The sequence below is a fragment of the Pleuronectes platessa genome, chromosome 24, assembly GCF_947347685.1.
Source record: "Pleuronectes platessa chromosome 24, fPlePla1.1, whole genome shotgun sequence".
In the NCBI taxonomy this organism is placed as follows: Eukaryota; Metazoa; Chordata; class Actinopteri; order Pleuronectiformes; family Pleuronectidae; genus Pleuronectes; species Pleuronectes platessa.
In genome coordinates this window covers 7,430,509-7,501,760 of record NC_070649.1, presented here as the reverse complement: position 1 = coordinate 7,501,760, position 71,252 = coordinate 7,430,509, and the positions used below count along the sequence as shown (strand labels likewise).

Genomic DNA, 71,252 nt, shown 5'->3' with positions numbered 1-71,252 from the left:
ATGCATTGGCACATTCAGGAGGCTACGTGCCCGTACGCTTGGCCTCGTTTCATGGTTGAACTTCGGACTTGGCCTCTCACCCCAGACTGAGAACTCCTTCAACTGTAAACCTGGCAGAGGAAGTGTGAGGACACATCACGTCCATTGTCCCCAGCAGCTTAACGTTGTGTTCTGGTCATAAACACAGTGATTGGTTTGTTTTGGCTCGGAATGCGTTAAAGTTTATTGTCCTCCTCCAGAGGTTTTAACATCTCATCCTGAGTTTAACGCCATACTTGTCTTATCCCCCCCCCCCCCTCCACTCCCCGTCAGTCTTTAAAGTCAGTTTGATTTATGTTGCTCAAAATCACACATTTGTCTCGGAGACATTAGAGCTGCAAACGTTTTGAAAACCACAACAGCATTTCGGCTTAATGGGTTGTCAATGATGTTAGTGTCTGACTAATAAAACCCCTCAATCTCTAGATTCAGGATTTAAACAAGAGAGAAACCAATAAAATGAAAAAAAAAAAAAAAAAAACGTGTGCGCAGAATCAAGCTTGTTCTCACATTCGAGTGGAAACCTTCTCCATGTTGGACATGTGCATGTATATGCATGAGCAGGACTTGGGGTCATTACGGCTCCTGTTCGAAACGTATACAAGACTAATGTGGAAACTTGAAATCATCAGTGCACATGGATTGAACATGCAGTAGAGACGTCTTGTTTCCAGTAGAAATTCGCATATCCGAAGATTCTAGATTTGATTGTGTGATTTAATTTGGCAGATTATGGCTTATTTGCCCTCAAATATAAATTTTAGATATAAATTCACTTCTGTATTGCTGCCACTTCACATACAAGGGCAATAATTCTGTTTTGCACACATTTACTCTCTTAAAGACAGCCATGAAAATTGAAGGTTTAAAGCGTCATGGCGCCCCCTGGTGAAAAAACTGATGCCCTTCCACTGTGCATTATGGACTCAGTATTTCAGACTAACTGCTGCGTGATGAGGTAAATTCAGTGTTTCTGCCTTCTGGAGACACCAGAGAGATTCATCACTGCCGCTCTGAACTGGAGGACGGGCTGTATAACTTAATTTAGAAATGAAAAAGTGGAGCTCGACCGTTGCCGTCTAGGATCCTTGCAGGGTAATTGTGCAAAGCTGACACTCTTAAGAGGTTTCTGGCCAGGGCCAAAGATTTCCCGGGATTGCATCATGGAGCAGAAAGAAAGAAAGAATGTGTAGGAAAAAGCCTTTTTAACAGCGAGCCGCGAGTCCCTGACATCCATCCTGCAGCCTGAAGTAACAGGGAGCCTTGTACGTGATGCGGGAACATCTCTGTTTGTCCTCCGCAGCCCATTTTGCAGGAATCGCGGCCCCCTCGCCCCCCCCCCCCCGAGCCGTGGACGACTTCAGTGCGGAGGAATTCCCAGACCACTTCTCTCGTTGCTTTACAGTCCAGCGGCGCTAATGCTCGCAGGAAACAACCCCGACAGCTTTATGGCACCTCGTCCAACCTTGAGGCGGGAATGCTGCTAGGCTACACTCGCACTGTTTATACACATTTCGCTGTATCTTTCTGTTTTTTTTTTTTGGGTCTCTCTGATGGACACCCCTGCAGCACAGCAGGGGTGTCATTCTCTGGGGGCTGTTAGCTCCATTGATGCATTTGATATGTTTCAAAAACCCTTTAAATAGAAGATGGAACTATTATTTTTTACATTCTCACGGGGAGACACAAGTATTCTTCTAAAGCCTTCCTCAAGCTCTCTAGAGCCACATATTAACTGCCACTTAATGCTATTACTGACACATTTACACACAGTATATATATGACTGCATATCACTACAACACAGTTATATTCATGGGTTCTGAAAACCCAAAACAACTGACGCCTCCTGCGCCAAAAACAACTGGACAACGTTGGACACAAACTCTCTGATGTTCTTATCAAGCTCATTTCAAGATGTTCTCACGTTGCTCGGGGCCAAATCAATCCGAACCTCCCACTGAGCCAATAGGAAAGTTGGTGGTTTGGCATTTCAGGGATTTCTGGCCTCCTCTGCTTCCCTAAGTTCGTTCATCACGGATTTCACTCTCTGTTATTGCTGTCTTTTGTTTTTTAGCTGTTCACTCTCGGATGTTATGATTTCTCTGTGTTCGTTTGTGCAATTTCATGTGGCTCCAAATATTAATCTTTGTCTAGTGGATTCAGAAGGGGTGCAGGCTTTTCTCAGACGCTGTGTGGTAACGAATACGGCTTGAAACCTTCAACTAGCCCCAACGTGTAGCTGAGAATCACAGGGCGGCCCTAGCTATAAGGCTTGTTTCAATCCAAGGGGACCTCGTGCGCTCCTGTTCTAGTTCGGGTTGTGAACGATGTGCACGGATGACAAAGTTGCTGCAACATTAATCAACAGGCAAGAAAGATTAACAGTTGAAAACAACCGATTTCACGATGAACTGGTCAAATGTGCATGTGAGGCACTGATGCGAAATCAACCTGGTTCTGAACTCCTCGCTGCCAGAAAAACGACACACACAATGACGATAAATACCGTCCCGTCGCCAGGATCGGATATTTGATTTCACGGTCCCTTACGCGGGTTGCCTCTTCGCATTCATCACACACTGACCAGCACTTTGTGAGGGAGCGTGTGCCGTCCGATCGGATTATGCGTGGATCAGACTTCCCCCCCCCCCCCCCCCCCGCTGCTCACAGTTACCTCCGATGCAGTGTTTGCTCTCAGCCAACGCACGCTGGGTTCAAAATGAGCATTTTAAACTTGATTTGTCTCCTTCTGAAAACCAGCTACCCCCCCCCCCCTGTGCATGATCCATTTTTCATGGTCCAGGTCTCAGTTTACAATCTGTTGTTTCCCTTGACGGATATTTGGGGATGTTGCATTCAGATTCAAGTGTTTTTTTCTGATTGGGATCTTGCACAGGAGGAAAAATGTTGCATTTACTGTAAGAGAAGATTCCATGTGTCCACTGCAGACGACCGGCAGATCCTCCTCAGGATATACTGCCGCTCTAACATCTTTCCCTCCCCTCTCTTCCCTTTCCCTGCTCCCCTTTGATCTGCATTTCTCTTGCCCTCAATCATCCTGACAGCGGCGTGATGTCAGGCTGCAGGAATCCACGCCCGTGATTTGTGTGTGCCTGCGCTGCGGCGGTTGTGTGCATGTGCGCATGTGTCCTGTGCGTGTTGTCTGCGGGTTGCTGCTCGCATTGCCAAACTGTCGCTGTGTGCGCATGTGCGTGTTTGCATGTGTTTGTGTGCATGTGCAAGGAGTGGAGAGGTATAGTTTTAGTGGCACACCTGTTTCCTCACCTTTCACCCTCCCGCTTTTAACGGCCCTCCCTCCGCTCTACTCCCAGCGCACATGAGAAGTGAAGTCATCACTCAAAGCCCATCCTTGTGTTCATTTGAAAAAGATCCTTGTGTCCCAGAGAGCGTGTTACTGGTTTGCGAGGGGAGAAGTTGCTCTTCCAGTTTAGAATCGTGAGTCCAAACACTCATAGAAAAGGTTCAGAGTCTTAAAGTCCTGCAATAATAAGCCTAATCGCTTTCCTAAGTGTTCAGATGTGTGATAAAATTACCCAAAGGCCATTATGGACGGACTTCATGGGCTTTATGAGTTAACGAGTGGCTGGTGGGCTGAGTGAGTTCATCGCGTAAAACCTTTGAATGAATGAGCCTTTTGACCTGGTAGCTATAGTCGGAGAAACCTTGGTGGTCCCAGCTAGACTTGTCCAAAGTGCCAAGTGTTTCCAGTAACAGCTTTGCTTTTGGCGTCAGACATTGTCCTCGCCGGCTTGATGAGAGCACGAGGTAATGGAAGGGCCGAGGGAGAGGGGGGGGCGGGGGAGGAGGGGAGGGAAGGGGAGCTCGTGAATGAATAAGCAAACTCTTTTTTTGTATTTATATTGCTAATTTTAAACCGTGCTAGCGGACGGGTTGTTGCAGGGATTGTCACGAAAGTTTGTACAGATGTTCACGGTGATGGATAAATGTTAGTCGTTCGTGCCACAGCATCAACAACCACACATGTTACCGTCAGGCTGCACTGTGACTACTTTGGGGATGTGTTGGTTTTATCTTCACATTAGTTTTTGTCCTTGCTACTCTCGAACCTCAGATGAGATGATGGCTAATTAGCACGTGTAACACATCCCTACATTCACGTTTTGCAAAACCTGACCTACAAAGTCACAGGCTTGTGCTTGAATGAACCCTTGCATAAGATCTGAGCACCTGTTGATCCTAACGTCACCTCGTGGCAACGATCCCACCGAGCAAATGAAAAATGACTGTGCCGTATTCAAACCTGCTCCACCGTTGGCTGCACGGGATTAGTCGGAGGACAAAGCTCGGCTCAGTCGTCTCGCTGGGCAGTTTCACACATGTCGCACACCTGTTCCTTCACGCCGTCGTTGTGTATTCGTGATGACGTCACGCGCACAGGTACAAACACGACACTGTCAGATTCCGCCGGGACTTTGACATATTTGTTGTCCAAGTAGAAGGATCTCTTTGCCTGAGACATATTAAATCAAATATCCGTTCCCTCACCGGTGACAGATTCGGATATTTCATCCGACAAAAAACGGGCTCCGACGTTGTGATCCGAGGTCTCACGTTACAGATGCTGGCTAATTACGCTTCTCGGTTTGGCGGTCATGTTTTCACCCCCCTCTCCGAGCTGACAAGAAAAACAGCACAATGCGGTCATGGTGAAAATACGAGCGCACACAAGGAACATAAGATTTCAACACAACATATTTAGAGCCACTGTTTTTTTGACTCTTCCAGGGGAGAAAGGCCCGAGAGGAAATTTCCAAACCCATGCCGCGCTTTCATTTAGCGCCACTGTCTCCAAACGTCTATTTACACCCTGTCTCTATTTAGACTTGGACTGTGTTAGTGTGAAACTGACAGCAGATGCTGGGATGATAACAAAGGGAAATGGGATTAGTGGGAGTTGTATCGTATCAAATTGGATCATCAGATTTAGTTTAAATCTTGTTTTTGTCACATTTAAAAGGAAAAGTTTATTTTGGATTTAAATCAATGAGCTTGATATACAAAGCTCATTATGTTTGTCAAATCATTTAAGAGCATTAAGTGCATTACAAGTCTCATTCAAATCTTTAAAAGTGTGTTTTGAGCAGCGTGACCACAGTTCAACAAATTATTTTCACCTCTGCAAACACAAATCAGCTCATTCCTGGACGGCGCTTTTTGGACATTCCAAGTGTTTCCAGTTTTGCTCCAAGTTTCCAGTTGGAGCAAACAAATAACCCAGTTAAGAAACATCGGGCCCATCACTCACCGGACGCGCCGAACCTTTCTGGTTACAAAACCTATTCACTCAACTCCCACCACGACAGTAAAGGACTGATTCGGAGACACGTCGAATCCAATGTGAAGCGATTTGTCCTGTCCCCCCGGTGAACCTTTTTGTGAACTACGTGATGTATTTCTGATCCATCTCGGAGATTCTGCAGATACGTGATACTTGCACATGCAGGAATCCCAGTGGGGCCGCGTTACACGTCTGGGACCCTCGGATTTGTTTGCGTAATCTCAGCCCGAATCTGAAACCTCCAGCTTATATGCACGTTTGTGTCGGTGTGAGTTGATCGACCACATTCTAACGATGCCCTGGGTCAGATTACACAAACACAGATAGTCCTGTAGGTTTGCACGTTGCCTATATCTGTACAAACACACACACACACACACACACACACACACACACACATTCAGAGCAGCTCTGTCTATCGCCCTGTAGCCAAGATCTCTGAGTAAGTCGATGTGGAGTCTGTGTTAGACGGCAGGGAATTACCTCAGCCCTGAATCATGTGGCGCCGTGCCTTGAGTGTTCACAATGCAATCATCCAGCCATCTTTCTTACACATAGCTGTCAGACGGGCCGCACACACACACACACACACACACACACACCACACACACAGGCTGGACACACACTCCAGGAGCCTCCAACTGGTTGTTTCTGAAGCTGCGATTGGAGCCTGTGGTGGGATTTTCATTAATGTCTCAGTGGCAAGCCATGGACTGATGCTGAAACTATTTTTTACATACAATTTTAACTTTGTTTTCCTTTTTTCCTTGGAAGGACACTAAGCACACACACAGAAAAATACCATCAAAGTGGAGTTGGTCGCCAATATCAGATATTAATCCCATTTAGGGCTAGAAAATTGTATTGGCAGCGGCAGACGTTATAAACAGAATGACTTTTCTGTGGTAATGGTGGAGATTTGATGTGTTTTAGAATCATTTAGGTTTAACTAGCATATTAAAGTAAAAATAGCAACACCACAGTGTAAAAATACAAAAAAATAAAAGGCCTGCATCCAATATTAGACTAATGTAGAAATACAGATGTATTATCAGCAACAAATTCAATATATTTGATTGATTATTACTGATGCATTGATATACAAGCTTCATTTTAATGATACATGACATACATTACAACTACATAGTACTGTTGGGTCGTTTTTCTATGCATTTCTTATTTGTTTTATACATACATTTGATAATTTGCTAAATAACAAGTACATAATAAGTATAGTAGCATAAATAAATTGTTCAGGAGTTAAAATTGAAAGTTCAAGTTTTGCCATTCATTTATAATAGTTAGTTATATTAGTTGGGACATGGAAAAAGGAATGGGAAACCAATTTGTATCTTTCTCTGTACATTCATTTTACTCCCATGTATTTATTTACACTCTATTCATTGGCTGTTTGAGTTATTATAAAATAATTTCACAGATTTTTCATTTGATTCCTTCCTTTGCGTTTCATCCAAGCAAATACAATTTAATCAATTCTTCTCCAAACCATTAAAAGAATATCTCGCTGGCCCGTGTGAATGAAAGAAAAGCAAACAGGAAGGTGTTTATTGTTTGGGAGCGCGTGATTAAAATTGACATCATTATTTTTTCGCGTTGCCAAGTTACAAATGACCAAACAAAAAGTGAGTGCGCTGTTGTGAAAGAGCGTCTTCAGCTGGAACCGCAGCTCGGGAGCTCGGCTCGCTGGAAACATTTCAATGTGAGTCGAGCTGGATGGATCATGATGTAATGCCTGTGGGCAGAGTGTTCTCTCTTACATCAAACGCTCCGAAATGAGTCCCAGCATGCTTTTGTTTCTGCTCGGCCTTTTTGGATGTATTTATTTAGTCCCACATAATGCCCGAAAAAAAAGTAATAAATGACCTGGCAGAGGAGCTTACAGTTCTCTCGCAGCTTACAGCGTTTATCTATTTATCATACTTTGATCGAAGTCAGTGAGTCACTGAATGGCCCATTCATAAACCAGATGTCACAAAGACACAGTGTGTACTCCAAACAGACCCTGGTAGGTAGCCACAGTGCGTTTGATTCATCGCTCGCTCGCTAAGTCCCGTACGCCCGATGTTGCCCCGTTTTTTCCGATAGGTCTCCCGGCCCAAACACATCAGACCACCAATCAACATCTGTAAAACAGACAAAGTGGGAACTAAGACGAGCGTGGTCGCCCCACTGCCTAAGTCCTCTGGCACACTGATTTGGCTGCCTTTCTCATAAAAAAAGTTCACGTTCTGGTGGAATTCATCAGCCGTGAATAATGGTCGTCAGCTTTTTTGGGTAATTTGTTGAGCCGGCGCTGAAGCTCTGGGATCTACATGCGTCCTGGCACGTCAGAGAATCTGTGGCGTAATGGCGCGTTGTGGCTGACGGTTGGACGTGATGATGATGACTCTATTACCCCGAGATACTATTTAATAATATGGAGGGGCAATGACAACACATTGCTGCTGAGCTGGACGAATGACAAATGTGGAACTGCAGGTGTAGGGAATATGTTCAGACTTGCAAACAAACTCTCTTGCCATTTGAAATCCAGACTCTTCTCCTGCTGTTGATGCGCCCTGTTCTTGTTTAATACAGTATTGATTTATTTTCTGGTATCCAGAGTCTGTGCACGGGAAGTCCAGGATATGTAGGACATCAAACTGGGGCCGGTAGAGTGATACTGGCATTCATTCCCACTAATGCATAAATGCTCTGGCCAGACAAAATGTAAATAAAACATTTCATCAGTCACTAAGTTACTCCTGGAATGCACTAAACTTCAAGGATAGATTATATTTGACAGAGTAAAAGCATCTGCGTATTTTCTTCTTGTAAGTATTTCAAAGTCAAGGGCGTGCGTTCACATTTTGCACTTTATGTAATCTTGTACTGTTTTTTCTGTTTGGGAAGATACATAATGTAACACAGAAGACACATGGTGCAGAAACAAGATCATCTCATCCTTTCCTCTTTGATTCCGTCCACAGGTAAAAGACCATGCGATCCCGCAGCAACAGTCTGGAGGACATAACCAAGGCCAAGCTGGTGCAGGCGGACACGCGCAAGCGATCTGCCGAACGCGAGGAGCCATCGGGAAGGGCCGAGCGCCGCAGCCGGTACCGTGAGCCGCCGGATGACACCGGAACCATCCAGCGGAACCACAAGACGGCCAAGAACTGCACCAGCTCCGGCGGGAGCGGCACCAGCAGCAGCAGCGGTGCCACGAAGGCCGGTCGCAGGGAGAAGGGCAGGGACCTCTCCCGGGATGACCTGGTCTTTCTGCTGAGCCTGCTGGAGGGAGAGCTACAGGTAAAACTGTGGAAATGATACATGGAGGAAACATGGACGTGGCCCTGAGAACATTTTTGCCGAGACAGCAGCCCTCAGGCCTGCGGACATGGGCACTGACCCCAGTCAGACATGTAGTCAGACACAGTGGATCAGCAGAATAAAAGCCTTTGTTCATGGACAGCCAACAGCTGAGACAACTTCCTGTCATTCTGCATCCAAGAATCTCCCGGAGGAGTGGTTGCATGATATCAACAAGGCAGCGTCTGCCTTAATATAAAGTCTGCAGCTTTTCTTTAAGACCGAACATTGTGTCAAATTGGCTAAATGCTGAAAACAAAGAAACAGAAAGATCTATTGTTTTCAAAGCACTGGAGGTTTTCAAACTGATTGCTTAAAGTTTGTCAAATTGAATCTAACCAAATTCGCCAATTCTCTCCAACTGCAGGCCAGAGACGAGGTGATCACAGTCCTGAAGGCGGAGAAAATTGACCTGGCCCTGCTGGAGGCCAAATATGGCTTTGTCACACCGCAGAAGGTCCTGCAGGCTCTGCAGAGAGACGCCATCCAGGGCAAGGCGGACGACTTCCAGGAGGACATCTACGAGAGGCCCATGGTTGAGGTAACACCAATGTTTAATTTCTAACTATAAGTATTTGGCATCAGAAAATGACTGCGATCAATGACTGAGGGTCCTTCTGCCTCCTCCATCCACAGCTGGATAAACTGGTGGAGAAGCAGAGGGAGACGCACCGGCGGATGCTGGAGCAGCTGCTGATGGTGGAGCAGTCGCACAAACAGGCCCTGTACAAGCTGGACGACGAGAAGAGGAACCACGGCGAGTTCATGAAGAAGAGCGACGAGTTCACCAACCTGCTGGAGCAGGAGCGCGAGAGGTCGGTGCACTAAGACGTAGAAACTTAGGTCACAACTTAGCCTTGGCTGATTCGTCAGGCTACCATCACATGACAATTCCAAGCGTTGCAGACCCTGTTGTCCTCACAAACAGCAAATTCTGCATTTAAATAATACCACCTATCCATGTGAAGGAGATATTATTATCATGTGTTTTTAAGCCGTTTACAGACATGACCTGCAGATAAAATCCAGAGAATTGGGTCCAGACTTTATTCTAACTGATATTTTAGAGATTTCCATCATCTCCTCACCAATCAGGTTGTTTTACGAGTCAATGTCAGCGTGTCTCTCAAAGTTTGAGGGGCCTTTTGAATCATTTAAATTATTTTGTCTTTTCCCTTGACCTTGATGGAGGATGTAGGGGGGAACGCTGAATAATGCTGAGACCAGATTGACATGCTCAAGAGCAGTTTTCAGCTTGTAAAAGAGTGGTCCAGCTCCTAAACCTGTGTAATGTTAGCATTAAATCTAACTTATCTTCAGGGTTGCATTCGAAAATCAACCCTAGGGAGGTCGATCATTGTTTTTTAACTTGACTTGGAATCTGTCCTTTATTACTCTTGAGCAAAACCCAGAGTTTCCTTCTCTCTGGAGACGATGCAGGACTTTGTCAACAGAATTTAGGGTCCGAGCCTCAATACACAGATTAGATTTACATCCTATAGCTCGGCTTGATGGCAGCGCTGAGGATATTCGGGGAACCAGAGTGAAAAACCAGAACCCTGGAAAACTCATACACGGCTACAGTGAGTCTGCATGTCCCTGGCACAGAAGCTCGGAGGCAGCGGCTCGTGATGAGGGGACACTTGAAAATCAGACTGTTTATGCTGCGGTTGCATAATGTGTTATGATGTGGGGATTCTCTAAACAAGTGCGAGTTCTTAGGAATTTATTAGGGGTGCTCGGATTCGTAGCTCCGTCCGGGCTCAGATGCTCATTGTGAGCATTTAGTATTTAACTGTACGCCTAAGTGCAGCCTCACCGAACTGCTGGGGGGGGGGGAGGCTACATCTTCGTCTGAGCCTGACGGCAGGAATCCTCTCACTTATGCCATCAAGTGCAATGAAATACAACCAAGCTGCGTCGAGTGTGCTGTGCTAAGGGCCTCATCCCAGCTGTAAGTCCATCTGGGTCACGTTAGGAGGCATTTTGCTCCGAGTGTCCCGGAGTAGGAGACAACTATTTCAGATTACTGCGGGGGGGGTTTGACGCTTCCAATAAAGAAAAAACGCAATCCATGAAACGCTGTAGCAGTGACAGGGACCTGGGTTGAATTTGTCCAAATGGGCGTTCGACGTTCCCAGCTGAGAGGGAAATGGCTGAGGTGGAAACACGTCGCAATGATTTCTTCTGAGTGTCACACAGAGCTTCCTCGGCTTCCTCAGGAACATCACATGTTCTTACACAGACACTCAGCAGTTTATCTCACAGAGGAAACACAGCTGGACATCGCCCCGTGACCTACCCGGGACAATCACATCACTGCGCTCTATCCGCAACGCAGCGTGTTTAAGTTGGACCGGGGACGCGGCGGGACGGCGGGCCTGCGCTCTGTCCCCGGGCATGTCAGGAAGGACGGGCTGCCATGAAAAATAGGCCCCACGTCCAGGGCCGAGCTAATTACCGCGTGAGAAAAAGGTTGAAGGATTTATTCAACTGAGTGGAAGAAACAAAAAAAAAGAATAAACCAACCTAATGGGTCTCACAAGGAGTCGGTGTTGAACATCTGCTGTTGTCGTCCGTCTCCAGAGGTTGAAACGCAACGTTGTGTATGTAGCTGAGGACTCGAGCGTGTGCGGAGTTGTTAGGTAAACGTGTGCGTTCGGAGAAGTCCTCTTACCTCATTCCCTCCCTGACTTGTTGGTCCAGACAATCCTCACATGAGACATTACAGTTTTTCAGTGCCGTCATATGGATAATTATAAGTTATGCTATAAGGCTCACCTCCTTCTTTTGGCTCACGGATAAGGAGCCGAGCTGCATTTTATCTTAAACTTCAACTGTTGCTGTTACTTTGGGTGTAGAAATGTATCTCAGAAGTTTTCACTTGGATATTTAATGTTATTTTGATGTTTTGCAGTTCGGGTTTTTATTTCTGGACAAACTTTATCTTATGTTTTACTGAGGGTTGAGGGCACAGGATGTTTCACCTTAATAAGCTCTATGAGACAAATTGGGATATTTGAAAACTGGCTATACAAAAACAAATGGGATTGTTTGAAAATTACTTTGCATGGATAGAATCTGGGGAAATGTCCTAAACGGTACAGATCATACTACAGTTGCACTGCCATGGCCAAAGAGTATATGTGTGTTTTTTAAAAGGTAAAGGACCCGGTGTGGTAAAGCTCGAAACTTTCAAATTCCTACAAGAGTCGGGGAAGCCGAATAGTAGATGCAACCAATTTGTGGTTTTATGGGGATTAAAGAGCGGGATTGTTTCTTGACGTTTCAGGGACTCAATCCAAAAGTACCGATCTGCACATTACCAACTGTGAAACCACAACTTGACATTTTAACAGCTAATGCACACCACGCATAACAAGGTGTTAATAAGTGAGCTTTCGAGGTGGTGCTACCTTCGAACAGAGCCCGGGCAGCAGTCATGTCACTTTTGTGAGTTTGAGTTTTTTTTATAGAAAATATGGTGAGCATATAACCTGGGATGTACTCTGCTGTCAAAACATCAGGAGCTGATGTCGAGCAGGTTTTAACAAGACGGGGAGAAGATATATTTCTGTCGTCTAACAGGCCACTGATCCTCTAAAGATGTTGAGGCAGACATGTCATCAACCAGCCGCGGGCCGGGAGAAAGGGAGAATCCCCGAGGAGCTTAAGTAAACGACATTTTCGTCCTTCGCCCGAGCACAAAACCCAGAGTTTGTTCAGCGGCTTCTGTTCTGCTCCGCGCTCTCTTTCCAAAACATTATTACAGAGCGCGAAGAGAAAAAAAAAAAACCCTGTAAAGCCCAATAAGCTTCGCCTCCGAAAAGGAAAAGCCACTTATCGCTTGTTGGAGGGAGAGCCGAAGCAGCGCTCGGTGTTTTGAGAGCGGGCTGTTCTGTGTGATGCATTTTAGCCGCATGTAATCATTTCCGTTCACTGGGGCCTGGAAAGCTGAAAGTTTGGAAGCGGACAAAACCGTTTTCTTTTCTTTTATATCTCGATATGCGCACACACACACACACACACACACACACACACACACAGGCTCAGGCCTCTTATTTCCACCGTATTCCGTGCCTGACCTCCTCCCTTGAAGAGCATGTAAATCCAGGCAGGGGTTCGGGGATTGATGAACCCCGGTTCCTCTCTGATTAATCGTCGATCACGAGCGGTGACCTCATCGCGCGGCGGGCACTGCCGGAGCAGCAGGGGTGTGAGAGCGAGAGCGACATCCTAACCAGCCACAGATGTTCCTTTAAACATGACTTCAGCTCACAGACATACACACAGAGAGGCCTTTTTCATCTTTTGTATGGAACTGAGGGGCAGGGAGAAAACGTCAGGACCACCTGTTTCCTTTGGTTCCATGCAAAGCGTAAAAACAAACAAAAACCCTTATTGTTACGATACATCATCGGCTGCATTGAACCCAGAGTGTTGATACAAGCCCGGAATCAAACTTCCAATTCATCCTTCCATCTTTACAGAACCTCACAACGCTGACATCTGCAGCATGACGGCATGCAACTTGACCTCTGAATACCAGAGCCCCTTATGATGTAACCTCGTGTTTACCCGGCCAGCTGCTCTGGGATCAGTTTATACCACAGAGAGAAGGGAAAGCAAAGTGTCTAATGTTACAGAGGCCAGTTTTTTTTATTTTTTTGGGGTTGGAATTCTTACTTGCTGCTGCTAAGTTTGGATTTTTCATTAGGTCTTTAATAGAGTGAGTGTTCATATTTGGCAGCAGCACCTCGCAAAAACAGCCGCACAAAATGATAAACAGAAAAAACGGATTATTAAAAGGTGAAAAGGGCTCAGAACTGGATCCTTATGATCAGCGGAGGACAGGCTGATTTTTTTTCTTAATAGAGAAATGTGATTTGTGGATTTGGACACTCTCTATAGTTCCATCTGTTCCTTACTGGCTGTGAAAGGATCCTCAGTAACACGATGCCAGCCGGAGAGACGGTCATCTTGTTACAACATTCCCTCCGTGTTTCCCTGGACAGGGTTCACTTGCTTAGTGGCGCTGAGTAAATAGTCAAACAAAGACAGAGTTTGATCCCAAACAGACATGAATAGGCCCAGAGGTCAAAGCACAAGCAAGAATAGAGTAGAAGAAAAATAAGTTTGTGCAATATTACACACAGTAGCACTAAAATCCTTTAAATGTGTTAATCCGAGGAGGAACTAGAGAGGCACTTAGTCGTCACCACCTTTCACACACTCATAGATATGATGTCATCATTTTTATCATCAAGACCCATGTATTACTTCCAGGGAAAACTATGATGAAAATGCCGAAGAATTCTCGAAAGGAAAATTACCCATACTGCATTGTTCCGCCAAACTCCCTGGAAATTGGTTTAGATGTTTTTGTGAAATCTTGCCTCCAAACAAACCAACAAGAAAACAGACAGGGTTGGAAAAAACAAACCTCCTGGGTGGAAGTAACAACCACACACAAAGGAGAACAATACAAATTACAACTTCAAACCAAATATTGTATATTTAGCCATCAAATCCACATCCCCTGTTTATAAAATGAATAAACGTGATATACCGTGGAGTTGATCCTGATCTACTTGGCACCCTAACGCGTATGATCATGATTAAAGTCAGATGTCTCTGAGTGTTGGACGTCATTCCGTTTCAGCAACATCCCGTGACTCACTTCAATTAGCTGTTCGTCCTTTCCCATGAAAACACTGAATAATAATTTTCTGCATTTTATTACTCACTATATTCTTTTGCGCAAAAATTACGAGGAAGTTCCAACAGTTGTGAGTTTGCTGTGGAAACCAGGCCCGAGCGACGGGAAATCAGCTCGCGGAATTAAAAGTGAGTAACCCGTGCGTGTGTGTGTGTGTGTGTAGGTGAAAGTGTAATTTACCGGCACAGTAAGTGATAATCACCTTTACTGTGCTTTTTTAACGCAGATATAAAAGCATGGTAGCTGCGAGCGTGATAGCGCATGACCCTCTTCCTGCTCGTTTAACGATTTGCAGGGCGCGCGGTAGATGCTCATGCCATCTGGTTGACTTAACTGCAGCGGGGCTGGTGACATCACTCATGTGGATGTGATGGAGAGCATTCCTCGGCGATGCCCTCATCACCGCCGGGATGCTCATTATCCAGACCTGCCCTGTTCTTTTGCAACGACACACAGCGTCTTTTAAAGGTTTCTTTTATGAACTGGGCTTACTGGTTGCTGAGGATCCCGCCTCCTCCTGCCTCGGCAAGTTCGAGGCAGGCAGGGGGGATAAAAAGGTTTTGCACAAATGACAGCAGGACGTTTTCAAGCAGCTGTTCCCCTGTTTAATACCTATGCATATTCCACTGCATGCATGAGCAGGATCTGTCCTCACCTATGCATCGTTAAGATATTATCGCCAAAAACTGTGGGCAAGGAGGCGAAAAATCGGGAGGCCGACACGTGATGGTTGAGCTCCTAGCGGAGGCTGTTCAGTCTTCCTCGACTCCGCGGACACCTGTGTTCACCCCGAAAAGGTTTCCAGCCTCGTACATATTCCGCATTCCTGCTCAAAGCGGGTTGGAGTGTTTGATGTGATAAATGAGAGGATGAGCTGTGTGTGTGATAGCAGAAATTGCCTGCTTAGTTTGAAACCCCCGAGCCATGGTCTAGGTCTCTGGTGCTGGGATGTACACATCTCCATCGTGTGGTGTTCTCGAAAAGCTCTGGGTCAAACGTGTCCTTATATGGGATGGAACGTTCTCCCTGGAGCTGACTATTGTACAGAACGTGACGTTATTTGGATATGTGCAGCTGCACTCTCTGAAGCTCCGACTGCAGAGCCCCCGCGCTGAGGTCAGGAATCACACAAATGTGACACATTCAGCAACAGCCTCCAAACAAACACACGGAACATGCAGTCACCGCTTCACAGCGTCTCAAAACACATTCCGCCTCTTCTCTCAACACGTCACGACGATAGGCTCAATAGTGACTGGGTTTAGTTTGAAACTCTTCATCACTTTTCTTGGTAAATCTCTGAGGCAATTTCTTCCAGTTTAGTCAAACAACTAAATAGTTTAGATTTAAAAAGACACTGACGATTACTGTGAGGTCTTTGTGGCTCAGTCGTCAATAATGATGAGATGTTTTGGCCTTTATGAGTCAATAACTATGACATCCAGGAAGTTTGAGCAGTTTAAGTGTCCATAAAATCTAATGTGGATTATTCTTATCTGTGGTTAGTCGTGGAAAGTCACGGTTTAAATGTGCAATCTGTAACTTCGAGCCAAATTAAAACAAAAGACCTGGTTTGATGACGTCGTGAAGCAGCGTGGGATCATGGGGGAAATCGAACCCGCGGGACACAGGCACAAATTATGCTCCCAGATGAGGTTCATGTGTTCAAGTTTCCTCTACGTCACACACCAAACCGAAATGAATCATCGGGATTCATTGCCTTCTTGTTTCCTTGCAATCTGAGGTCACATAGTGTCAGAGTACGTGAGATAAAAAAATACACAAAATACACAAAAAGAGGTAGATGTGCACATTCAAGTTAATGGAGAAGTTGCTGCATTTGTGTTCCCTGCTTCAAACCCCACCTTTGTTGGTGTATCTTCACTATCGCTCCCACTTCGTAGGAAAAACTGAGCGTCTACTGACCTAATGTGAGTTCGTCAGCCAACACTCCCTTTGCTGCTTCGGCCAGATAAAGAAACACATTGCCCGACCGTCTCCTCAGCATCACGCTCATCCGTCTGAATCTACTGTAACAGGGCTCCTTCTCCTTCACTAACTCAAACCTTAAAGCCGCACAACTTTTTTCTGTAGGCTGATTTATTTGGAGAATAATGTTTTGCTTAGTCTAAGATCAATCTCGGGTGTAAAGACATGTGTGTCTGAGATGCATTTTGGCCAGTGGGGCTTTTGTATTAATTATTAACCTCTAAAGTAAAACAGACTTTTCAGAATTTTCCCAATCAGAGAAGTTAAAGCTGCTTGGATTTGCTCTGATTCTTACAATAAATGAAGTTGTTATCTCAAAGGTTAAAGAAACACGGTAGATTTGCACGGCAGACCTGCATTCGGCAATGAACAAGGGATCGCTGTCCTCCTCTTTATCTTATCGTTACCTCACGGATAAGAAATGATGGGACTATTTGAAAGAGACAAGGCGCATTAACGCTTCACAGATGCTCCCTCCACCTCTGCACTGCAGATGTGCAGGTGCCCATCAAGACCAGTGAGAAGGCAGAAGCCCGGTAACGCGGAGCAGACGGCCGCTCACATGAAAGCATAGTTTCCGCGTGTAGCACTCGTACCTTAGAGTGTGCAACCCTGTCGAAAGAATATCGCTCCACCAACGTGTGTAAACTGGCTGGTAATTAGGCCCGGGGCGGCGTCACCGCATGGCGTAATGTGATTACATCTCCCCGGCAGAATGCAGCGATTAGACCTCACCGACCACAAGGACGTGCTCGTTCCGCTCCGACCATTTTTAGACTCGTTTATAAACAGAGCCTTAAAATAGAGTCGACTCCTCGGAGGTGGTGTAGAAGCGTCAATATTTAGTTTTTTTTCAATTTTTCTTAGTTTTTTTCTAAATATAAATCGAGACAAGTCAGTATTTACTTGAGATTGTTTAACGGGAGAGAGGTTAACAAGGTCACGAGACATCATGGCGTCTATAAGAAAGGCGTATTTGACTCATGGACTATTAATGGCATAAACAAACCCACGAGTTTGTCTAGATCTCAAATATGGAGTTTTCCAGTACAATTACCTGAGCTGTGTGACTGGAGCAGCCTGACGACAGATTTTGAACCGTTAGCGTGTGACGGGGGGGGGGGGTTAACTGTGCAGAGCTTGACAAATGATTACAGTGACTGGGAATCTGTGAGAGTGATGTATGAGCTAATCTCCTATTTGTGAAAGGAAATAGCACAGAGGGTGGAGGGCCGGGTGGAGGGCCGGGTGGGGGTGGGGGGGGGGGGGTCAAGCGGAGAAAAAAATGCAGCTAATGTGGAGTAAGCATGACATTTCCACGCTTGCCGTGAACCGTGCGTGGCCTCCTCTGGGGCCGGAGACAGCAAACGAAGGGGGAGACTCAAATCGCCCCGAGCAGGCAGAGAAAATCCAAAGATCAACATGTCAACTGGACGTCGTGGAGGATTCATTTACCCGCCAGCTCTCTTGTTTTGATTGTTTCACCCTCTTCTCGCATTTGTTCCAGCAGACACCTTCTTGAGTTACAGCTTGGCAAACCACGGCGAAGGGGAAGCCATTTTCCGCCGGCCGTCCTGTCGGGCTGGAAGGAAGCGGCAGGCGAGAAAGCGCAGCACATTACGTCGTCTGAGCCCGGCAGCTGCTGCGTCCGAAACAATGAGCCTGGGCCTGCGCTGCCGGGCCAAGCCGGTGTTGAGATAGTGAGTGAATTATGGAAGGGAGGAAAAGCGCCTGCCTGGATCTGCCAAATCAAATGTCTCATTGTGGCCGATCTGGACGTGCCCGTGATGAACTGTGCAAACAGGGACCGTGAATCACTGCGGCAACTTTTCTCTCCCCTTTCTGTTTTTCAACAAAGACACGATTACGGCTGTTCTGTACTCAGCCATCAACAGGACGGACATGGAGGAAATTCATGTTTCTCTAACACTCCCTGTACCAGCATTTACAGAGAGTGGGCTATAACAGATTTAATCACACTAACATAGATTTAAGCCGGTACAATATACAGACATTTTGAAGGATTTATCATGTCAAGTCTCTGAAGCTTATATATCTGGTGAAAAAACATTTAATTCCATAGCATATAACAACTGGAATCAGTTATTGATATCAAATATGATTACACACAATGTCCTTTATATTTGAATTGAATTATGTCCTAACATACATTTACATAAATCTGTTTAAAAGGGAACAATTATAGAAATCTAAATTATAGCTATTGACAAATACATGAAATAAAAGGCTACATATCATTTTTAATTGCTATCATACTGCTAATAAGTGCTATGGGGTCACATGTTTGTCTTAGTATGTGGAGCACTTGAGGTAAAACTAATATTCCGATAATTGGTCCCTGGTGTGACTTGAATGCAAAAATTAAGAACATGGCATCCTACAGCAATCCTTCATAATGATTGTACTTATATAGGATATATAGTAGATGCAATAAACAAAGTTAAAAAGTAAAAAATGATGAGCGATGAGTCTACGGAGGATGTTCCTGTCAAAACAGCTCATGATCTCATTTCCTGTTTCGACCCGCTGGGAGGAAAGGCCCAGTTTAGCCCGAGCCTTAGGCAACAAAACTGACTGTATTTGGCACTTTTGGTTCCCCCGACGTATAACAAATGTTGAGAGAAAGGCCTAAAAGTTCCAGATCTCGTTTCCAGGACATGATGGAGGACACCACAGTGTGTAAACAAAGCAGCAAATGTCCAAGGGGGAGCAGGGGTCAGTGATTTATGGCGCTATTGTTGATTTCACAACATCTTAATGCTCTCCAGATAGAGTTTTCTCGTCAAATGTCCTGAAATATAGAAATAATCTGCTGTTTTGGTGTCAGGTCACCGTACTCGAGCTGTTTGGTCTGCAGCCACCGTCGGGACTTTATGGGATTTCGTGTTAAATTGGAAATAGCCCTTGTAACTTTCTCAGGGTGTGAAGCGACTCATTCGGAGGTGGGAACTGCTAATTAGGGATGTTTATAAGGAACGGGGTTCAATTTACTTTTCCCTTACGAAGGAAGACAAGGCAGTTTGGTTTTAATGTATGAGGTCATCTCGCAATCTCGAACATTTATCAACTGAAAGGAATCTCAAGACGTCAGGTTTTCGGACATTGTAAAACCCCTGTGTGCGAAATTAAGACGCGGGTTTGCGGTTGACGTGGGAGGAGAAGAATCTCAAGGCTGTGGGCTCGGCCTCCAGGAGGACCTGTCGGGGCCTGAGGCGGCCGGGGTGTCGAGCGGCGATATGGAAACCAAAATCTAAAACCTGGGAGATTGACTCGTTTGCCGGGGAACAATAGAGGAAGCTGTCAGAGGGACCACCCTGTCCCAGTGCATCCTGGGCTTTGACAAGACGGAGAAATACGAGCCGCGGTCGGGTTTTAAATTCCCTCCTCCCCCGATCCCAACGCAAGGTGCTCGGGGATGATTGATGAGAGCGTTTTCCTGCCGGGTTATGAGACCGGAGAATGGCTGGCACTGCTCTGCTCCGGGGGTTGAGATACGAGAGTAAACATTATCGTTTCAGACACACCTTTCCCCCCACTGTTATTATCATTGCTTCCATTCAGAGTTCAAGGAAATTAATAAAACCTGATTATTATGTATCAGTGAGTAATGTCCTGAGAAATATCTGTTTTACACGAGGGGTTTAACAGTTTAGTGTTTTACAAAGCCCACAAGCCTCCGCAGAATCACGGCAGAAATGTAACTCAACCCTCAATAAGATGCCTGACTTCACACAAGCCCCGAATTCTGGATTTTTATGGCAGGAGACGAAAACCAGTGCCAAGCTAATTAATACACTGGTGCAACGAGCCCGATGGCGGCTACCCCCAAATCATTTACATTCGTGGACCGCAAATTGTCGAGCATACTGTGTCTCAGCTGCAGTGTCATAACAGCAAAACAAACAACAGCCACCTTCCTCCACCCTAAAACTCTGAACCGCACTCAAGTCCCTTCCAGACGAAAGCAGTTCCCTTTTGATGCCAGGCCCAACAACCTCAATTACACTGTATATTTCCAAGATTAAATTATGCAGTCAATTTAGTTTTACTCCAAAAAAAGTCTCCCGTCCTGACGTTGTGTTGACCTGGTGAGACGTAAATGCCTTAGTGTGATACTCTTGTAACACTGCATGGATAAAGACATCCAGGAGATCATGTTTTTTGATGGGGGGTGAAAGACAGGCCTGTTCACTTTGCCATAAAAGATTAGAGCGATGAAATCAGACTTTTCCAGCGGCCTGATATCTCTGGACAAATGTTTCTTTGGGCCTCGAAATCCTGACAGGAGGTGGGGAGGTGGGGAGGTGGATGGGGGGTCGGGGGAGTATGACTAAAGGGTGGAAAAACGGTTTGAAGGGTCGATCCAGTTTCAGGAGCCTCTCATGGTTTCGGTGAAGTGGGAGAAAGAGGAAGTATCCATGTCAGTGAGGCGACAAGTAAGGTAGGATACCCAAAGAGCCGACTGTTATATTTGCTCTGGTTTCTTTGGTGCAGTCACCAGGATACAAGTTCAAAAATTCCGGATCTGGTACACAGAGTTTATTATCCGAACACGTGCATCACCTATAATCTGTTTTTAAGGCGTCCGACAATCCAGGACGGATTCTTGTAGAGTTTACACATGCCAGGGAGGAGGTGAGGTATCTGTGGTTTGGACAAAGAGCAAACACCAGGGGAAATAAATGCCATGCCGGGATCTCTCTAATTTAATGTAAGTATAGCATGAGCTCATTCCAAAGGCACACTCTTTTCTTACTCTTTTTTTTGCAAACAATGAAAATTATGAGCTCACATTTCGAGCAGCCGTATATTATAGCCGGTTTTATGCTCAACCCAAAATAACATTAAAACTAAAATCGGATTTGCGCAATACTTTTGCCTTGCGAGGCCTTGGAGACATTTCAGAGGGACTGCACTGCTCCCAGATTTTAATATGATGTTTTAAATGTTAGCCTCTCTCGTGCCGGGAAGGGTAGAATTAAATGCATTTTAAGGATTTAACCAAATGTCCCACTTAAGCCCCTGTTACTCAAGTGGAGCTGCTCAGTGGCCAACAGCATGGAACTGTCCCTGGTGGGTATGTACAACAAGTGCTGCAGACTGATGAGGAGGATTTCTATATTTTCATTTGAGTGGATAAAGTTATTACATCAGATTAGGAGGTTGTTTGCAGGAATATGCAAAAACTACACAACAGTTCCTATAACATTTTGTGGAGGGGTGGGACAAGGCCCAAAGAAGAGCCCATTCAATTTTGGTCTGTGTGACTGGTACACAGATGAAAGAGTCAAAGACATGTTTTTACTGCCTGCGTGGACGGTAAAAACTTTATGGAAGCAATATCGTTGCACAAAGCAATACAATACAGCATTGGAGCAAAACCACCTCTTATGTTATTATGAGTGTGGCTGGAAAGATTTGAATATTGCAGGCCACCACAGTCTAGATAACTAATGGTTGGACATGGTGCGATGGGGCATTTCCCTCTGTGGGGGTATGGGCTCAGAGAGAGAAAAAAGGAAAATGAACAGAAAAAGGATCTAATGTTTGGATACAATGACGCACGTATCGTGTTTTGTATCATTTAGCAAAGGTTGTCATGTTGTTATTAAATGTGTTTGGGTTTGCTTTTATGAATCCGTAAACATCAGGAGTAAAAAACAGGCTTTTCCTCAGAACTTCTTCAGAAAGGAGACAGAAGTGTATGTAAAGATCCAATGCGAATCGGCCAACAGATGTTTTTACTTGTTTTCCTTTTTTCTATCTTGTAAAAACCTCTCAAGACACCGGCACCCTGCCAGAGCTAATTGCACGAAAAGAAAAGAAAATCACCATCATCCTCATCATCACTGGAAGCCAGTGGACGGAGCTAAAGCTCATAACCCTCAGCGCTAAAATGCCTCTCTGGAATCCGTCCAGATGCGGGCCATCTGTTGTGCTCAGTCACCGAGGTGAGACTAGTCCTGTCTATCCAGACGGTGACATCACCCAGGCTGGAGACGGGCTAAACTCCAATATCGGGTCCTTGAATTAATAACCTGGCTGATCCGATCCTTTCAGGCAGCCCCTTGACGTGCATTAAGGTATCCCAGCGGTGCACTTCATCAACATTGTGAGTGTTTTCTGCCACGGGGGGGCCTAATGCAGCCGAGAGACCTGGGAACACAGCGGCTGCAGTGTACCACATCACCCCCCCCGACATGCTCTTGTTTACCTCCACCTCTTTGAGAGCTTTCGAACTTTATGGACTGGCATGGCACAAAGCCACGGTTAAAAAGGAAATCTACAACAGAGTGATCTATTTACTGGCTCCAGTACAAACACAGCAAAAGAAGGATTTTTGCCATGCTGAATTTATTTATCGCATAACATTTTTACAGTTAATCACTTCAGGCAGAGTGTTATCAAACTGAAATTTGATTATTTACACGAGCAGATAAAATAGTTTTTGGACATACTAGGAATCTCTGTGTGGGCTTTTCTCTTTGCAACAGTTGTCTTATGTCTGGCAGCTGAAGACACGTCATCAATGTCTGTGGTCCGCTACTGACTGAACACTGACAGACTATACAGATCTGTGACGAACTCCATTCATGACTATTTCCATCTAAAAACTGACGGGAAATTAGAGATCATTTACAGAAGCAAACAACTCAAAGATGACAGCTGTCACTCATCAGCCAGTCTCGAGATGTCTGCACTGCACTAAGAAAACAAAACAGGAGGAGGTCAATGTCAACTTCTTTAAAGAATGTTTAAAAGTGGTTTTGGTCGTTACAGGAATGACATCAGTAACAAGATGTGAAACTGATAATTACAGCACATCCAACAAGCCTCAGTTCCAATGTCAATCTTACTTTATTCTGTCTAATAACTCCTGAAATCTGTATGTGGCTCATATTCATCTTATCGGCTTCAACCCAAGAGAGTGTGGACGGCATTTGCCCGGGCTCAATTATTCTGTGCCATGACTCAATAACACACTTGAACAAAGGATGACACGACGCCAACAGGAACGTGTCCCGAGAGGATAAATACGTTTCAGCAACAAATACAGATGTGGAGGATGACATGCGAGAAATGGAAGCGGTGACGTGGCGGCTAAGTGGTACGAGTCTGCTTCTCCTCACTTTAAATCACGCTCGGTGACAAGTGGAGGCCCGCTGCCAAGAAGTCATTGGGCTGATGAAAGCCCGAACCAGGAAGCGAGCAGACAATAGAGAGATCACAGACCTCCCGCCCATCAGGGGGTCGCATCCCCTCCGAGCTCTCCGGGGGGGGGGGGAAGTCAGACGCAGACGCTCACGCACTCGCTTCATCACGTCAATTCAGGCGTCACACCCTAAGTCGTCCCCCCCCACGAAATGACTATCATTTACATTCCTCCCGAAGCAGGGAGAGGTGAGCAGCGAGTGGGAGGATCCGTTGAAAGCGGTTGTGATGGAAAGGTTGACAGAAGAGGGGGGGAGAGGGGAAGACAAGGACAGGGACGGAGAGAGAGACGAAGAGGAGGAAGGGGGGGGGGGGATGACGCTTTTAATAAACTGTGAAAAGGAAGTGGTTATAATATCACTGGCTAACTTTCTCTCCCTTTGTTCGCTTTGCTGTGTGCGTGCAACGTCAATTATGGCAATTGGCAGGTTACGCCCAGAAGAAACATTTATGCCACGCAAGTTGAAAGGCACCGGGAAAAATAATTCAGTTAATTAGGGACGAGGAATTGTGGTGTGAGATCAGAGAAGTCTGCATCCAGACGTTACGAGACCTCTGTGTCGCCTTCATGTGTCGTACAGTCCGTTTGTAAGGGATCACCTGTCATTTCTGCTGATCATAATAATCCCACTCACATGTGAGCCATTACGTCTGAGAAAGGACGTGTCATCTGAGGTCGCGCTCCTCCGCAGCCCCCGGAGCGTTATGAGAGAGTTCAGATACAATGACGAATGAGGGGCCATCTGGCGAGCGCCGTCGGGGGGGGTGTGTCATCGCCAGAGAGAGAGAGAGAGAGAGAGATATAGAGACGCCGCAGAGGCAAAGACAGAACGAGCAGAGGGATGGATGAGTGGGAGGTAGAGACGGGTCAGGAGGAGAAAAGGAAATCTACAGCCTCTTAGTGGAGTCTGCTGTGCGTTCCCTTACAGGCTGATCACACTGACATGAACACTTAGCTCCAGTTATTTGGATTAGACGGAGGCACAGATGTGATTTTTGTAGGCCGCCTTCACTTTAGATGGAAATGGCCATTGGCATCGGTTTCAGCACAAACTTGAAACTGATGTTTGATCATGATTCTGTCACGTATGAGCATTTTTATGACTTTTCAGCCACAATCTATTCACCGCAAAGAGTGTTGATTGTTCGGCAAATTCCCATTTCAAGGTCAAATCAAATTAGAATATCGATCTTTTAAGAAGTCTGGATCTTTTGAGTTGCGTTTAAAACGGTGCTGTTTCGACACAAACGTAAATCCACTGCTCAGAGGGCTCAGAGCGTCTGAGCCAATTCATAACCCGAGAACCTGAGCTTATGAATTTCAAATCTAAACTCCTAGTCCTCGTCCAACTTGTCTCATCTGCACTCTCTTCTAAGCCAGACTGATCCCAGTGTATGACAGCCCCTGGACGCGTCTCCTTTAATCAGGCCTCTGCTGACATAGCAACACAATGACACCATCAGCGCGGTGGATTTTTTTTTTGCGGAGGCTTTGTTGGACTTCTTCCATTAATGAAGTTGTGAAAGGATGACCAGATTAGGAAACCCATATCCTGTGTTTAAAGATTGCCGGACAGTGTTTGGAGATAAGTCAGCGAGTGAGTAAAGATATCCAAGAAGGAGTTGCATACAGAACACTGATGAGAGAATTTCCTCTGTATCCGTGGGGGTGATATTCCACAGAAGTTGGTTTGCTGGTCGGCGGTCATTCTCTTCCGTGTACATTCAAAGGGGACAAGCTTTAAATTGAAGTGCTATATGGTAGGTGGTCACACTGTAATCTCCCCAGGTTGAACCAGCACTTAGACGTATGCTCCCTTTTAAACACAGCCTCGGCGCTGAGGCCTTTGAAGCTCAGTTATCTCGCACTCCTTAAACACAACCTTTGATTCGGTGCAGGCTGAGCGGCCGATTGGGACGGAGGTGAGGCCCCGGGATGTGGTTGTTGCCCCTGGGAAGGCAAACATTAAGAGATTAGCCAGGTAGAGGTTGCTCCGTTGGTAAAGGGGGGCGGCTCGGCGGAACGGGTGTAGACGCTGGAATTTCGTGACAGAGATGTGAAAACGCAGCGAGGGAAAAGATTAACGAGGCAGCTCGGCAAACACACAGGTGGGAAAAGTGGCGAGGAGCATGTCAGACTATTTGAGGAAGCTCGGCTCCCTGCAATCTGATTAGAGAGCAGCTCTTGTGCTGCTTCCACAGACTTCAGATCAACGCTAATCCATCCTCCCCGCTCACCTGACAGCTGTACAAATTAGTGTGTGTGAGTTACAAGTTCTATTGTGTGTTGCCATTGTTGCGAAGGGGCGTGAAGCCAAAGGGAATCAACACCATGTGCGTGTGTGAGTTTAGAAGCAAGAATCTGGCTCTAAAGCTGAAGCTGCCTCAGCGCCAGAGGTAGTTGAAGAACAGACGGTGAAAAAAAAGTACAAATAATGATTTGTTAAAAGAAAATACGTCCAGATATCTGTGCTCAGGGAGAGAATCAACACAAATATCGGCCCTTTGGGAACCAGATTATCATCGTTGCCTTCACTTTCCAGTTGCCGTGTCCCAACACCATGCTCTGCAAATGAGTCACGGCTGAAAAACAGAAAAATTCCAGGACCCCCATTACAAACATTGTAACAATCCAGTCTTACGTAACGTTTAAAACAACACAACTAATTGGACTGAAACGAACACACACACGGAAAACATGAGGGGGACGTAATGAGCATTGTGAGGAGCTGCTTGGGAATCATCGCTGTAGGACACCTCAAATGTCAAAGGGGGCTTTCACAAATCAAACAATGTGACAAAGACTATCTCTCCTTTTCACCGGTAATCAGATGTCGGCGAAGAAATATCTGCAGCAGAGTGTGATGCGGTGAGATGTCTCCAAAGTGACAAGTCTCTGCTCCTTTCTATCTGCGTGACTCCTGGAAATTACATTTACACGGCAATAAATACTTTCTGCAAACAGAATGACTGTGGTTAAGGTCGCTGGTTTAAAAGTTAATAAACAGGCCCCGTCTCAAGTCACCGCATATTTCGGTGTGTTGAAACAGACCAGGGTCTTTTCTCCTGACCCCAGCCTGGATTAATGTGTTCAGCATGAGCGTAGCAGATCCATTAATCAACATTTCCTCATTATGTTAATAGAAAACGTAAGCTGGCGACCATTACGTCTCCCCGACGACGGCCTTGCTGTTGTAAATGCGTCGTATAGAAAGATGATTTATCTCAGAGGCTCGAATTCGTGTTTGTGTAAAGATTTGGATCTTAGGCCGCATGTGACATGATGTAAAGCCGGTCGCTGCCAGGTCCGAGCCATACTGCACACGCAATGGCTGGCTGTTAACGTGAGGCCTTCGGGGGGGGGGGGGGGGGGGCTTTGAAAACTACCACATTTGTGCAAACAGTGATCGCAACATCCTCCGTAAGTGTTTGTGATTTACATCAAAGTCCACGGTAATGCGGGGGTAATGATTATCAGCTGTACCAATTGGGGGCAGCCGACGCACGCCTGCTGTGCTGTCTGCTCACACACACACGCACGCACACACGCACACACACACACACACACACACACACACACACACATACACAAACACCTCAGGACACCTCTCTTGATTTCTAACTCCAACCCGTGATTCCTTTCCGAGGGAGTAGCTGCTGCGAGTCTGTTAATTAAAACCTGTCCGCCCTCGTCCGGCCCTTCAATCTGAATGTACATGATTGATTCCTGCCCCGTGATCTTATATCCTGCCCTGGTTGGATGACGTGTTGCGTTCGTTATGAAGCTCAGTTGAGGGAACTATTTGTTCCCAACGCCGGAGAAAGAACACGCGCAAGAACTGAGAGAAACGAGTCGAGGAGAATAGAAGAGACACAAACAATTCTTTTCTGTCATTACAAAAACCTAAAGAAGAAAGACATACGATAAGAGTGCTCTTGAGGTTCCTTGGGGTTGCATGAACCTGTGAAATCCTGGTTATGTAACGGCAAGAGTGAGTTATAGAGACAGGGACAGACGCTCAGGCTCAACAGGAACGAGCACATGTTTGTGTGTTTCTTGAGCCAAATGTAATGAATGGTCGTTGACTGATCTGTAAAATGTCCCCAGAAATATAAATTAAAGTTTTAGGGGGAAAGGTTGATCCTTATTGAATTTGAGCCTAAATTCAAAGCATAAATATCTTTAAAAAAAGTGTCTGAGTGACTGAGGAGAAAAGTAACCCAATTAAATCCGGCTTTTCCTTTAAGAGAGTAGCAGACATACCTTTAGAGCAACACAACTCCCGGAGGAGGTGAAAGGTCAAGGTCATATTACCTTTACAGAGACACAGACACACACACACATGTGCATGCTCGGACACAACTTGAGCCTGGAATAAAGATAGAGCTAGAATAAAGGAAAAGTTGCGTAAATTTTGATAAAAACATGAAAACAAAATAATAAAACCTAGGTCCACCTTGATGTGGCGATTACAGCCGGCCTCGACAACCTGTCATCACAACAACAACGAACAAAATGTCTCCAGCCAGAGGACGGACGTAAACAAAGCTGATTTTGGCCATAAAAGGCCAGCGAATGTCCACACCAGAGCTTTTTACCCTGGCAATCAAAATCACGTTCCATTTTAACAGAGAAGCCCATGCTGGGGCCCAGACTGAGATCAGAAACAAGAGACAGGAAAAAAAAGAAAAAAAGAAGAGGTGATAGACAAAGACGGCGAACGGCTGTGAAGGAGGGAGGGAGAGACAGGAGAGTACGGGGGGGGAGTGAGAAAGGGCATAAAAGAAAAACAAACAGAAAGAGGAATATGAAGGCAAAGTCAAGGGTGGATTTGGAGAGAGATAGAATTCCAGCGAGAAGCGGAGAGAGCGAGAGAGAGAGAGGGTGAGAGAGAGAGCGAGACATGTGGATTTGATTACAAGCCGATGATGTCATGCGTGTATGTCAGGTAATCAGCCCCCGGGCTCTGAACGTATCGCCCAGGCATGTGCGTGTCAGGCTGAGTGTTCGGGGCGAGACCAGGCCTCGTCTGCAGAGAGGCGGCCTGTCTGATGTGCGGCGGGGAATCGCACCAGCACACTCAGAGGAGAAAGTGTGAGTCTGTGTCTCTGGCTGTCTGGTTGTGCACACGACAGATTCTTAACTCACACATTTTGCTATAGGGCAAAAGAAGAAAAAAAAAGCACAGGTATAAAAACGTACTGTGCTCGGCAATATCTCTTGTTTCCATCTGGTTTGGACATTGATGGTTTTACAGATTCACGCCTCATACCAGGTACCACGTGCACACACCTACATGCACCTAAACACTCTCAACATGTGTCTTCACCTAATTTGCTCATACGACAGCTGTACTTTTCTTATAGCTGGAGACTGTGCGAGGAACAGAACTCAGGGAGATCCCATATCGGGTGTTTGAAGTGTAAGCGAGGATTAGGACCAGACACAGTCCTTGTATTGGTGTTAACACGTTGCTACAGGTACTGGTGAGGAGATGAAACCCAATCCAGAAGAGTCCAGTTTCAGTAATAAGTCAGGTTTTCATCCAGCTGGAGCTCCAATGAGAAAAAGAAAATGTTAACTTGTTTCTCCTGAGCTGTGTCTCAATTCAGAGGCAGCATTTGAAAACCGACTGTCCCATTATGAAGGCTCCTTCAAATGCATCCTCCCATCCTTGAGAAATTAAGGCTCCAATGGGGGGATTCTAAGGCCCAACCTATCCCAGAATTCATTGCGCTTCAGAGGGGTGTCCAATGCTTCAGTATCAGGCTTCAAGTCAACCTTACAGTTACGTGTGTGTAGGATAAAATATTTTTGCTAAATTTCTAGTTATATTTTAGGAGTTTGTATAAGTTTAAACTGAAATTAGCATAAAACAGACCACATTATGGCCTCAATTTAGACTTTCTCTTAAGGACTACTGCATTTTTGTGGCAAAACATAATTCAGATTCTACTTTTTTTACACCACCGTGTGTCTTGAAAGTTTTCTTGCCCTTTGCCTGTAATGGACGGCAACAGCTTTGGATGCAGACTGTGAAACGTGGGGAGGAATGGAGAGCCGTGACACGCGGCTCAGGTCCCGAGTCAAAATGGAAAACTTTTGCAATTACAAGGTTGGCATCCTAACCACCAAGGCCACAAGGATGCCCTGAGGCGGCTTTTCCCTCTGACACAGTTCGAAACGGAGCGCAGCCTCAGAGCTGCGGGGTCACACACAGCTGGAGCGGGACTAGCTTCTCTAATCAAATCCTTAAAGTCATCAATGCAGCTCATGTTTTGTAATTTGTAAACCTGGAATTTCCAGCTCCGAAGAAACGCCGGAAGGCCGAGCCCTCTGGATTTTAACGACCGCCCCGCTGAACCGCACACGATGCACGTCCACACCAAATCCCGAACCTCCTCATTTTTCTGTTTATTGTCAGCGCTGCAGTCATCCTGCGGGGGGGGGGGGGGGGGGGGGGGGGGTTACATAACACATCTTCATCTCCCAATGATTTGTCATACGGCGGAGGCTTGTCACAGCAAACATGTTTGTGTGGCCTGCTCTTGTGTGTGATCCCTGACATCTGGTTCGAGCTTGCAGTACTCCCGGTCCTGAATCTGTCCACATCCACAAATAGAATCTAATTTGGTTCCAAGAACAAACAAGTTCTGCTGCAGGGAAAAAAGGGGAGAGAGAGGAAACACTACGATACATCACATGTTAGGGCTGAACTCTGAGACTCTGCATATTTTTAAATACTGCGCTTTTAAATTGCCTGCAATCAATCCTGCCTTACCCTAACCCTAACCCTAGTGTCCATTTCAGTCGGCCAATCCTCCATGCACAGCCTTGTGGCTAAAGAATCACTGAGCTTCTTTAAAGGAGTTTTTGAGGGAAAAAGATTCAGAAATCGAACTGTCGTACTTTCAAGTGGACTTTGGATTTGGTTTGTGAGACAGAGTAGCGACTCAGGCGCAGCTGGAAGCCCGACCATGGCCCTCTGGTTGTGCTCCCATTCCTTCAGCCTCTAACCACTATATATTCCATTATATGGTGAGGTCGCTATTTGGTAATGCAGCCCGAATGTTTAATGACATTTTCTATACCTTATATAGTGCACTCATTGTTTCTCACAATGCATCGTGAAATGTAGTGTACAACTGATGGTCACTACCCGAGCAACATATCCCATCATGCATTGCACTCGCAGCAGAGACAGGACAGAGCAGCAGGAACAGCTCGATAAAAGCATTTTGATATGAGCAGGGCAGCACATCAAAGCACAAACTGTGGGAGAAGTGATCGAAAGAGTTTTTTTCTTTTGCCGATGACCTCACTATGTAGTCCCTAAAGTAGGGGTTAGTGATGAGGGGGTGAATTTGGACCCAGCTTTGTTTCTCTCCATTTGAGATTGTTCCTTTGTATCTTGGAAAACTTTGCCTACAAAATGGAGGTCAAAGCAAATCAGCCACAAATCAATTGTCGCATTACGTGCCCAAAACACGAAGAATTACACTTATTGGTTGATTATGACGCCATCGCATGGCCGTAGGCTCTGATTGGTTACTTGTATCACTCCAAGGACACAGCAGCACACAGAGCACAGGAAGCTCCAAATCGTGGGTTTGTGGTTATGACAGAATCTGAAATCCAACCCAAATCATTACAAAACAAAGAAGTAATTCAAATAAATCGTAAAAGCATTATTATTATTAAATCACAACTCTCAAACATGGACGGCCCTACCAGACCTCCAGTGACAAGTAATTCGCCTAAAGAAACAAAGCCCTTCACTCTGCTGGTGTATTTTCAATAACATGTTTAAGACCTGCAGTATTCTCCAAAATAAATCACGTTTGTTGTGTTTGCTCGGGCATCATGTTGAGCTCCTGACCAAAAACAAATGCTGTGTTTGGCTTCTAGCGGCGCACAGCGATACATTCATCGGCCTCCGGCGCCCGTCGCCACCGACTGGTCGAGATCCGTGATTAATTGTTATCATTACTCCTTTTTTTCTCGACGTGGTCAGCACAACACATGTTTTCGGTTTACTTCTTTTTAGGAATTTGGGAGTTGTGTCTGGCTCCCGCTGGAACTGTGCTCCGTCTGACGCTGGCCCAGCAGACGTCATGTCACAGTGTGCACGCTGGCGTCCGTCAGCGGTTTCAGAAGACAGCGAATTAATCTTCGCAAAAAAGACGGGGGGATTTCTGTTTCACATTTTCCGATGGTTAATACGAGTTTGTTGGGGAAGAAGGTTTCTAGATGCTTGCGTACTTCAAGGTGACCCAATATGAACACATCAGCCTCGTTCCTGTCATTATTCTAACTCTGGTTACAGCTTTTAAAGCCAGAAGTTAAGGCTATGAGGTCAGATTGGATGCCGCCAACTGTTGACCTTATATGTACGACATGTTTTTACTTTGACGTGGACGGCCCGCGTGGTGCAGCTTTACATTAATCCGGCAAATCTCCGCTCCCCTCTGCTCTGGGGGCAAAGCTCGTAACGTTTTGGCAACGGTGACCTCAGCCATTGTGAAGCCATGACATATTTTATTTAGCGGGCAGGAGGCAGGAAGAGTCTCGCTGTTATCCCGTTACACGGCTGGGACCATTTATATCTGCAGTGCACAGCCCGGAGCACATGGTTACAGAAAACACTGATTTGAAAGAAACTCATCAAAGAACCCATCTGCAGTTTAATTTGAAATCTTATTGTTGAATCTGGAATTTTTTTGACTTTATCTAAGAGGAACACTAACACCTAATGACGATTGGGGGGGACACACACATGATGTTGAGACTTTAAATGTGAAATGTGTGAGTCGGATAAGAGCGATCTGATAATGAGAGTAAAGACTGAGGCATTGTGCGGCGAAACAATGCGCCACTGATAAAGAGAAATGCACGCTGGCTTAAGCTGCGATTGCAATCCAATGTTGTGTTTGTGGAGCCATTAGCTCGAAGTCACAGGTAGAATGTTTGATTACCCAACACCCTCCTCAGGTATTCTCCCAACGTTCCCCTGACTGAAAAGAAGCAAAGTGGTTTGTTCATGTGCTGTTTTGTGGAGTTTTTGCTGTTTAATGGAAGTTTTAAAAATTAAGAAAGAGAGGCGAAGAGAAAGTAATAATTACATGAAATTTGCCATTGAGAACTTACTTTATATACTTATATCATGGTATTTGCTCAGAATGCATTTAATTTAATATATTTAATATCTTTAAACGCAGTGCTTGACCATGGAGAATGTTAACAGGTAACAAAAACCTACCATTACCCATAATGCTGTTCCTTCCCCCTAAATGTGTAATTATTCCTCTAATAAAATAAGAATTTATCATGCACTGTAATACCTTTAAATTGGGCAGTCTGCTTCTTTCACTACTTGATGTATCGGGCTGTTATATTTCATTTTTATAATTTGAACCATAAAGCTGTTTCATTCCCCAAAAAGTCAAACTAATACTCCAATTATTATTATTTACTAAATTGGCCAGTCCGCATTTGGAGTACTTTGGGTTTCTGTACTTATATTATAATGATATAAATGGTGGAAATATTTGAAGGACACACGTTGAGAGAATAAAAAGCACTTGTCAGAGGGACACATTGACGTCTGGGTCCAAGCAGTTTTCTGCCTCGGGTTTCCCTGAACCATTTTGTTAGCAGTGCTGGCATCGCTCCCTGAAACTACACGCGGACGAGAAGTGAGAGCCTATTGTCATTCTGTGATTTCAATCAGCAACAATCCCCTTTCAGTGCAAGTCTAAATGTCAGGGGATCCATTAGGTGTGGGCCGTGAATATACATTTCCATTTTTTAAAAAGATAGATGTCTTGTCTTGTTCTTCAGTGTTGGACTCAATTACAAATCCCCATCCGAGAATTAACGTTAGCGAGCTTTTCTCTTTTTCTTTCTCCTGCCTCCCCGGCTGAACAAGTGACTCAAGTTGACAAGAGCCAGAAGGAAACGGTGTAACTTGAACTCCTCGTCTCTCCTCACCTACTTCCCTGCCTCCGGAGCAAGTGACAGACCGGCCAGATATTTCACACGTTACAGACGTCAAAGAGAACCCTTTCCCCTCATCTCTGCCACATCCTCCAGTTAAACAGTTACTTCAGGGGGACGCGCTCGCACATGAACACACCGCGAGCTTACACACATACGAGCAAGCACACCCCCTTCTTGCGAGCCTGTGCAATGCAAAACTCCTTATAAGGGCATGTTGATGATGTAATGGTCCATAGGCAGGGAGCACATCCCTTATTGTTTGGTCTGACTGTAGGAATGCCCACATTACAGCTACTAAGAGAGCGGGACTCGCACACAGAGGAAGAGTTGAGGGTCGGGTGTTGTGCGGCAGCATACGGAGCTTATGGCAGTGGAACTGGGGAAGCCTCTGGCGCAGGTAGGCACAATGAACATTCACTCAAACCTCAGCAGCTGTTGGAGGAAAAGTTTTTTAACTTATTTTAAGAATTCCCTGATTGGCTCGGAAACCTAGAGATGTTCAGGGGAGCATCATTTCACGCTGGTGCTCTAGAGTCAAAAGGTTTTAATGTATTAAGTGTCATTTTAAGACACTTTGTTAACTCTAAAATAATGTTTACCCAAAAGACAACATTAAATAATCTGACTTAAGGTATTTAAATTCTTAAAATACATGTCAATTTCTGCAGAAACTTAATTTAATTTGATTTTAATATCCTTAAGTTAAATTTGACTATACTTGATTCATTATTCAGAAACCAAGGAAGTCTCTGTTCTAACACGCTGGCGGAGAAGTGACTCAAGAAATGACTTATCAGAACAGTGATGAGGATTAAATCTGTATCCTGGAGGAAAGGTAACTTTGTCCCCCTGGGAATTTGTCAAAATGACAGAACGGGAAGATAGAGAAGACTTGGTCTTCATGCAAGGATGATTTTATGATGTACAATGAAATGTGTAATTATGTACATTTCATTGTGTTTTAGCCTAAAAACCAGGAGTTATTTGGCTTTTTAATTTATTAGAAACATCTGACGACTCATACTGGTTTGATGAATCCAGATCTTTTCTCTCCTGTAAGACTGTGGGTGAAGGAACCAACTCAGAAATCCTTGTTTTAACAGAAGATACAGAAAACCTGACTCACTCTTACATAATTGTTAAAGCTCGCATGGAGGTTAATTATACTAACTGCGGTTATGTAATTTAAATTAAGAGTCATCTCTGGAAATGAACTTATTACAAAAGGGCACTTGTGTTTTAATAATAGAAAATTCTCTGTGGCATTAACATACTGAATGGGGGGGGGGGGGGGTGTAAGGAAGCAGCTTATTAAAATACTATTTGAGGAAGGTTAAATCTGGCCTCCTGGTAACACACCACTACATTGACTGTAATGCCGCCACCAGGAAGTTCATAAATATCCCTGCTCCGTATTTTACACATGCAGATTGCACTCTGGGGGCAAATCACTCAGCCCGTGTGGACTTTAAATCCACCGCATTAATCAGTGTCCTCCCTCCAAGCTCAGTCACACAGGAGGGCATTCAGCCAGCCGTGCACCAGTCTCCTGTTAAAAACCTGATGTGGTCCACAGGACACATCACTCTCTAACATGTATAACCTCATCACCTGCGGTCGGGAAAGGGCACAGCGGCCTTGACATACGGAACATGTAACACAGGGTCGCGCGGTGGGTGAGCCGGAGTTTCCAGCTTCGAGTAAAGCGAGGGATGCCCACGTGCACGTGAGAGAGAGAGGATATTTGCAACAAAGCCAGAAACAATAGTGTAAAGTTAAGCCGTTCACTTTAGCACCCGGATCCACCGAATCACTCGGCGTGACCCGTTTCTCCCTGAAACATTAACGACCAGCAATGGCGGTCGTGCGTCAGCTTTCATGGGAAACCGGGTGTTTACAAATTGGTGCCTCTTGCAAAAGGCTGGACGGGCTGCACAGTGGGTGGTCAGGTGCCATTAACCCATTACCTCACTGGCTTTGCAGTGTATTTTATCCCAAGAAAAATAATGTTCTTTCAATGTGTGCGGACCTCAGCATGAAAGGCCGAGATAAAACATGACGGGGACGGAAATGTGGACGAATGCTGGATAGATCAGCTGGATTATTTATTTGCGTGCTCCCTCAATGCATGTGGCAGCTGCTCTGACCGTGCATTAGATTGCAAGGGCTGGTCAGTCGAGCTATTATTACTCATTACGTTTTTTTCACTCCGTCCATTATCCCCCTGGGCTCTCAAGTCCGCCTCAGATGTGGCTTTGAGTGTTACAAGCAGTTTCCTCTGACAGGACTTGTCTTTATTAGTGTAAAGAGGCCTCGTGTGCATACAGTGAGATACACAAAGTTTCCAGTCCCACCAGCGAGCAAAGCACATTTCTGTTTCGAATTCGGCGGATGACATCACCAGAAAAACAGCGGGGTCTGAGATAAGGGATTGAATAAACAGTGATTACAGGCGACAGGCTGGTCCAAGGGGGAGATGTCTGCTTGTTGTGTAAGAGTCTTACTCACTGTTTCTAAATATCCACCCAAGGAAAGAAAAGTTTTTCCACATACGTTCCTAGATAACTCTATACACGTATTTCCTTGATTCACGTCCTTTACACACTTCTCCAGAGTCTTGATGATTAAAATATGTTATCAGCATTTCTTCACAGCCAAGAGGGAACTGTAAATCCACAAAGGCCAGACAGAGAAAAGTCAGAGCAGCTGGAATATTCACAGACCTTCAAGTTGAGCAAGCTCTCGGTGGAATTGGGGTTTGATAGAAAACTGTAATGACTAAAATGTTGGGCAAAATGTCAGAGGTGGATCAAAAAGGGACTCAGATCTTTTAGAAATAGAGTTTCAAGTCTAAGTGGAGCTTTAAAAAACTCTCTTGAGTAAAAGTACACGAATTACAAGCATAGAATACGCAAAATACCAAAAGTAGAAGTACTTAGGGAAGTAAGGTGAAGGCAAGACTTGAACTTTATAAACTGATCCGAAAGAAAAATCCTTATAGACTTATTCATTATTAATTGATTGCATTTTGTATTACATATCTGTAAAGTGAAAGCATTTGACTCATCCGATACACCCTGGCTGAATGACACATCTTTCTGAGGAATGGATTTTTCCGTTTTAGCAGGGAGCATCTTTAAAAAAATTCAAGTCTGTATAATTACAGTTTATTTGCTTCTTGAAACGTGGCCCTCAAAACACCCCAACGTGTCCTAATCCACCCCGACCACACGAATAATGAACTCTCAATTATTACGCACATCCTTATAATATTTTATTGAGTGTTCTGTATGGTCGAGTGTTCATGTACGACACATGGATCCAGTTACACCCCCCCAATCCCACTCCCACCCTTTAGCAGCTACTGAAGAAAGAAACGACACACACACTCCTGCTGCTCAGAAGTGACCCGCCCTACCACAACTTACATCATGGCCCAAAGCCCCCGGGTGCACGCGGATGGAGCGATGCCTGAGATTGTGTGCGTTTCTCTTTGTGTGTGCGTGTGTACACTTCAGTATAAACTCTGTGGGAGTGTAATTGCCTTTGGAAGCAGGGGGAATTCCTTTTAATGTATACGAAGAAAAAAACGGGGAGGAGGGTGGCGGTGGTGGTGGGTTTCTTTTGGTAGTGGGGAGGAGGGCTGGTAGTAGAGGAACCCCTTCATTAAAGGATTGTTCCGTGCCAGTGGGCCATCTGTGTGGAAATGCCTGGCAGCTGCACACACAGCAGTCATAACATCCCTCCCCCCGGGGATATGGAGACTCTGGTCCCGGTACTGTACAACATGCATAGGGCCAGACGCCCTGACCCCGGCGACACACCGCACTCACAGCGCTGCAACTCCGACTAATGGCACATGTGTAATGGACCTCGACATCATTTGTTTCACCCCGTGTGGGTTTTTTGCGTACACGCGCAATTATTCACGGAAATATAAATCAAACAAGCCAAAACTGTCACGTTGATTTTTACCAGACCGCTATTGGGTTTTTGTAATTCTAATTTATCAGTTATGTTGCTTATTGCGCCATGTCTTGAGCGTTTCCTCTCTTCGACACGTATTTATTCAGCAGTTTATTAATGTACTAACTTCTTGAATACATAGTTAATGACGGGAATATGTTTGATAAAAACTAATGCTGTAGATTTATCAAAATCCAAACCAGTCACTCATATTAATAACTTGTCACAACTTCGTCTTTTCTCCAAATCTCCCAGTGGACTGAACAGGTCCTCTGGTGCACCCTTGATGGAAACTTTTAGAAAGTCCCTGATTGTTAAACTCAAGGCTGAATATTCAACATCTGCAACTCAGGTTTCCGAACCGTGTGAGAATTAGTTGGCGACAAACAAAAAATGTTACCAACCTCAAGAGAGTTCAAGTACTTCTGGTATTTTATGATGTGTTAAATTTTCCATGACATAAAAACCTTAAGTCCCCCTCAGAACGGCAGGGAGAATAACAGTGTTTATGATGTGCCATTACTTGGAGGTGACCTAATGGGGAAGCACCTTTCATATAAGTCAAAAACAAAAGCCCTGACAATATTAGCTTCACAATGATTTAACTTACTTGGAAGTGTGTAGGAAAAACTGAGAAATTGCAACTGAAAATCTTCACGTTTGCCCTGTTTTTTGTCTGTTCTTACAGGTTGAAGCTGTTAATTGACCAGGAGAAGGCCTACCAGGAGCGGAAGGACGAGGAGAGCGACACAAAGCTCACGAGTCTGAAGGACGAGCTGACAAAACTCAAGTCGTTTGCGTTGATGGTTGTGGATGAACAGCAGCGTCTCACCGAGCAGCTGAATCAACAAACGGCCAAAGTCCAAGATTTAAGTGCCAGCGCCTCTCAGGCCCAGGAGGAGCTGAGCTCAGCTAATGCCCGTCTGCAGGAAGAGGAGCAAAAGGTCTTTCGCTTGGAGTCTGAGCTGCGTGACCAAGCTTGTCGATACCACCTGGAGCAAGAGACCATGACCGCCAAATTGACCAGCGAGGATGCCCAAAGCCGGCAGCTGCGCCAGAAAATGTCGACTCTCAGCCGGCAGCTTGACGAGCTGGAGGAGACCAACAAGACCCTGCGCCGAGCTGAGGAGGAACTGCAGGAGCTCAGGGATAAAATTAGCCGCGGCGACTGTGGAAACTCCAGCCTCATGTCTGAGCTCGAAGAACTACGTAAGAGGGTCCTGGAAATGGAGGGAAAGGATGAGGAGCTGATCAGGATGGAGGACCACTGCCGGGACCTCAACAAGAAACTGGAGAAAGAGGCCAATCAAAGCCGAAGTCTGAAGGCGGAGGTCGATAAACTGAACCACAGGATTATGGACTTGGAGAAATTAGAGGACGCGTTCAGCAAAAGCAAACAAGAGTGCGGCTCGCTCAAAAGTAACCTGGAGAAGGAGAGGACAGTGTCAAAGACGATGACCAGTGAGCTGGAAATCTTGAAGGTCAGGGTCAATGAGCTGGAAGCAGCTGAAACCCAACTTGGAAAAGCTGAGCTGACACTGAAGGAAGAGCTGACCAAGTTAAAGACTTTGACAGTCATGCTGGTGGATGAGAGGAAAGCTATGGCGGAGAAGATAAAGCAAATGGAGAGCAAGGTCCAGAACAGCACCGGCAAACTTCAGGCTGAGCAGGACAAGGTGACGTCAGTCACGGAGAAGCTCATTGAGGAGAGTAAGAAAGCACTGAGGTCGAAGGCTGAGCTGGAGCAGAAAATGTGCAGCGCCACAAAGGAAAGGGACGACTTGAGGGCAAAGTTGAGGCTGGAGGAGGAAAAAAGCTTGGATTTGGATTCAAAGATCAACATGATGAGGAAACGGATGCAATCAATGGAGACCAAAGAAAGGGAATACCTTAGGAGCAAAGCTAAAGAGGAGCACATCAAAACACCTATTGCTAACCGCTTCCACCAGGAGGACAACAAAGTTCAGGATTTGACGCAGGAGGTGGAACGCCTCAGACGCAAATTGAAGGACATGAAGGTGGTCGAGGGCGATTCATTAAAAACAGAGGAGTGTGAATCACTGGAGAAAAGACTCAACAACGAAGAAGAGAAGGCAAAGGCCTTGATGGAGGAGCTGGAAATATCCAGAAAAGAACTTTCCCAGTATCAACTGGCCGAAAAGGAAGAGTGCAACCAAGAGCATGTTCTTTACAAGCGCTTGAAGGAGGAGGAGGCAAAGTCCAGCCACCTGAGCAGAGAGGTGTCAGCCTTGAAGGAGAAGATACACGAATACATGGGGACAGAGGAGTCGATTTGCCGCATGAAAACTGACCACTCGTCACTGCAAAGAAAGCTGACCCAGCAGGAGGTCAGGAACAAAGAGCTGGCCAGAGAAATGGAGACGCTCACTCGAGAGCTCGAAAGATACAGGCGATTCAGCAAAAGTCTTCGGCCCGGCATGAACGGAAGACGCTTTTCAGACCTCCACGTTGCCACCAAGGAAGTTCAGACAGAGCCCCTCGACCTCATGTCTCCCAACTGCAAGATGGCGGCCCCACTGGAGCGCGCCGTGGTGAACGGCAAACTGTATGACGAGAGCGAGCCGGAAGATAATGAAAACTACAGTAACGAGCTCCAGCTGTCCAAATGCAGCCCCTCGCTCATCAATAACGTGAATAACCTGAACAACAACATGAGAAGAGCACGAGTCCCATTCCTGACAAGCAAAGACGCCCCGCATCAGGCGAATGGCAAAGTGCCGCCGCGGCAGAACGGCAATCACGTCCAGCCCGGAGATGTCGTGGTTTCCCACAGTCCCGGGCAGCCTCTGCACATTAAAGTGACTCCTGACCACGGACACAACACAGCCACGCTGGAGATCACCAGCCCAACCACGGAAAACACCCCGTCATTCACCAGCACTGCCGTCATACCCACAAGTGGAGGTCCACCCAAGCAGAGAATCACCATCATCCAGAATGCTTCCTTATCCCCTACTGCAAAATCCATCTCCCCAACAACCAAATCCAAAGGTTCCCCACTGTCCGACGAGCTGTGTTCACCGGATAGGACCCTCTCGCCTTTCACCATGGCCACGTACTCCAGAGCAATGACCCCAGACTCTTGTGGCTCCATCACACCGGACAGAGCCCTGTCACCGATACAGATCGTGTCCGTCACAACCGGCACCCCGGAGCGCTCCCTCTCCACGGAGCCGGTGGAGGTCGTGGGAGGGCACGCCGTGTTCCGCGTGACCCCGGAGAGGCAGAGCAGCTGGCAGGTCCAGAGGTCCAACAGCTCGGGGCCCAACGTCATCACCACGGAGGACAACAAAATCCACATTCACCTCGGCAGCCCCTTCATCCAGAGCATCAGCACCCCGACACAGACGCTGAGTCCGTGCCACGCGCCCGGACTCCAGGAGCAAAGGACTCAGGTGCTCGCCAACTGCAGCGCTCCCGCCGCCAAAGGCCACAGCAAAATCACAAGTAGCATCATGATTAAGCCCACGTCCACCCCAATCCAAAGGCCAGCACAGATTACAGTAAGTAATGTCTACCACTGACCTGATAAACCCCCCCCCCCCGAACCCTCCATCCCATCCTTTGTTTCAACCACGCCCATGAAATCCAGTTCCATTTAAGACCCTTTAAACCCCGACCTCGACACCCTGATGCATTTACATGTCTGTTTTACTTGATTTATGAGCTTTGACTAAGGTTTGAATGTTTTCATTTTTTTTCAATTGTTTGCCTGCATGAGAGAACAATATCATTTGAACACACTCTGACACGACACCAGGGTTTTAACTTATGTGCACTTACTGTATTGTACTCAATGGCAAATGTGCCATATAGTCCGACTATTCACACTGATGTATCATACCAGTTTTTATACTTCACATAACACATAGTGCATTATGAATCTTTTGTTTTGACTTTTCTGAGAATTAAAGTGTGCAAAAACCATGTTGTTTATGATTGAGTTTGACATCCATGCTTGCCAATTTCATTTATTCACTAAATCCAGCATGTTTTGATTGTGTAAAATAAAAAAATAAAATAATCGGAGGACAATGCAATTAGATTGAAATGGGTTGTTTGACTTGATTTCTTTTGGTGCATGCACGGTAACCTTTTGTGTTTTTTAACACCTGAGATTTAAATCCAGTGTATTTATGGGTCATCTAATTAAATAATACTAAAGAGTAAAAAAAACTTTGTGCTCATACTTTACCAGACGACAAGACCCACCAAACCCCCCCCAAAAAAGAGATCCTTGGATTCTCCCATGTGTTTGCTTGCTTGAGTCACAATCTTAGGCTGATGTCATCGTTTTCTTCTCGCACAGAAACCCAGTGACCGGGAATGAAAACCAGTGAGATGTGAACTCAAAGCTCGATTTAATGATACAGTGGAGACTCGGATCAAAACCTTTAAACCTGAGGGTGGGGCTATTGCATTTAAAGCTGACACAAATTAATTATATGCATTCTGTTCATAACTGAATGCACCAGAGTGTAAAAGGTGTTCACTGCTTAACAAATTGATACAAATATACACAAATTAAGAAAAATTAATATCTGCTTCTCAATGACAGTTTTTTGTATTTATGATTATGCTTTCTCACATTCATTCATCAAGAGGTGCTACTCCAAAAATCACATCGCTCTAATGAAATCCAGAGAAAAATGCTCCATATTGCACAATTGCTCCCCCAGGACGCACACAATGAACTTGAAACATTTATGAATTTGTTGATAACTTAACCTCTGTGGGCGTTCAGCAGAAAGTCTCACTAAGCTCGTGAGCCACTGGGCTGTAACCCGAAGCGGCTGTTTTCTTTCTCTTTCTCCCATGAATCACGTTCTTTTGAAATTCATCGCCAGTCGAACTTACGAATGTTCCTCCGCGTGTAAACATCCCTCAGCGTGTGGTTTGAAGCACCCACAGTGGAAAAGTCACCACATATACGTGCGATGTGCCTGAATTTCGGACGGCACTTAAGGTCAGAACCAGATGACGCGCGGACGGGGAGATGAGAGAGGACATGGGAGAGGATGTGGGATGGTTTCCGCTCATTCGTGTCATGACTCAATCCAAAGCGAAACAGAACATCTCAGGGAAAAAGACCAAATCTGAATTTTTCTTTAGGTAGATGTGAATACAAGCAGGAATGTAGATCTTAATAAGAGTATTAGTATATGGATATTAACCGTGCACATGAACTATGATAGTTCAAAGCCACAGAGGGTTTAATGTGTACTGTAACTTATAGATAAATACTACATATACTATGAATTATTTGCTTCAAACTTGAAAACTGATCAGTTTAGGTCACCAAGGTGAAGATGCACCATCCACATCTGAATAGGTAATTGTCCCCACCTCCCCTATAGGGTAAAAGGCAGATTTGAGATGATCCACTCAAAAAAAACATTCCTAAATTCCAAAATTTACACAAAAATCATAGAAAATTAGATGAGCTTGAATAAGACGTCACATGACCTTCTTCAATAGAGGTCTACTATAAATCTTCTACAATAGGACAACTAGACAGGTGAGTTTATGTTAATACCCTGTAAAATATCACCAAATCCTCAGTGTCGTGGAGGGAGACAACTGTTGCAGGAAAGTGGCAAACACAACCCGAACACACAAACACACAAACACACACAAGCCGATGCGACAAAGAGAAGATGATTAAATCAAGCATTAAATTGAACGAGTGGGAAGGAGCGCAGCTGGAGAAACCGGATCCGAACCCGTCTGGGCACCGGTGAAATGATCCAGGGGCTAAACAAGATGCTATTCAGTGAATCACGACTCCAGAAAGTGTCCAGCAGCTGGAACCGCTGTCTGCGACCTCAATCGCCCCCTGACTCACTTTGACACTTGGTCGATTCATGGACTGGGCTCATCTGGTTCGGCCAAAGAGGACAGATCTGTGCAGGGCGTCCTCGCCAGACTGATAGCAAGAGTATCTGGTGACACGCCTGGAAGCCAGAGGGGCCCTTTCATTGAGAGGCATAGAGCGGTTCTTGCTTCTGTTGGCTGAGACCGAGGCGGTATTACACTCATTCATGTGGGGGGGATAAAATACCCCAAAAAACACATGCTGAGGTCAATTTAAGCAAACATCTAAACCTTATTAGCAAACCGCATGCCAGAAAGGCGAGGTGTGTGCCGCTCTGCAGGCAAGGGTGGGTTTCCTCACCTTGACTGACGGGCACAATAACCCGGAGGAGGAGAACAAACAGTGGTGTGGGGGCCCTCTCTCAACAAAAGGCCTGCGTGTGTGTGTGTGTGTGTGTGTGTGTGTGTGTGTGTGTGTGTGTGGACGCTGTGAACGTCTCCTCTCCCACTGCTGCATGAGCACCACAACAAACCCCGTGTTTGGTTGCTGTGGCAGCAGCCGGTGTTACAGAGCGCCGGGCAGAGGAAGCACTTAGCTGAACTCCCGCTGCACCGCTGATATATGAGAGAACAAAGCTGCACATTAAGTTTTTTTTTCTTCTTTCCACGTAAAATCAACAACACTCCCATGACGTGGAGCCCGTAGCGATTTTCTGGCCCATTAGCTCTGCCGAAGCGAAGGCCCTACTTATTCTGAAATTCATACCCTGGATGAATATTTAAGGACATAGTTCACTGCGGATTTTTGTTAATTCTACAAAAACCTCAAGATCCACATGAACATTCCCCAGTTGGGAGAGAGAGAGAGAGAGAGAGAGAGAGAGAGAGAGAGAGAGAGAGAGAGAGAGAGAGGATGGTTGCTGGGAATGAAGTCAGTGACGTGATGAAACCCATGGAAACACTGGAAACACTCACTTGGACTCAGATGTAGAGAATCCTCAAATAGGAACGAGGCAAACAGATAGAGTATCTCTGAACGCTGCAGGGACTTTGAATCAAACGAGGGCGTCTTTTGAAAAATGCAATTACCTTCTGAGACAAACAAAGACTCAAGGTGTGATGATGTGACTGAAAAAGTAAATCATGTGCCAGTGGCAACTTGGAAGAGGATAATTGCCCGGTGACTACCGTCTGAGGGATTGAGTCTCTGGAGCAGACTCAGACGTCTGACTGTGCATTTGTCTGGACACTCAGGAGTTTTGCATCTTCTTAAACATTAGTCATGAACCTCTAGGAAGATAGAAACGAGAGGGTTTTCTGAAAAAGGCAAAACTCCTGATGACAGAGATGACAGCTCATGTGGTTACACGCACAGAGCACTTTGGATAATTGCTCGTACGAGCTGTTTATAGAAATCACAGAATCTTGCTCATGAATTTGCGAGAAGTAAACACGAGCGCCCGGGGAGCGCACGTTGTGTGAGCCGCCGCCGAGGCTTCTCCTAACTGTGGAAACATCTTATCAGAGTTACTGTAAACAGGATATGGTCTCTATTGTGCACGCAGCAATCCAAAAAAGAGATGTACCTCAGTGTCCTGGCATCCTGCTGCGCTTGTAAACACACTGATTGAAACCTGATTGCCCGGCAAGGGGAGCAGTGCGTTGTTTAAGAATCTGAGAAATGCGGAGGTCTCCCGTCATATTTCCCTTTTCGTGTTTGCTGCGAAAACAGAGAAGCACTGGTTCCTAAGAAACCTGCACTGTTGTTATTATTGTTAAAATGAACTGGGGCTACAATAGTCAAAATAGGTTTTTCGTTAATAGGAAGAAATTTGAAGAATCCCTCCATTAGGTGTTTCCATGCAGTGTATGTGTGTACTGGACAACTTAGACTCTTTTCTTGAATTATAATTTTTTATTTTGCCTAAAACACAACAGAAAATAGTGAAAAATACACTATGATTTACAAAATGTACGTCAATAGGTTCAGGTAAATGTTCTTCGTACTGATTTATCGACTTAATGCTCCAAGTTTCACCTCATTGGATTTGTATCTGTTACTGAAGTATTTCCTGTAGTTAATAAAGTATGTTTACACGGAACCTGTACGTACTGTCATGCATTTCCACAGCCAGCTTTTCAGTGGGGATACTGGTTAATATTTTTTATCTTACAGTAAATTCAAGACAAATATTTATGTATCATATAGATGTAAACAATATTGGTTTTCCAAAACAGTGCTTTTATTGCAGCAGTAAAACTTGTGGTCATTTCCTCTCCATATATTGTGATTTGACACCATCTAGTGGTCATACTCAGTATTGCAACAATCCTGACTGAGCAAGTGAGAACATTCCAGCCTTTTCTGGAAAAAGTCAGAATCACAATCACTCATCTTTTTCTCTGCTGTATTCAGGAAACACTGCAGTCTTCTAAAGCCACGCTCCTCTTCGTCTGACTCTTCCTCACTGTTTCCCCCACAGATCCCTCCTGAAGCATTCCGACGATCCGGACCTACGAGGATCCCCAAACCCAGAAGCTACAGCTCCCAGAAGGGGACTGGCCCGGGAGCACCGAGCAAGAGTCAGCCGCCACACGCACAAGTCACCACGGGGAAAGAGCAGCACACACACATGCCGGCAGCACACAACAACAACAACAACAACAACCCCAATCTAGTGAACCGCAAACTGTGACATCAATGATACTCTAATACTGCAAGGGTCAGCTTACAGTATATTTCACTTTCACTAAAAACAGCCTCACGGCAACTTCAACCTAAAATGAGGGATTTTGCTTCGAAACTACCTGCAAAAGAAAAAAATAACTGCCTTATTCTAAAAGTCTTTTAACTTTAATTCATCTGCAACTCTATAACCCCAATCCTCATCTGTGGTGCTCTGCAAACCGCAAAGTGCAGCTGTTCATTGTGTCTGTGCACACGCTGATAGAACAAACATCTGTAGAAAGTAGTTCCGATGTAGATTCATGTCAATAAACAAGTTTTAGTTATTTACAGTGACAGCTTATTGTGTGTCACCGTGATCAAAATGGAAAATGACACTGAATATTAGAGCACCCGGTGTGATGTATTGTCATGTTGTTGAAAATTAAGGTTAATATATACTGTAAGTGTTTGTGTCCATCTTAGATGCAGATCATGAAACAGTCATTTATCCATTTCTAAAGAAGGAACACATATTTTTTATGAATAAGTGGCAATAATGTACATAGGTGTAAAACGAATGTGTTGTAACGCAGCTTCTCAACAGTGATCATCTCTCGAATGTGACATTTGTGTTATTTTTGTGTTATCAATAAAGACTTTTTTATACCTTGAACAAGAGAAATGTCTCGACATGTAACTCTATTCCAGTGGAGCCCGAAATTAAAATGATGATCCTATAAAAGGCCCAAAACAATGAAAAGCATGCATACTCAGTGAAAGTCAAAGGAAAACATCTTTACATGTATCTTTATTCACACTGACACTAGTGTATATTGTCGGACATATAAGTGTTGCAATGAGAGACAGTGACACAAGTGCTGTTATTTAAGATATTATATAAGGAGTAGTCATTCATAAGAGAAATGTTTTATGTGATGCCAGAATTGTCTTTGGAGCAGCGTCAGCTCCAGACAAATTAAAAGATGTCAAGGACATCGAGGGCGACGGGTTGTCACAGAGGGCGATTCCCCTCTTAGTAAAACAACTACAACTAACAAAACCACTGCAGCAGTTCAAGCTATACCAGGTTCACATTGCAAGAGAGTAGACATTATGATGAGCAGCATCCATCGTGCTGTGATTGATAGATACTGTAATCTAGTTGTTGCAGTTTGACAATGAACTGTAATACTGTGCCAATACAACAGCAGCATGGAGTAGTGATAAAATACTTTCCAAATACTTCAGAAATATTCTCATGTTAACTCATAAAATCGCATTATTCTGTGTGGAAATACTCAGTGATAGATATGGGAAGACATTCAGAATCTGCCATTCAACAAGGTAGCAGGGGTGCTGTGGGTTTCTAGCGATATGAAACTATTATCTGTTGAGGCTTTCCAGTTCTTTTCTGAAAACAGTGGTGGTGTGGTGTCCAAACCTCCGTGTGTCACTGACTTGGGATCAGGGCGGCGCTGATGGCTGAACGCAGCACAGACAGGAAGTGGTCCCTCTCCTCACCTCTCTCCGTGGCGCAGACCCACGACCGACGAGGACCATCCAGGACGAAGGCGTGGCGAACGTCTGCAGGGAGGGACGTCAATTTATCAAAAAAACCATATATCACAATTTTGACATTATTGAATATTCTTCATTCGGAGACCAAACGTACAGCGGGAGTGTGTGATCTCTCTGACTGCCAGGCTGGTGAGGGCCACGGACGCCAGGAAGGTGTGAGTGCTCCGGTGAGACAGCGCGAAAGGTGTGTGATGCACATTTCGCCGCGTCAGCACCAGAGCGTCATTGAACAGGAAGAGGCCGACGTCGGACACGTGCTCATAGGCCCTGATCAGACATGTACACACAAAAAACACAGGATGAATACATGACCATCAAGCATATTATGTAAAGAAAATCTATCTAGCTTAATCAAATAATATCGTTTATCTACTTTAAGAACAGACACTTGTTCAGATAGTTTTAAAAATGTCTTATGCTCATCAAAAATAATATTTTAATCAAAACCAACAGAAATCATTTGGGTTGTTACCTGAGAGAGTCTGGAATCTGCTCGTCTGGACTCCGGAGCAAAGCAGCATCCTGAGTTATTACCAGCTGCCTGTTTCCTTCACTGAGCTTCTGCACAAGTGAACACACGACAGATTCATATCAAATGAATACAGGTTTAGTTTTTGGGGTTTTTACGTGTGAGGAAGAAAATTAAACGGAAAGAAAGGGAGCTGGAGTTTTTCACCGGACAGCCTTGGATCCTCTGCTGTGTTTCTTCCATCAGTCTGTCTCTCTCCGAGTTACGCTTTAACTGAGACGGACAGAAAAGAACATTTGTGCGATTGTTGCAATGAGCAAGGTTTTGTACAAGAGTATTTGTGCGACATGTTTGGGCACTGTACCTTCTGAGTGAAGTCCCTGTAGTGTTGCATGGTGCTGAGGGCAGACGAGATGTGTGTGTGGTCAGGGTGGCCGGGTTGTGTGTTTAAGGACAGAGCTTGAAGCAGAGTCACGTACTCCTGTGTTCTCCACACTGGACACAGCAGCAGCTCCTGGAGGCTTCACACACACAAACAAACACACGTTTACAGGTGTGTTTTTGGTCGGATGTGGATAACGACTGGAATCAAGTACATGATTTAAGATATATATTTGCATATGTGTGTGTGGTTACCTCAGCATGTGGGTTGCAAGAGTTTTGTCTGTTCTCTTCAGGAAAGCTCGAAATGCTGGTTTTGTCTCCCTGCACTGAGACAGACACACACACAGAAGAAGAAAGAGGAAAAACACAAAGCTGACTTCAGGAACTTCAAACACTAAAATGTTTTATTAAGCATAACCTCAAGTTATTACCTTGATTACCAACAAGTACTTTTTACTTTTTCACCGGGAGCTACAGAAAACTACTGAATGTTCTTTCATGAAACTTGGGAATAATTTGTGGATCTTGTATGAAAATCAAATCAGGCATATATATGGGACTTATATTTATGAGCATGTTTAATTAATACATCCGCTTTGGTGGATTTAAATGTGGTTTTATAGGGTGGGGATAATCTGAATCCCGAGTGATGACCTCAGACAAATGCCTCGGTTTCACCTTGTCGATGGTGCTCAGGGCCGTGGTGTAGTTGTTCAGGTAGTTGGTGTAGACTCTGAGACCCGAGCAGAGCTTCAAGAACACGTCTCCAACACACTGCTCGGCCCCCCACTGCTGCAGCCTCGCCTGGAGATCTCCCAGAAACACTCTGCAACAAACACACACACACACACGCCGATCGTGTCACGTCCACACACAGGGACACGAATGAGACTGTGCCCCACTGGTGTGTGTGTGTGTGTGTGTGTGTGTGTGTGTGTGTGTGTGTGTGTGTGTGTGTGTACCTGTTGAGCTCCAGTATGTGCGCGACAGGGCTGAGGATAATCTGGATGTCGGCGTAGCTGAGAATGGCTCTGTTGGAGTTCAGAGCTGCAGCGAGAGGCTCCTGGTACACCTGCGTCACACAGCAGGGTCAATACTTATTACCAGTCTTCACTTAAATGGACAAACAACACTTCCTGGGTGGATGGATTCACATTCTGATAAAAACTGGGGGGGGGGGGGGGGGATAGGTCATGCACCTGCAGAACCGTGATTCATCTGATATCTCAAACACCTGGAATTCTCTTAACTCCTTGTAGATTGCTGAAAGGATGAGTTCCTATCTTTTATTAGCAGCTGCATGACCTGATATTCAACCGGTTTCAGAGGAGGGACAGCACCTGAAACAACAGCCTCTGAAGTCAGATATCATCAACATATTTCCTGATTGAAACTTCTGGAGGATTTACCTTGAGCACAGCGCCCAGTCTCCCCAGATAAAGACCCTCGCTGTGGTGCAGCTCTCTGGCAGCGACCCCTCTCCAATCTAACCCGGTCTAAAAGACAAAACAAGGAGGTGTAAAGATCAAGTGTGCTGCTTCAACCAGTCTCTGGGTGGACAGATTTAAAGTGGACGCACTTGTGGTAGCTCCGGCGCTAATCTGTGTGAGCCCCGCGGTGCCAAAGAGAAACCGTCTGCTCCTTCAGCCCTCCGCTCGTCCTCTGGAGGACTCCCTCCTTTCTCCTTCACCTCACTGCACCTCGTGAAAAAAGCAGCGAGAAACTCCAAAGGTCTGGTCTGGAGGAGCAAGAGCAGAAATGTGAAATTAGACCCTTGGACTGATAGGCTTGGATCCAAGGTTAATGTCGTCCCCACCTCTTCCTGTCGGGTGAGAGCGGCGAGTCCCTCAGTCAGAGCCTCACTCAGATCCTGAGACACAGAGAGCTCCTCCAGGCAGATCTTCTCCCACAGAAAATGACCTAGAAACAATATTTCAAGATTCTTACCGGACACAGAGTGCGTACATGTGTTTCAACAAGCTCTGTGTGCGTGTGTTCGATTCTACATGTGCGTGACACCCACCCAGAGCCCGGCCCCTGGCCTGGAGGCTGACCTGCTGCAGCTGTGGCCCCAGGTCGACCCTCAGCACCCCCAGGGCCTCCTCCATCCACCCGGCCTGTCGGCACCAGCCCTCCAGAACACTCTCAGTCACATAGTGGAGCGCTGGGTCGGCCGGTCGCTGGTTCGACGCCCCGGCACTCACGCCGCTGTGTGACCACTCACTCAGAACTAGCAGAGGGGGAAAGGCGGTGTTTGAAAGAAGAAAGATAAAGCAACATTCACAACGGACTCAAAGTCTTGTAAACGAGAGACTCACTGTTCTGGAAACTTCCGGTCGCAAAACCCATCGGGGCCCGAACCTCCAAACCAGTTAGAGTTGAGAGAGTTTGGATGAGTGCCACTCCGGATGCTGTGGGAACAGGAAATCAGGAAATATGACTTCAAGCAGAAATACTAATTACTGAGTAGTATATGTGTCCCAACATCTTCCTACCAGATGCAGCCAGTGGGGCGAAGATGTCGATTCCTCCCCCGTCTGCAGTCGGTGCCACCCAGCCGCACAGGTTTTCCCAGAATCCTCTATGGTCGGGGGTGAGTAAGGTCCTCTCTGACAGGGTGTACCCTGGAGGGTCGAGGGTAAAACAAGGATTCAAACACTGTAAAAAAAAAGTTGCTGATAATTTGTCTTGGAACAGATCTTAAATTAAAAGACGAGGATTAACCATGGGTTTCTCTCGTTTCAAAATAAAATAATCCGTGAAATGGTTGCAGCAGATGTGGTTCACCGTATCCTGGGAGATAAACTTCTAGCACTGAAGTTGGACTGGAACAAACCTCTGTGGTGTGCCCACACATTAAGATACACGGGAAAATTAATTCTCACTTTCAAGCAGACAGACTTCCTCCGTTCCTCCTGGAGCGAGCAGGCCCAGCCTCTGAACTCTCTGCCCAGATATGGCCCTCTCCACCTGGGTTAGCAGAGCTGAGAGGGTCCCTCTGTGGTCGTACACGATCGCAGTCACTGCTGCCTTCACACCACTCAGCACCAACTGAGTTCAGCATGGGGAGGAAAAGAAGGGAGTTGTTTTCTACAACTTCAGTGATTTCCCCTTCTTTTCCATATCATGCAGAGATGGGGCTTGGCGCCGACATTCTGATGAGACTCTTTTCCGTACTTTCCACTTACCTCATAAGCAGGAACTCTGTCGGAGATCAGAAATAAGGAAGTTGTGTGGGGGTAGGTGGGCGAGACTGTGTGTTGTTGTGCAGGACTGTGGGTGAAGGAGGACAGTGCTCCACTGGCTTTGTTTGGCCTTTCACTAAAAGGGGATTAAATGGTTTGATTTTAACAATGAATCATGAAGTAAGGCATTGGATATATATCTCAAGTTCGGCTTCAGATGCCAAATATTCCTGCTGAACCACCTGATTTACAGCATCATAGGGAAACTCTTGTGGATGATCACCTGAATGAAGTGGAGGCCTGAAGTCCCTCCAGGCTCATGGACTGAGCCCCGTCCCGGCTCAGACAGAGGCTGGAAGAGCCAACAGTGTTTGGACGCCAGGAAAGGGAAGGCCAAGAATGGGAAGTTATCCCAGAGTCAGGCCTCCGCATCTGGGTACTTCCACCTCTGATTTGCTTTGTGAGGGTGCCCCATGCTTTCCTGGTTCTCATAGACAGTCCTGCAAATATTACAGATGTAAGCTACTTGGTGGAGAGCATGAAAACCTTGTTGTTTAATCTGTCACCTACTCTTCTCCTCCTGAAGCTTTGCTCTGATCATGTCCCTGATCCTCCTCTCCTTCGTCCTCTCCTCCTCCTCCTCGGTCATCCCAGCGCTTTGCTGGTTCAAGGTGCCGTACTGCTCAGCCGCCTCCCGCGGCGTGAGCCAGTCCAGTGTGGAGACGCAGGAGACGTAGTGGTTCCTCCACGCTCCATACTCCTTCTCTCTGGGAGCATAGGGCAGGAACCAGCCCTTCCGGGTGCATCGGTTTGTCCAGATACAGTCCTGAGGAGAGGGAGGAGATACGTGCTCAGTGGCTCTCAACTTCAGTTCGAATAGATTTCTTATTATTCTGGGCTTCTCACCTGTTCGGCCAGGACCCTCCAGTGCCAGCTGACTTTGGCGGCGGAGCAGAGATCACGAGGGGACAGGAACGACAACACATACAGGGACAGAAACCGTGGAAGGACCGCCGTGAAGTCCACATGAGTCACAGGAACAGTCTCCTTCAGTAAATCCCTGCAGTACCTGCTCGGATTATCAGAGAATTCTCCTTTATTAAATACCATTCAATCAGAGGTGTGAGGGTGGGGGTCAGGAATGAGCTTACGTGAGCTGTGTCTTGGTGCAGCGTGTGAGCAGAGAGTGCAGCAGATGTTTCCTCTGTTTGTCGGTCCACAGGTCAAACCAGTGCAGCACCAGGTTCACTCTCTCCTCGAATAACTGCGAGAAAACCAGGGACAGCTACAAAACGTCAGCGAACAAATGCTGCGCCTTGTTGCACAAGAGTCTGGACGCTTTGCCAAAAGCTACAAGCTGGCTTCCAGAAAAATGACAGAGAACACCGGCCCGGCAAAACGCCAGTTACTTATTGAAAACTAACAAAAAGTGATGAATTGTGTGATAACGGCTAAAAAAAAATCGAATTGGGTCAAGTCTGGCTTTACTGTTTAACTACACATACGTATCTATGGGCTGCTTGTATTGAAATATGCGTTAAGTAAGAATTTTAACTACAGTCAGAACTACAAGCAGAAGTACTTTCAGTCTGCACCAAACAATAGTGATTAACAACCATAAATAGATGCAATAAAGAATTTGGACAAACTGTAAAATCACACAGCTTTTATCTTTATGTATAGAACAGTCTAATATTGCAAATAATATAACTACTATGTATTTTATTTCTTCTAGATTGAGTTTTCTATTACTATTTCAACATTTACCCCTCGTGCTGCTACTCTTTTGTGCTGCTGTGTTTATTTTGAGGATCAATAAAGCTACAACTTACCTTAAAAATGATCTTATCTTTTCATAAGGGTAAAAGTTCATAATATCAGTCTTTCTGAATGAGCCACCACACATTACTGATTTATTCACATCCATTACCTACAGACTGAGGTCACTACCGGTCCTTAACTCTGACAAGATCCCTCAAGGACAGTTTTTTTTAATAAGAATAAATGTAAATAGTTTGCATGTGTGTAATTTACATTGGGGGTAGGTTTTAGAAATTGCTTCTGTGAGCGTAAACACAAAAGCACTGACTTCATGAGCAATGACAGGAGGTAAATAAATAGCATCATTCACAGGAGTTGCATGTAACTAAACGCAATTTAGGTCACTTTTGTAAATAAGGGAAAAACAATAAGGCGTCAAGTTGATTTTCAGTATAAAACAGTGCATTTACCTCCGCGTTAGTTTCCACTGGATGCACAGAGGCGACGTTTACGCACCAGTTTTACGCACATGTTCCAAATGTGCCAATTAAGCTAACGCAATTGTTTTCTCGAGGCGGAGACGTTGAATTCACCAAACAGCACAGCACGCAATGTGCTCACGTTGTTTTAAAGTTTTTAAATAAGTATAAATTGACTTCAGGAAGTTTGCATTTTGTTCCTCTGCTCCCAAAAGACGCAGTTTTATGAGTATGACGCACGAGGCCATGATCTCTCCGTGTCTGCCATTCAATTGGGATTTGAAGTTGATTCTGTGAAGTGTCAGTGGTGTCTGTGGGCGGTGTCGGTTCCCCCTGACCTGTGCGTTGCTCCGCTTGTTGCCCAGCGGGGTCCAGGTGCTGAAGCTGGTCCCGGAGCGGAGGCCGTCCGTCCCGCTGAGCTGCCACCGCTTCACCGCCTCTGCAGTCCTTTTCAGATCCGTCTCCATGTGCGAGCCGAGGCTTCACCGGGTTAGAAAGACCCCCGCTTCGATCTCAAACCAGTGTGACCCACTGAACTTCCCAGTTTATACTGGCAGACCCGGCTCCTCTCTGGGGAGAGATTACCCACCGACCTGCTGCCAGTGCGCGACTCCAGTTACCTTAGAGACGCGTCAACACAAGGATGAGCACATTCCTTCACAGCTCATCGCCTCCTATCAACCCCCCCCCCCCCCGCACGTGAACAAGCACAACACAAACAGCAGGTTGTCAACATGAGCTCAAGTCAAGTGGAATTATTTTTGTTTGAGTCAATGCACTTTATAATTATTCATTTATTTCAGAGGCATTCATGAGGTAAGGGTTTTGTGAGGTCACAGCCTTGACCTTTGACCTCACACAGTCTAATCACGTCATCTTTGAGTCCGAGTTAACGTTTGTACCAAATTTGAAAAAACTCCCCAAAGGCGTTTTTGAGATGATCATTAAAAGTAATCATAAATTATACTATCCTCAAGAAAAAGGAATATGCTAATTACATTCCAAAATTGTTTTTTTACTTCAATAGGGCGTCTACAGTATTCAATAACACATTTCAGGGTTTTTAAGATCTTATTCATGTAACATTAAATTAAATTAAGCCCAAACCTTTGATATAAATAACTAAGAGTGAAAAAAACACTTGTTCAGTGTAAACACATTTATTTACAACTTAAAAACCATTTATTTCCAGGTTTGAAGGACCTTCCTCATGTCCATACTCCTCATCATCAGTGTGACACATAAGCTAACACAAGACAATATTCAGATTAAAAACACCGGAGCCAAGAGTCAGACATCACATTTATTAACAAGTCCATAAAAACAAAATCCAGCAAACAGTTAAAACAGTAAAACCCTTCAAACATCTCCCCCCCCCAACAACACTGGTTAAATATGATGTGAAGGAATAAGGTTGAATTTACAATCAAAAAGCAGCATAAAAAATGATTACATCATCAGAATCGGAACCTACGTGGTCTATCAACAGGTTAGACAAGGCAAACACAATCAAATCAAAAAGTTAAGGCCTGGGTGTGCTGTCGACATTTAGATTAATCCGTCTCCTAAAGTGTCCGACCCACACAACCCCGATGAGAGGGCTTAGCATGTTGCATGGATATGTGCAAATATATTCAACACTGAGCGAGCAGCATGCTGGAGGTGAAATCAGGCCACTCACAATGTAGCAAGAAATCAAATGTATATATCACAGACTGGACATTTAGTAAAGTTTCTCCTGTAAAACGTTATTTTTGGGCTGATTTTAACAATTCGACTACGACATATATTAAACTTTTTATAATCTCACAGATCAGACCCACACTTGGGTTTAAAGTTCTATGTTGTTTTAGGTTCTATGTTCAAACGTGTATCGACGGGGTGATGATGAGTGAGTGACGTGACAGACACGACTCCCCCCTGTGACAAGATATGTGACAAAGTGCAGAGTGAGTTTTAAAAAAAAAAGAGTAAAAGTTAGATTCCAATCGTCGGCTTCGCTTTGGTTAGCGATGAATTGCAAATGCAGACTGTTTGGAAACCAGGGACCTGACGTCAAATTGACTTTCAAGAAGCCACAATAGGGATGCACCAAAGCCACTGTGGCTGTCCGTGCATCCTTATTCGGACATCTTACGATACATCCATCGCGCTGTGCAGACAGGGAACGCTGGTGAGCAGCTTTAACTCCGCCTCCTCTGTGTGTGGCATAATACAACTCGAGAAACGACAAGAGGAGAGGAAGTCACATGCTGGCGGTCCTCGGGATCTCTTGGGAATCGGCGAGATTCAGCTTCTGACTGGAAAAGGCAGGGTCAAGGATAAACACTTATTTACGGAACACAGGATCAGACGGGGGGGGGACATGAAGATTGAAATGTAATGAAGGGCTTGTAATGAAGGGCTTGATGTCAAAAGGATACATTGAAGAACTCAGCTCCTCGAGCTGTGAAGACAAAACAACATTTGGATCTTGATCATAATATTTCACATTTGAGACTTTCTCCTGTTATTCATTCAAAACACTAAACTCCTAAACTCTAAGTAGCTATCACCCGACCAATGAACAGCTTTAAACAGAATCATGCAACTTAAAGAGCTCAACATGTTGCATGACACATATTTGTAGAGCTAATCTGTCCCCGGCCTGTGCTGTGGGGGATTTTCATCACAATAGTGGTCCTGTTTATTAAAATGTTTTAAATAATGCCTGCTTTGCAAACATTCATAAATGCCGCGGCTGCCTTACATTCTGAAGTAAATTGTCCATGTTGGTGTCTGAGGCCGTTTTCTTCTGGTCCTCCGGCATCTCGTCCACCTCGCCATAGAGGTCAAAGTGCAAGCGGGCCAGCTTCTCCTGCATCTCCCTCACCTGCTCCATCTGGTCGATGGAGCACTCGTTGCCTGAGGTGAAGGAAACACGGCGACCTGGTATCAAAGGATGTCATGTTGCCGTCTAGTTTGGAACTTTACTGTCCCTAACATCCTGTAACTTCTAAACATCGTCCCAACTATCCCTCTAAAGGCCGGGTTGACATTATGGATCTTGTGTGAAGTACCAAATGCTTGTAGTTTCCCTGAGTGGAAGTCATTGAGGAGACCGAGCAGGCCCTTCTCCATCTCCTGCACGTCCGACACATCCGTCAGAAAGGAGTGCTGGATGATCGGTGCCCCTGGGCCCTGGTTCGGATTCGGTTTAGCCCCCGAGCCCGCCTGACACCTGGCTTTGTCTCTGACTCCCCTGGAAAACAGAAACACAGGAATTACACTTCCTGTAAATCAGCTCTGTAATCCTGCCACAGGTAAACAAGATGGCATGAAGCTGTCATGAGTTAAATCCACTTCCCACCTCCTCTTGCTCTTCTGGTTGGTTCCAGCGTTGAAGCCGGAGCCGACGCGCCTTCCCCCGGTGGAAGAGCTGCTCTTCCGGCCAGAGCCCCCGGTCGGAGCCGCGGTGCTGGTGGAGGTCCTTGGGCTTTTTCTCTTTAGCTTCCGCTCCTCCATGGCTTCATGTTACGGTGCCTGGAGGGAGAGACACGGGGAAGATGACACCGGACACGGTTTAACTCTGAGCCCTGCAGCTAATCCCACTGAAACTGGAACCTGACAGCCTGGCTAACGTCACACCCAGCTACCCAGCTAGCTAGTCGGCTAACCTTCAGACTCCAGGGGCCCGTACAAGTTAAAACCCACAACCAAACAGTAACTTAGACATTTACTCACAGTTGCATCCGACTAAAAGCTCTGTTAGCGGGGACACTGGCTGGTTGTCAACGCGATTAAAACATTCCCTGGATCAATACGACCTCCCTGTGTAGCTAGCAGCAGGCTAGCTGGCTAACTAGCCTTCAAACTAAAAGTGCGGACTTCCTGTTTTAGTGGGTGTGACCCAACACAGCCAATCAGGGCCAAATATAAATCCACACGGATTAGTTTATTTTTTAACTGAACTGAACACAGGAGATCATTTAAATTTACACAATGATTAGGATGATAAAACACATTTTAAATACTATTAGGGTTTTAATTTATTGCGGAATGATTTGTTTCTTATCTAGTCTGTGTAGTGTTCCTTTGAGGTCTCTGCATCATGAAATGGAACTGAACATCGTTCCCTGAAGGTTTTCTGGTGGGTCCACAAAAAATTATCTGTAGAGTGGATTCCTTCAGATTGCAGATATCCAACCATATAGTAGAACCTTTGCAGACTGTTCCCTTAATTTAGTTCCACAAAAACCACCCGTAAAGAAATTTCCTAGGCTAAAGGCTATAAGGGAACTTTGTATGGTCGTTCCTGAAAGGTGCAACCTCAGGAGAACCTTTAGGGAGTTTTCTGCTGGTTGCACAAATGTAACCTGCAGAAAACGGTCCAAGAAAAGGTCACACGAATTTACCTCAAGATAACTTTTGCAGAAACTTTGCAAAAGGTGCATGAATGTAACCCCAAGAGAACAGCTTCCTAAAATGTTTATGATAATTACACAAATATAACCCATGGAAAATGTTGGGTCCGAACCATGAATGAAGGATAACTGTTTAGTAATTTCAATATTAGATTTTTTCACCATAATATAATTTGATCGTTTACTTATTCTTACTTATTATATTCTACTATTACTCTGTTTTACTTTAATAAAGTCTCTGTATACATTTCTGTATACATTTCTCCTCCATTTGTTTGGAATGGCAGAAATTCCCTTTGAAAACCATCTCCTGTTACTGAAGTGTAGGAGCGGCAAATAACCACAAGGGGGAGCTAAGTGAGCACCTATTCATGATAATGTCTAGCGTTACTTTAATTAATGAAGTTTGAATAGCTGATAAACGTGCTGAAAGGAGGTAGGTTGCACACTTTAATTAGCACCACGCGTTTTATAAATTTAAACGATAATAAAATGTGGATTAATTAAATTCCAGAACACCGTTAAAACATACAAAGCTGAGTATTTCCCACTGAATGAGGATTTATGTCTGTAGCCGTTGCTTTTTCAGTCAAAATCCCCAATAGCCACAGAAATACCTTATTTTATTCACTTTTATTTTGTCCCTTGTTGGTATTAACAGGAATGGCCTTTACAAGTCAGCCGGGAGGGAAAATAGCATTAGATTAAAGCGCATTAGCAAAACTAATTTCCAGTTTGCAGTGGGAAACCTTGACCCCCATTTGGGCATCAAGAGAAATTGTTGCATCATGAGGACGTCTAAATATCAGATTATTATGGAGACATAACATGAGCAGCCCTCGTCACTGGCCTATATCTGCCCCCACATACCATATCATAAAGTAACCAGGTGTATCTGTCCGTGTTTTTCTGCTTCCTATTAAGTAGAAATCTAAAAATTATATAGACTTATGATTTATTTCACTATATTATATGAGTATTTAGTGGCTCAAATAATGCAGCTAATGCATTTTGATTTGAAGGACATTGGACGTGCTCCCTCTTTAAAAGTTACACATGTGGTTATTTATATCCACCCACAATGCTTGGATAAGGTTTAGTCCTCTGTGTGTTCACTCAACCGGAATGTTCCTACCCTAAATAAATGATTTCAATTTCAATCGTTTCTTTTGGTTTGTTTATATTCGGTTATTTCTATTTTAAAACTTTACTATTACTTGTTATTTATGTATGTATTTTTAATGTGAAGGGACCAGTTGGAATACAATTTATTTGAACAAATAAGAATTTAGGTATATATGAACCCAAGCTATTGTTTTAACTATTAATAAATGGCACTCCTAATTTTGATTGCTGATTATTTATCCATTAATATTTAATGTTTAGAGATATTCGGGACAGAAAGGCCAAGGGGATTATAAAAGATTATTAAACAAATTATATTCAAGACAAAACTGTGATCAGGAAACAATAAAAAAAGGTGGGCAATATCCCTCAACTGAAAAAGTTCCAGAGTTTTTGGGAAAAATACCTTATTTAGGAAATGGGCTGGCAGATCTCTCTCTCTCTCTCTCTCTCTCTCTCCTCCTGTCATAATACAACTGATCATGACGAGATCGTGCATTATTGTCTTCTAATCTTTCCTGTGATTGGACTGCAGGACACCCTGACCCCGCCCTCATCCTATGATTGATAAACAGGTTTTATTCGTGTGCAAAAAACATCTGCAGAATATCTGATTACAGTTGTGTTGAGTGTCAAGGTCAACCAATCAATCGAATAAATGCATCTTAATCAATTATTTGTAGGGCCTAAGTTCACTAATCACAGTTTGTCTCATAGGGGCGAAAAGGGTCAGTTCACCAAAAAATAAAGAAAACCCCTCAGTCATCTTCTCACCACTATGCCGATGGAGGGTTGGGTAAACAAAACACGTTTCAAGGGTAAATAGTGTTGCAGGAAAAATCAGTCTGGATTTGCCTGCAACACTGTTTACCCCTGAAACTCAAAATGTGTTTTCAGGACTTAAACACTTCACCCACTCCTCCATCGGAACAGTAGTTTGAATTTTTCAGTGAACTATACCTCTAACAAGTTGTGACATCCTTTGTCCTTATCCCTCGAGGGGGGGGGCTGGCGGTCAAAGGAGATGGAAAAAGTACTGTGAAGCGATTTGAGTGATCATCGAGACCAGAAAAACACTATATGAATAAATACAGAGCATTTACAGACTATTTATCATTAAATGTGGACATGCTTCATGCTACAGAATAGCTGTTGTTCCCCTTTGACTGTATTTTAGTCTGCAATTCTTCCCCAAAGACAGACACACACACACACAAATATTATCAAATCGAACCGAAATATGTGTTAAACAGGACAATTGCACGAAGCCTATTTGTGGCAGTAAAACCGTGATAGTGAACCATCTCTACAACAGACCCCCTCTACATAGGCACGTGTGTCCTGAAGGCGTTTGGCTCCGACCCGCCACCATCAGCAAGGCCTATGTTTGTGAATGAGGATTGTGGTTCCGTTCACTTCTGTTGCGGGTGGAAATCAAAGGAGAGGAGTCGTCGTTCTCAAGTTGAAATTAAGCAAGTTTATTCAGAGGTCACAGGTCAGGAAAACGCGGTGTCCAGCAATTGGACATGCATGGGTCTCTAGTTCTAGAGGCCGCTGCATCTAGACGCGCAGTGCCTCATCCTCTTGGAATGTCGCGTGATGAAGATATCATACGTGCGCTCCATTGTCGTGGCTACCAGAGGTGATAATGTTCCTGTCTCAACGCAGCTGCCTTAGTGTGTTGTGGGGGAGAGAGATTTCAGGCCAAGGTCTGCTCATTATTTGCTGTTCGTGTTCTACTTTGTGTGTGTATGAATTGAAACAGGGAGCTGGGATGTGTGGTACAAAGTGTTGACTGTTCTGCAGAGTTTAATAAAGAGGTCAAAGGAATGTATGTGGTGTATGTCAATAAATGTATGTGTAATATATGTGGTATATGTCAATACTTCCAGATGAACTCAGGTGTTTAAAGGCTTTGGGTTCAGGGAGGGGGACAGAGAGTTCAGAGGGGGACAGAGGGAATATGATGTCAGTCCAGCTGGGGGCAGCAGAGCCCAGCTTCTCTGACACGGTGAAGAGCAGAAGGGATATCTCTCTTTCAAATACGTTTATTTACATACATATACATTCTTTTAGGTACTTTTACCTGGTAGCGAAAAAACACAGAAACCTCACGAGAAAACATTTAAGAGAAAAGACAGGGTAATAATAATTAATACATGTATCAATATTAGCTTTTGTGTAATAAGTAAGTTCATTAAACCAAAAATTGTAATAGCAGTAATCAGGAGTTTTTGAAAACGTTCCAACTATGAAAAATCCGGTTGTGGTAGAAAATTCTATATTTAAACTTTTTTCATTTTCACATCCTCTGTCCAGGCTCGGAGCCATTTCTCCCAGGGCTTCCATCAGATCAACTTCATATTGAGATGTGAGGACACAACTCATTTATCCCTGACACAGAACAACGGATTGCATTCCTTTCATTTTGAGCAGGTTTGACTTGTGTAATGTTGAATGTGAGGTTGACCCCGAACTGTCAGAAATGATCTACAGCTGATTCAGAACTCTGCATCCCGAGTGTTACCCGAACCAGGGAAAGAGTTCACACCAGCCCTGAACTCTGCAGTGTCTCTGCGCTGGTCCCTGCTGGTTTTAAGTTTCTTTTAATTAGGGCCCGAGCACCGAATGGTGAGAGGCCCTATTGAATCTGTAAGGATTTTTATTATTATTATTATTATTAGGGCCCGAGCACCGAAATCGGTGAGAGGACCTATTGAAATTGAAAAGATTATTATTATTATTATTTTTCTTCGCTCAGTGAATTGGCTTTTTGAGGGCTTTAACGTGCTCAAAAAGTTTCTAAAGTGTACAGTAAATTAGAAATGTGCGCAAGTTTACGTATTCTGAAGTATTTGGGAACGGGTGTGTCAAAACCGCTCAATAGCGCCACCTACGGAAAAGCCCCTCATTTAGCATTCACCGATCATCAAAAAAAACAAAGACTATTGTGTATCATGACTAGATGCACAAAAAAGTCCATCAGTGCATTATGAATAACGCAACAGGAAGCCCGCCAGTTTGACTTTAGTGGCCATTTTGGTCATATTCGATATTTTTTCTTTTAAGTACTCCTCCTACAGCTTTCATCAAATCAACTTACAATTTAGACGATCGTCATCACAACAAAATGGAGATCTAAAGTTATTGAAGGATTAAGTTTTAGCAAAACCGTCTGACCGTGGTGTGGCCTCAAAGTTTGATTAAACGCCATCAAAACACAGGCTCCTGTATCTTGGACATATTTTGTCCAATCGAGTCCAAACTATACACATAAGACAAGAGTCGCGACCTGAAGACATCGGTACAGAAATCGTGACTTAAAATCACAGCGTCCCCTGGTGGCAACAGCAAATGTCTTGTTTTTCTATGTCTTACAGTTTGACTCACTTCTCGTAGGGCCTTCATCAAATCAACGTAAAAATTTGATGCATGTGTACAAAACAAGATGAAGATCTAAAGTTATCAAAATTTAAACTTTTCATCAATCTGTGTGACCGTGGTGAGGCTTATAAATTTGATAAACAAAATGAAAACACCATGTCTATAGTTAATGGTCCAACACTGCTCTCTAGTGACTTAATATTGAATTACACCTGTAGTGCCAATATTAAGGCACCAGAGGTCAGTGTAACACCATGGTTTGATCAAGACAGAAAATGTAACTATTGAAAAAGCCATTTCGTCCCCTCTTCCCCCAATTTAAATCTGTCTGGAGCCGCACAACATATTTGATAACACAGGCACATATTTTAAAGTTATATATATACATATATATATATATAGTTATACAATATATATAAAAACTATAGTTTGTTGCATTTATTAAATAACAGAACGACAATAAAGACAACTGTTGACATTTAACTGGTATTTTTACCTGCTAAAAAATAGGAAAACACCATACTCTGACCATGGCGTGGAGTCAAAGTCTGATCACATGCCATCAAAACACGAGCGTCTGTATCTTGGACATATTTGGTCCAATCAACTCCAAACTAGACATGTAAGACAAGAGTCGCGATCTGATGACATCTACAAGGACACCATGACTTAAAATCCTAGCGCCACCTGCTGGCTACAGGAAGTGAAGCGTTTATTCTTGCTGCAGAGCTTAAAACGCACGCAAGGCAGAGACGTGCGCTTGGTCATCGATCGCTCTCTCTTCCCCGACCGCAACAGACTTGAATTTGCCTGTGCTCGGGCCCGTTAGTGCTACAACGTAGCCCTAGTTATTATTATTATTATTATTATTATTTCCCTTTGGGGGGCTTTTTCAGGGTCTAGACATGCTCAAAAAGTTATGAAACTTTGCAGGAAATTCAAGGTCTGCGGATATTTTAGTATTCTGGAGTAATTGGAATTGGGCGTGGCAAAATGGCTCTACAGCGCCCCCTGGAACCAGCCCCTAGGTTTCCACATAACGGATTTTCATCAAAATCTGGATATAGGTGTATCGTGACCAGTCATGAAAAAAAGTCTCATGGAGCATTATGAAAAACGCAACAGGAAGTCCGCCATTTTGCTTTTAGTGGCCATTTTGGCAATATCCCACATTTTTACTTTTACGTACTTGTCCCAGGGCTTTCATCAGATCAACTTCAAATTCAGATGAGTGTCATCACAACAAGATGGAGATAAAAAATGATTGAGGGATTTTTTTTTTATCACACCGTGTGACCGTGGCATGGCGTTAAAAATTGGTTACACGCCATCAAAACACGGGCATCTGTATCTCGGACATACATGTTCCAATCAAGTCCAAACTAGACATGTAAGACAATAGTCCCCGCCTGATGACATCTATGCATAAATGATGACTTAAAACCGCAGCGCCCCCTGGTGGCAACAGGAAATGTCTTGTTTTTTGCTTGTCTTACACTTGGATGAATTTCTCCTCATCCACTGACCTCAACCATGTCAAACTGTATCAAATGGGTCCCAAGACATTGACAATGAAGACATAAGATTACCGTGACTTTTCGTCAAACGCCATATGAATGGCGTGGCATTAAAGTTCATCAACTCGCCGTGAAACACGAAATTGCTGTAACTTCAGTGTTCATGATTCTATCTCTCTCAAACTACATGTGTGTAACAACAGCCCCCCCCTGAAGATATTCATATGGTTTTAAGAAATGGGCGTGGCAAAAAAACTGACCAGCGCCCCCTCTAGGGCAACCCCGGCACTACGATGGCCGACATTTATACAAATCTATCGGGACATGTGTCGTTTCATAACAAACAAAAAAAAATCTTGGATAGGTATGCTTGACCAAACAGGGAGGCCGCCATTTTGGATTAAGTGGCCATTTTTTTTCCATATTCCACATTTTTACTTGATGCACTTGTCCCAGGGCTTTCATCAGATTAACTTCAAATTAAGATCAGTGCCATCACAACAAGATGGAGATAAAAAGTGATTAAGAGATTGACCTTTCGTCACACCGTGTGACCGTGGCGTGGCGTCTTGAGTTTGATTAAACGCCATCAAAACACGAGGTTCTGTATCTCGGACATACATTGTCCAATCGAGTCCAAACTAGACATGTAAGACAAGGGTGCCATCCTGATGACATCTACACAGAAATTATGACTTGAAATTACAGCGCCCCCTGGTGGCTACAGGAAGTGACATGTTTTATACTTTGATGAACTGCTCCTGGCTGATTTACAATATACAGCTCAAATCAGATCAGTCAAGTCATTAGATCAAGGTCAGAATTGTGACATTTCCTCAAACCATTTAAACGTTGAGGTGCGGCGAAGGATCATCCTTCGCCAAAGGACACGATGTTTTCATAAGTCCACTGTGCATTGTCCTATCACTACCAAACTTCTGTCACATGATAAGAGTACAAGCCTGAACAGCTCTATGTGTCAATATTTCCTCAGTGTCATAGCGCCACCTACTGATTCGCCAGGAAACAGGAAGTACTTTGTTAATCCACTCTGCATTATCCAACCGGCTCCAAACTACTGACCTATGATCACAATACTGATCTGAACAGCTCCACATATAAATATTAGTTCAGGGTCAGAGCGCCACCTACTGATCAGTGTGAAAATTAAGTTGTGTTAACATTGTCCGATTGACACAAAATTGCTCACGCTACATCAGAGCGCCTACATGAACAGATATATATGTCTGTGCGTAATAATAGTGATGGCGCCACCTACTGGCAAACCTACTGCCGCAGAGCGCAAAACGCATGCAACGTGGAGAAGTGCATGCTCGATCGATGATGTGCGCTTGGTCATCGATCGCTCTCTCCACCGACCGCAACAGGCTTCAACGTGCGGGTGCTCGGGCCCGCAAGTGCTACAACGTAGCCCTAGTTGTTTTTAAAGCTCTTCATGGACCATGCAGACATGTTTCATATGCTCACAGAACCAATACCTGCGAGCTGCTGGAGATGTGGAAATCATACATATGACTTTAAAACACATATCTTTAACTTGGCTTTTGATAAAAGACGTTATTTTATTGCATCCAAGTTGTAAATTTGACTCAACGTAGCCCTAGTTTATCATATAGCTGTAGAATTGCTTGAAATATTTCATATATAAATATACATTGAAACCTCTTCCAACTTTTAAGGTTAGACATATTGGAAACGAAGACAAATATACATATGTGGTGGTCGAAATGGTTTAGGGTGACAGTTAAATGTCAATTGGGTTCACCACATATGTCAAGAATAAAACGGGACGGGAGGCTGAGATTTCAGAAATATACAATTTATTTAATTCGTGCAAATGATAGATAGATAATGATAGCAAACAGCACAGTGACATGTGCAACGGTTGACGTACTCACCTGGACTTGATACAAATAACAGATTAAAAAGAGAGAAATAAAGGCTCATGACCCAACTTTAAAACGCTAAAATATCATGCGTTAAAACAAACACAGCACACTTTACGAAACACTGCAAGCGATATAATACAATAAAATGACAGAAGAGGGCCTCTAGTTTATGGAGCCAATAACTCACCACTATTGAAGTCATTACACCTGGATTGCACAGTACCAGTCAACCATATTGCACATTGCCAGAGAACAAAATAAAATAGAAACCAAGAAACCAATAATCAAACCAATTAATCTAAAAGAAACTAAATCTAAACAAGGCCAAATAATCTAAAATAAATCTAAATGTGGGAAGAAACAGTGACCGTAAATATCCTGCTGAAGGCAGCCCTATAAAACAAACAGGTTGTATTTAGGTCACACAATTTAAACCAGTTTATCAAAATGTTTAAAAACATTTACAAACAAAACACATCATTATGTCATACCTTTAATTCATTAAAACAACGCAGGGATCCACGCCGTCCTTATTGTCCTGACGACAATTACTAAAACAGGGAAAGCAGTGGCGGCTGGTGACATTTTTTTTGGGGGGGGCGCACTTGGGCGGCGCGGTTTAAATAGCCCACCGCAATGAGAAAAAAAAAACTGAGGTTTTGATTAGAATATTAAAAAAAACATAGCTTTATTTCAATAACATACAGTGCTCAACACTAGTATCCAACAACAATAACCTGTTACTTTGGGCATGACAGTTCAGAGCAGAATGGTAGGGACATAGGTAAGAGACATTGGGTAGGGTTTCAGAGATGAACAGAAAAAAAAAGGTGCCCACACCCACACCCTCACACGAAAGAGGTTTAGAGCAGAAGAGACATAACATTTTACATTTGTTGTTTGTCAAGAGTAGGCCCCACTACTTGTAAAGAAACTTAGCCCTCCTCTCTTTCAAGCTGGCAAATCTCTCTATCACCTTCTGGTTAAAGTCAATCATGTCTGTGACAAGCCTTTTTCCCCATTGAGAGCATGGCTAAGGCATTCAGTCTGTCCTGAGTCATTGTGTTCCTGAGAAAGGTTTTAACCCTTTTCAGTGTTGAAAAACACCTCTCAGCCTCAGCAGTGGCCATGGGAGTTGTGATGATGATTTTAAGCAGTGTTTCTGTCTCTGAAAATACCTCAGAAAGGTTATTGTCTTTGAACAACTGGTAAAGATCCACAGCACCACGACAGGTTCGGAATTCTTCTGAGCCATAGATGAGGGTAAGCTCTGTCTTCAGCCTACTTCCATCGAGCACAGGATAGGCCTTCAATGTTGTGGCCAGAGCAACTTCAGGGAATGCATCGAGGTAGTGGTCAAACTGGGGGCTCTCCAGTAAGGTGGCACTGATGAGGTGGTCCTTGAAGGCAAAGCGTTCCTTGGTGTGTCCAAGTATGGTGTCGCATACCTACCTAAAGATAAATATAGAGAGAGACAGACAGATAAGGTGTGGGGCATTTAGATGCTAATAACCTTTGACTTCAACCATCTTGTCCTGGCTGCAGACAAAAGCCAACAATCAGAGTCTAACAGCTCTGGCTCTAGACACACAAAAGCCAGGAACTAGCCTGGTGCTATGAAACACACACACCCCCACTCCATGACACACAAAAGCCAGGAATTAGGTCTGATGGCTCATCAACATTTCGAATTGGTATTTTAGATAAAGTATAGTCTGATATGATATCCACACAAATCTCACAAATGTGTTCTGCTGTGGGAAAGACAAAACATTGAACTTTAACACAGGCATCTGCTGATTTTGACACTCACCTCTGAGGCAATCCTTTTAAGCTCATCTTGATCGATAGCCCGGCGCTTCCTCGGCTGCTCAGAGCCACTTCTGTGCTCCACCACCATTGCATGGACTGAATCTCTGTAAATAAAAATAATAATAATTTAAAAATCACATTTGTCTTATTACTATGGTTAATGTAAAATAAGAATGTTATGACTAAGCTTACAGAATAATAACAATAATGAAATTACCTGATTTTTTGTATGTCCTCTTGGAACTGCTGGATGCAGCGATTTATATGGACTGAATCTATGTTTCTGTTCTGGAGCTTGGCATAGAGAATGTCCACGTGTGGCATTATCCGATGAAACAGTTTAAGGAAGAAGTTGAAATCAGGATCCTCCAGTAGCCTGATGTGGCCTCCTGCTTCGTGGCTGGTCTTGTCATCAAAGCCATCTGATGCTCGAATTCTTTCAAAGCAGTCAATGAGGTCATCTCTGTGCTCAAACACAGTATTGACGGCACGGCTGCGAAAGTTCCACCTAACATTGCCGCGGTCAGTGCTTATCTGTTCAAGTTTTAAATCCGGACGGTCAGGTCCCATTTCTTTTAATTTCTTTTTATCGACATCCGATCGTCGATTGAATGGTGTTCCGTGAATAGCTACAATAGAGTTTTCATTCGCCATACTCTCAGATTAAAACAAGTATCTGCTAAGTGCTAACTATGCTGCACCTGTAGATATGTGATGTGAGGGAATCACAAAAGGTCTCTGATTGGACAGTCCTGTCAGCATGATATATAAGAAACCCTTTCATTGGCTGTGGGCGCAAGGTACGTGCGCCCATGGCTCGAACTGTCATCCGCCAATGAGAACTGTCCTTGCTCAAATGTTCCTGCCCCTTTTTTTGGCTTCCATAGACTTCCACTTGCCCGGCGCCCACAGGGAGGAGTGGCTTCTCTCTCAGTGACGTTATCGTATGTTATCATTCAACGAATGGCAATATATTATATTTGGTCACATTTAAGTGCTTTTTGACAGGGGCTTACGGTCTCCGGCACACATTTAACGCTTTAAAACAGTACATTTCTTATTAAATTATTTGATATATAATGTTTTTTGACATGTCATTTTTTTTTTTTTTTCATCTCAAAATTGTAGGGTGGGCCGCCCTGTATTGACGCACCGTCACTGAGGGAAAGACAACTTAACTTAATGTCACGGACACAATAGTGAAGAATCTGGTAAATGTTCCGGCGCATTACTTACAAGTATTATTCTTATGACTGGAGATTACAGCGTGCGTTTATGCCGATGCTGATACCGTCTCACCCACAAGCACACAGCTGTACGCTGGCTCTATGGAGAGAATAAAGGTTAATGTTTGCAGAAGGTTTTCTGCGTGATCTCCATTAACATTAAAGTTACTTTCAGCAAACTTACCGCAACAAACAATATGCGTCCGCACCTGCTGGGGCCACGCTACCTTCCTCACACACACACAGGACCAGCAGTGGGGAGAGAGAGGGAGAGGGGGAGAGCTACGGTGTCCCTAAATAGACTTCGCCAAATCCCTGCAGCCTAAAGGAATCACCGTCCTGTCAGGTTCATTAAGACAGAATTCAGCAGAATGGCGAAAATAACACTGCTAAACTATAAAACCATATTAAGAATTGACCCTGTTACACATATATGTAAAAATCATTTCTCCAAACCATGATAACAATTTAGGAAGATAGATAGATAGAATGAGTGATATAACATACCAATAATGGTAATTATGGTTATAATAATAATAATCATCATCATTCATCATCATAATAATATCCTGGTCAGATCACAACATCAGCTCAAGCTGAGCAGTATAATACTGCCACCTTGTGGGGAAAAATGGGAACTGAAGGAGCAATCAATCTATGAATTATCAATTACTATAATTATATATATATTATTTTTTTTCTCAAGGAACAGTACAAGGACAGTTTAGTTTTTTGTGGAACTGGTATATATAATTAAATAATGTATATATTAAATCATTTAAATTAATATAGACATTAAATTAAATAATTTATAGCATATATTAATAGTTATTAATAATTCGACATGCCCATTTCTGTCCGGGGTCACACAAAGCTCTGTGCATCCATCTCTCTTCCCTGTTCTGCTCTGTTAAATTGGACTAACGTGTCCTCCATTCTTCATCATCAGAATCATCCTGCTGCCAGATTAAAAACGATGGAGGCTCAGACAACGATCTCCATTCCTCCCTCGATATAAAGACCATTCAAATAAACTACGCTGGCTCAAACTCCACCTACTAATGAACACACAGACACAATGGCACAGTTTGTTTTAACATGTAGGCACAATATTCCAGAGTAAGATCTGTTTTGAAACGTTACAAATGAGAAAAAGTCTTTAATTCATGGAATTTTATAAACAAAACCAAATTGTATAATCCATGAAAAATCCTGAATGTGACCATTGACATTATTAGCATGATTCCTTTTGCTTTCTCAAACCATGTGTGTGACGTTGCTCTGGATATAACACACAACGACACTAATGTGCACAAAGTATGCAACACAATGGAAAGACTTGCTGCTGTCACTCCTGGATGCGGACCTGCAACAAAATGACACAATCTTGTTGCAAACGCAATGGCTGTCAGTGCAAATAATCCAGAGATAAACATGAATCCCTGCATGCCATCAGTAGCTAGTCCCACCAGCTAACCGAGCTAGCTCAAACCCACGTGTTACCCCTCGGTTTGTTTGGAAATAAGCTAAATCGAGCTCGATCCTTCTTACCCGCTGGTTCTTAGCTCCGATCCCCGAAAAACATACACGTCGGTCGGCTTTGAGCAGCTGCTAACGACCGCTGGTCGCGGTGCTCATCTCCTGCTGTTGACACGGAGAGGAGCTGCTAGCTACGAAGATCGTCTGCGGGGCGGGCAGGTCCGACTCCTCAGTGTCGTTCCTTAAAGCGAAACCAGTCACAAAATACTGAATATTCCAACATTGTATATCCAGCAGTCTTGTTGAAAATAGTCAAGTTAGCCCATGTTAAATACTTGGGCTGTTCGCACCGGCAGCGTAGTGCCTTGAAGAACCTGGAAGCGCCGCGGCCAAACAAA

At 44.5% G+C, this 71,252-nt stretch overlaps 4 protein-coding genes across 5 annotated transcripts; 2 read left to right on the top strand and 2 right to left on the bottom strand.

The window, feature by feature from the left end:
• The first annotated feature begins 8,360 nt into the window (after positions 1-8,360).
• On the top strand, positions 8,361-9,560 carry LOC128430779 (filamin A-interacting protein 1-like). The gene is made up of 3 exons (XM_053416825.1): positions 8,361-8,672; positions 9,100-9,273; positions 9,369-9,560. The coding sequence occupies exons 1-3, from the start codon at positions 8,361-8,363 to the stop codon at positions 9,558-9,560; spliced, it is 678 nt and encodes a 225-aa protein (XP_053272800.1).
• A 24,278-nt stretch (positions 9,561-33,838) lies between these two features.
• On the top strand, positions 33,839-46,739 carry filip1l (filamin A interacting protein 1-like). The gene is made up of 3 exons (XM_053417382.1): positions 33,839-34,070; positions 38,328-41,163; positions 45,958-46,739. Exons 2-3 carry the CDS (start codon positions 38,443-38,445, stop codon positions 46,168-46,170), a joined length of 2,934 nt encoding a protein of 977 aa, XP_053273357.1. The 5' UTR covers positions 33,839-34,070; positions 38,328-38,442; the 3' UTR covers positions 46,171-46,739.
• Positions 46,740-47,116: 377 nt separating this feature from the next.
• On the bottom strand, positions 47,117-54,465 carry LOC128430777 (epithelial cell-transforming sequence 2 oncogene-like). Its single transcript, XM_053416824.1, has 21 exons — positions 54,337-54,465; positions 52,910-53,022; positions 52,665-52,827; positions 52,329-52,584; positions 52,042-52,258; positions 51,762-51,894; positions 51,459-51,624; positions 51,069-51,197; positions 50,892-50,984; positions 50,597-50,803; positions 50,390-50,493; positions 50,153-50,311; positions 49,983-50,069; positions 49,536-49,645; positions 49,252-49,399; positions 48,826-48,899; positions 48,554-48,710; positions 48,397-48,462; positions 48,193-48,281; positions 47,815-47,987; positions 47,117-47,726 (listed from the first exon to the last, which is right to left on the bottom strand). Exons 1-21 carry the CDS (start codon positions 54,463-54,465, stop codon positions 47,593-47,595), a joined length of 2,907 nt encoding a protein of 968 aa, XP_053272799.1. The 3' UTR covers positions 47,117-47,592.
• Positions 54,466-55,287: 822 nt separating this feature from the next.
• On the bottom strand, positions 55,288-57,865 carry ccdc28a (coiled-coil domain containing 28A). Of its 2 annotated transcripts, none has more exons than XM_053417007.1 (6): positions 57,722-57,865; positions 57,348-57,520; positions 57,058-57,239; positions 56,748-56,926; positions 56,422-56,444; positions 55,288-56,298 (listed from the first exon to the last, which is right to left on the bottom strand). In XM_053417007.1, the coding sequence occupies exons 2-6, from the start codon at positions 57,500-57,502 to the stop codon at positions 56,244-56,246; spliced, it is 594 nt and encodes a 197-aa protein (XP_053272982.1). In that variant the 5' UTR covers positions 57,503-57,520; positions 57,722-57,865; the 3' UTR covers positions 55,288-56,243. The 2 variants fall into 2 exon arrangements, with proteins under 2 accessions (XP_053272982.1, XP_053272983.1); XM_053417008.1 differs by having other exon boundaries at positions 56,748-56,902.
• Positions 57,866-71,252: the final 13,387 nt, after the last annotated feature.

What these genes read in the sequence shown, in the direction of transcription:
- LOC128430777 (XM_053416824.1), bottom strand. Translation starts at nt 54,465, where the DNA reads ATGGAGACGGATCTGAAAAGGACTGCAGAGGCGGTGAAGCGGTGGCAG. An exon ending in ACAGGGACTTCACTCAGAAG is followed by an intron (nt 48,463 to 48,553) that starts GTACAGTGCCCA and finishes TGTCCGTCTCAG; the next exon opens with TTAAAGCGTAACTCGGAGAG. An exon ending in AGAGGATCCAAGGCTGTCCG is followed by an intron (nt 48,282 to 48,396) that starts GTGAAAAACTCC and finishes TCACTTGTGCAG; the next exon opens with AAGCTCAGTGAAGGAAACAG.
- filip1l (XM_053417382.1), top strand. Translation starts at nt 38,443, where the DNA reads ATGGTTGTGGATGAACAGCAGCGTCTCACCGAGCAGCTGAATCAACAA. An exon ending in AAAGGCCAGCACAGATTACA is followed by an intron (nt 41,164 to 45,957) that starts GTAAGTAATGTC and finishes TTTCCCCCACAG; the next exon opens with ATCCCTCCTGAAGCATTCCG.
- ccdc28a (XM_053417007.1), bottom strand. Translation starts at nt 57,502, where the DNA reads ATGGAGGAGCGGAAGCTAAAGAGAAAAAGCCCAAGGACCTCCACCAGC. An exon ending in TGGACAATTTACTTCAGAAT is followed by an intron (nt 56,445 to 56,747) that starts GTAAGGCAGCCG and finishes TTGTCTTCACAG; the next exon opens with CTCGAGGAGCTGAGTTCTTC. An exon ending in GAGGAGCTGAGTTCTTCAAT is followed by an intron (nt 56,299 to 56,421) that starts GTATCCTTTTGA and finishes TGCCTTTTCCAG; the next exon opens with TCAGAAGCTGAATCTCGCCG.
- LOC128430779 (XM_053416825.1), top strand. Translation starts at nt 8,361, where the DNA reads ATGCGATCCCGCAGCAACAGTCTGGAGGACATAACCAAGGCCAAGCTG. An exon ending in TGCTGGAGGGAGAGCTACAG is followed by an intron (nt 8,673 to 9,099) that starts GTAAAACTGTGG and finishes CTCCAACTGCAG; the next exon opens with GCCAGAGACGAGGTGATCAC. An exon ending in ACGAGAGGCCCATGGTTGAG is followed by an intron (nt 9,274 to 9,368) that starts GTAACACCAATG and finishes CTCCATCCACAG; the next exon opens with CTGGATAAACTGGTGGAGAA.